Here is a 60,948-nt window from a genome sequence, read left to right as displayed (position 1 = left end):
CACACTCTCTGTGCTGCTCTGCAATTTCAAGCAATCACAAGGAGATAAAGATGGAGTTTATTATTGCTGAGAAGCTCTTGGTTTGTGCCCAATAAATCCCTGGGTCAGTAACTGAGCTGTGCACACCCCCAAAATTAAATGGATGTCGGCACCAAGGGTGAAAACTCAAACACTGCAACCCTCACGACACAAGGGCTCACATGGAATAAATCACAGGCTTTTCCATGGATTTTAGGGCACTTTGTGGGATCAGATCCCAAAGTGCTGCACAATCCTCTCCTCAGGGTTTTCTGAGCTCAGCTGCCTTTGGAGGAGGATGAGCCCATCCAGACAGACCCCAAGTCACATATTTGATCCAATCCCGTTATTTCCCACTCATCCCAAACTCCTGCCTGCCTCATTAGCAGCGAGGCCAAGCTCCAGGGGCAGGCTGGGCGCCAGCCTATTTATCATTTGCATTTCAGCATGGCTTTCATATTTGCAGAGTGCTGTGCAAACACCAATTACTGCCGGGGCTGATTAACCCGTGCAGCTTCCAGCTGCAGCTCCATCCCTGCCAGCACCCAGCTGGCCCTGCCCTGTCACATCCCCAGCACCCTGGCACTGCCCTGGGAAGGTTCTGCACTCAGAGTTTATCAATAATCACCCAAATTGGCAGCCAAAAAGCATCCGGGGTGAACACTGCGCTCGTGCAGCGTGGGAGCTCTGCAGGACAGGCAAACAGACACAAGGAAGCTCATTTGAGGATAACTCAGTTTCCCCCTGCTTTTTCCATATTTTCCCAGGGTTATCAAGAACATAAACATCTTTTGCACCTCACAGTCCTTGTCCTTATTAAGCTCAGAGCATCTCCTGTAATTTGGTTCTCTTTTGTCTGCTCTCTTCCAGCTCCAAAGCCACGGAGCAGCTGGTGCTGGTGGCAGGAGAGGAACAGCCTCCTGCACACTGGGAACCACTCAGGTCAGACCCACCCACAAAAGAACTCTGTTCTCCCTCTTGCCAGAAGCCTTAAGCTGAAGGAGGGCAGGTTGAATTGGATATTCAGAAGAAATTCCTCCCTGTGAGGGTGCTAAAGCCCTGGGAAAGGCTGTCCAGAGCAGCTGTGGGTGCCCCATCCCTGGCAGTGTCCAAGGCCAGGCTGGAGCAGCCTGGGATAGTGGAATGAGATCATTTTTAAGGTCCCTTCCATCCCAAACCAGCCTGGGATTCTATTTTGGCTCACAGCTCCCAACAGGGTCACTTACTCATCACAAAACTTCGCACACTGAGATGGATTTGGTGACACACAGGGAGCCTCTCATTCAGCCTTAGCTTTTCCACAAATCATCTCACCCCAGATGCATTCAAAATATTTGACTCTTGGAGCAAAACTTGATGGGATTTGCCAGATCCTCTTTCAGTAAAAGTCAGCATTAACTGCAAGTATTTCTGCAGCAAATCAGTGTGACCAGCACGAGCTTAATTCCCAGAAAAATGTGTTCCCAGGAAGCCCAAGGAGCACGCATGCTCCCGTCTGGGGCTGGCTCAGACACGTCTGAGCACAAACACCAAATCAAATCTTGTTTTAATATTGAAACAATGTCGTCTGGACTCATCCCCGTGCATTTGTTCCTCAGGACAGGCGTCGTCTGCCTGCCCTGAGAGCAGCTCTTTCATCTGGAGTGTTCTCCCTTTATCCAGGCAGAGGATAAATGCCTCCACGGGGTAATTATCATCTCATCTCTGCCTGCCACGCTGAGAAACTGCTGGCTGGAGGTGCTGCTTTCTTCCTCTTGGCTACAAAGGCAGGAGGAGTGATGAGTGCAGAGTTAAATTAGATGAGCTGCATCCCATCCCAGGCAGCTCCTGTTCTGCAGCTCTTTAGCAAATTAAGAGGGCAAGGGACACACAGAAATCAGGCAAGGAGGGGAGTCAGGGCTCATCCTTTCACTGGGACCCTCCTGCTGAGGATCACACATGGACAGGACACAATTCTCAACCGGATTTCCTGGCTGATCCTGCACAGATCACTCTCCATGACCCTTTTCTCCATCTGCAGACTGCAGATGATGCTCCCAACCTCCTCTGCCAATTCCTCTTCACTTTACTGATGAAAAGAACCCCAATCCTAACACAGATGTTCGTTCTCACTCACTAAGGGCATTTAAAAATGCTCTTTTTAAAACCATGATAATAAAACCCTGTGACCTGAGCTGAGCACAGTAAAAACAGATCCAACAGACATGACTTACAGAACAAAGAGCTGCAGGGAACATCTAAACCCAGCTAACCTTTTCTATTCCACATCTCAGGGCTGCTCAACACAAAATGCTTCACAAAAACAAGGCTGGGAAACACTGAAGCACATATTGCAGCTAAAAATTTTGCATTCTTTGTGGGTAGAAGAGCTTTGCAAAACATTATCCACACCATCCTGAGCCACTTCCAAAGGCAGGCAGACTGAAAATCAGGGAATTCATTGCTAGCCAAGCCCCGAGACTGCAGCTTTAGGTATTTCTTACTAAACTTTATTCTGGTGTGCATGGAGCGGGCGGTTGGACTGGTTCTCAGCAGCACTCAAACAATACCCGGTGTAAATCACAGTCAAGGGCATTTTCCCGGGAGGAAAGGAGGGGAAAGGTGAGGCTGGATTTTCCTGCAGCTCGAGGGGCCTCAGGATGGAGAGCAGGAGGTGGAAACTGCCCATGGATGGGGCCGGTTCAGGATGGCACCGCTGGGCAGGGCTGGCACCTCTGCCACCTTCCAGGGCCTGGGAATGGCAGCGTTAATCCCTCCTGCTCTGCCTCTGGGCACCCACAGCACCCAAAACCTCCTCCCCTAAGTGCCAGGAGTTGGTCCACAGTGATTCCTGCTCCCAGGCAGGAGTTTGGCCCAGCCAAAGTGTTTGGGACTTCCAGAGGCAGGGGAGGATTTTTCCCTGTTGTTATAAATGCATATCATATTATTGGCTTTTCACAAATATTATAATGAATGTTATATGTATAAAATTAGAAAAATTTCTTGCATTAATATAGTTTTCTTTATTTCTGTTATTGATGAAACTTAGAAATAGTGGTATAATACACATATACATTAGGCTATAACATAATATTAAAGCACAAACTACTTTTTGTTTAACCCAGAGACTAAAAAAAAATAAAAGTAGTCAGAGACCCCCCTGCATCCTAAAATCATCTTGTCCAGATGAAGACAAGCAGTCCTCCAAGCCCTCCAAAGGAAAAAATTATGGCACCCCTTATTGGAGGACATAAAACCCAGTGATGCCAAGAAGATTGATCTATTGGGAAGGGGGCAAGGAAAAATTAAACAGAAGAACATCAAAAATCTTAAGAAGAATGTCTGAATATGTATGAGAATTTATGGATATGTAGTAGGGTTCTGTTTTTAAGGGACAATCCGTTGTCAGTAAGGTGAATGCAGAGACACCCGGCCATACCTGTATATTTTACTTTATTATATCTTAATTTTCTTTATATTAAACTTTAATATTCTATAAAAAATGTGTGACCCCCATTTTTCACACTGTGAATTTCTTACTCTCACTCTCATGGCACCAGCCCTTCCTCCACATCCTCATTTTACCTTTAATTATCGATGTCCATCCCCAGACTGGGGGAAAGGATGCTGTGGCACCTTTGGATGAGATGACCATGGAGACCTGCCCAGCCCCTCCACGGCTTTGACAAACATCAAACAAGTTTTTCTTGACCCCAAGTATTTTCTGTGGCAGGCTGAGCTCGAGTGCAGGCAGGATTGCACACTGAGCTGTGCAACAAACCCGTGTGACCCTCAGATTCCACAGGGAAAATGCTATTTGCAAGCTCAGATCACAGCCTGCTTGTGAAACACTTTGAACTATTTCAAGGCCATTTTCTCTGACCCCTGGAGCCTTCTCTGAATTTTACTCAAGAGCACAAACGTGACCATTACAGTGATAATGCCATTTCTAGAGACAGAATTTCTAGAGTTTCTAGAAGGTGGGATTTCAGGAGAAAATAGAAATGAAAGATAAAACACATACAGATTGTCTGAAATACCTTTCCAGAAGGTATGAGGAACTGAGTGGAGAATGTTTTCCTTCCTTTCCTTGCAAGCAGCCAGCAGAATTCCACTGTGATGATAATGCATGGAAATGAGAAATATTAAAAAAATAAATTAGGAGAATGAAAGAAAAGGGGGAAGGAGACTTCTCTTGAAATGCTTCCATAGATGCTTTTCCAAGCTGCCTGTTCCGGGAGCACCTCCACAGAATCCACCCACTTTTCTGGGAACGCAAAAACGCCAAAATAGCTTTAAACCAGTCATTCCCAAACGTGGCTGGCTTCATTCTCCCACTGAGCCACCCAAACCCACAGCTCTCAACACCCTTCTCGACTCCTGCCATTTAAACTCTGCTTCCTCCTGCAGAGCTGGCAGTGCCAGGGCTGGGGGTGGCAGAGGTGAGGCTGTGCCAGCTCCGGCAGCTCTGGGAGCCACGAGCCACCCCTGGGCCAGCCCCAGCCTTGGCAAGCCGTGACTAAAGCCCTGCCTGGCTCTGCCAGCAGCTGTTGCAAGCTGTGAGGCAGGATTTTGGCATTCCCAGCTGAAACCCTGGCCACCTGTGCCCTGCCAAAGTGACAAGTTCAGCGGGGTGACACGGCAGGACGGGGGATGCTGCTGGGCTGACCCACATCCAGCCAACTGAGTCAGGTCTAATCCCTTTCCAGGTCATGCAGCTGGTAAACATCTGGCTGTGGCACCTCAGCCACCTTCCAGGGGGAATTATCCTGCAGGTCTCGTCCTGCTGAAGCAGCTGGCAATTGTTTGTGCAGTCACATTGCTGCGCTGACCTGCTTTCCGTCACAAAAACACCCCAAAAAAAGCCACGGGACTGAGATTTCCCAAGCAAACCTTTGACAAATAAGGCTCAGTTTGGCTCCACGTGAATTGGGGAATGAATTCCTGCCCACTCAAAGTGGTTTTTGGTGAAAAATGGATGTGGCTTTCATGCAGAGTGAATATTTGCAGATCACCAGCAGCTGTTTCTAGAGCAGATGTTCCAGCAGCAGGGGCTGGGAGCAGCCTGGGACAGGGGAGATGTTCCTGCACATGGAAGGGATGGAATGGGATGAGCTTGAAGGTCCCTTTAACCCCAGGGATTCCAGGATTCCTGGTGCTGTGATGGCTCAGGACACATCACACATACCAGGGCTTTTACAAGCCTGCCCACTTCCTCCCCTGGATTTGCAGAGGTGCTTCGGGGTCAACACACCCCTGAAAAATCCCCTTTTTCTCTTCCTGTGTGTGCAAATTCAGCTGCACAGAAGCCCAAACTCACATCCCTCTTTTAACCATCCCGTTTTCCTGATTGCATCCCAAAGAATTCCTGCCTCTGGCACTCTCCAGGCTGTGATGCCTGTCAGGAATGGGGCTGGGTGTGTTCTGGAGCAGCAGATTCTGACTGCAGACCACAGGCTGGCTCTGGGAGTTCCTCATCCTGCACATCAGGGTATTATATTTTAAAATATTTTTTTTTAAAAGTTAATTTTAATTTCAGATTTAATTTTAATTTAAAAAAATAATATTTTAAAAGGAAATTTTTCTTTTTTTCACCTGAGAATGATCAAAGCATCAAGACAGCAGCTGTTTGAAAGAATGGAATTTAGAAATTCCTATAAATCATGAAATGTTGGGAATATCACCGTGTTTAAAGAAAGAAGTTCTGTGTTTTTGCATCAATTTCCAGTCCTGGCTGTTCCTGGCAGCCTCAGGAAGTTACAAGGAGGAAAATCAATTTTCTTTACTGTTTTTTAAAGCAATATGAATCCAGTAATGTAACATACTTAGGAGCATGAGGAAGCAGGAAGATAAAATATTAAGAAGAGTAAAACAGTCCTGGATGCTGTGACTCGCTTGTGATTTGTTTTTCTTCCTCACAGACAGAAAACATCGACAGAAAGTTGATTCTCAGTGATATTCCCTCTAACAAGAAATGTGTAAATTCTGATTTTTGAACTCTCTTTGGGCAGGCAGCAGCGAGCTCAGCACACCCTGATCTATAAATTAAAGACAGCATTTTTGATGGCCTACATGAAAATATTTGGAATGAGCTGTCCATGTCAAAAAGTGACCAATATTGCTGTAGAAACCCAAAAAAACTCAGCAAACAAGGGCTAGAGGTGAAAAACCAGTCACTTCCCCCAGGATTCACCAGCTTTTCTTCAGGTGAAGGGAGGAAATAAAGGTTATGTGGAAATATATAGACATGAAATGCTGATTTCCACCTGTGCAATCTCTTTGTGGGTGTTCAGAACCCACCTCAGCTTCAAAAGGCTGAGGGAAAGGCCAAATCCTTCTGGAAAATCAAAACCTTGTCCTGAAATGACCCAAAGCTGTGGTGGCTGTGCCAGAGACACCAAGTCATGGTGATATTTCTAATGAGATTATAACACAGTTCAGCATCTCAAATGCCAGCTTAAAAACTGGGAATGAACCCCCCTGCTCATCAGCATTTCCTGCTCATCTCTGATTAACAAGAATGGAAAAATGAGGAGGGAAAAAAAAGCCCAGAAATTCAGGTTTTTCAGGAGCTCCATGAGCAGCACTAAAGCAGAATGTGCAATTTCCCCTCTCGGGAGGTGGATGCTCAGACAAGGAGTGGTTTACAGCCAATGTCTAAATTACCACTGGCCAAATACCACTTAAGCTTTGTCTTAATTTGGCTCCTGGGAGGTTTTTACAGGTGCTTGGCTCATTACTTATGGCCTCTGAATTACGGTTTAACATCTTTGGGTTAAATTAAGGAGAAAAAAAGGTAAAATTTGGCACTCAGCACTTAGACGGAAGGGGAGTTTCTGCTCTCCACTGAGAGAAGGAACCCTCAGAACTTCTCTCCTGGGCAGAGGATGGACCCAGAATGAAATCTCAGCCCCTTCCACTTGTCTGTCTTGGAGAGTTTAGGGTTGGTTTTACCCTTGGCCTTGGGGGAGGGAACAAACAAACCCCAAACAAAGCCAAACAAATAATTTCTGTATAGAATCACAGAAACCCAGGAGGGCTTGGGTTGGAAGGAACCTTAAATCTCACCCAGTCCCACCTCACTGCCCTGGACAGGGACTCCTTCCATCATCCCAGGCTGCTCCAAGCCCTGTCCAGCCTGGCCTTGGGCACTTCCAGGGATCCAGGGACAGCCACAGGGTGTTGGATTGTTGAATTGTTGGATGCAGGTCCTTGTTTTCCATCTGGCTCTGGGTGAGAGGTCTCAGTCCCCACTTCAAACCTGGCAATGAGCAGGGTGAGATGTGCTGCCTTTCACATTTTGCAGCGCACTGCTTTTACCCACAGGCCTGATGTCATGGGAGCACATTCCTGGAAGGCATTTCCCCGTCTCTGAGGCCATTTCCCATCTCATATCCCCCAATTTCCATTGTCACAGCTGCTCTGGGCACCCTGTGCCACCCTCACAGGGAAGAATTTATTCCCAATATCCCATCTAAACCTCCTGCCTTTCAGTTTGAAGCCGCTCCCCCTTGTCCTGTCACTCCAGAGCATTGCAGAAATTCTCTTGAGGGCACGGGAAGGTCACAACGAGGTCACCCCTGGTCTCTTCTCCAGAAAGGCTGAAAAATCCTCATTTTCTCATCATCCTGGAGCCTCCTCTGGCCTCGCTGCCACAGCTCCACCTTCCCCCCGTGCTGGTCCAGCACTGCAGGGGGGGTGGCAGGGATGTGCCGGGACACCAGGGCACACTCGGGCTCATTCCTGGGCGATTTGGGGGATTTTTGGGGAATGTTTCAGGGTTTGGCTGTGGAAGGCTGAGCGCAGAGATTCTTGCGCCCTCTCCCGTCCCGCAGCCGGGAGCGGCAGCCAGCGCGCACCGCTGAGAAAAACAGGTTCATTTAAAAATCCTCTCAATTGAAGCAAATTTAAACAAACCTGAGCAAATCCGAGCAAACTTTAGCAAAATTTGGCATCGATTTACCGTCTTCTCTGCGGCTTCAAGTCCTTCCAGCTCCCGTGCTCGTCCTGCTTCATCCGAGATGTGAAAGCAGCACTGCAAGGCTCCTCAGGTAGAGGCAGTGCATCCACACTTTTACTTGGAAACCTGAGGGAATTTGACACTCTGAGCACTGGGATCAGCCCCTCCGAGTTTAGAAATGTGTCCTCCCTGTGCTAAATAACATCCAAACATTCTCCTGGATGTCTTTTCTCACACAGGATCCCGATAGGTCTAAATTCCAGTGGATAAATGTGAGACAATAATCCAGGAGGACGGAGTTACGTTTCTAGATGGATCTTTCGGAACCAGCACAATTCTAACTCATTCTCCCCTCAGCAGGGCCCAGCTGTGGCTGTTGTGACACACCAGGAGCACACCTGACAATCCCTCAGGTATGTTCCTCTCAGCACATGCCACGTCTTGCCAAGCCAGGGGCAGGGTTTGGTTGTGGAGCAGCCCTTGCCCAGAAATTCAGCCTGGGTTCACATCTGGGTTCTGTTCCCGGGACCTTTTTGGTGCAGCCAAATGACAGAACACAAATTTTGTTGTGACAAGTGACCCCAGCTAACAAGGAGGATTCAAACTGTCCAACCACCTTCTGTTGGCTCATGAAAAACAAGAGATTTGTCCTTTTTTTTACAGTGCTCCTCATCCTTGCTTTATAACTCACAGGAAAAGAAGCCCTTCACCAGACAGACTTAATGGAATTTTGGCCACAGAACCTTAACATCGAATTTTCCCTTTGAGCTTGGCAGCTCCACACAGGGGGTTTGCCAGCAGCAAATCCTCTGTAAATCCTGAGCCATGGAAGTGTCCACAGAGACGTTCCTAGCTCAGCTCCTCGGCCACAGAGCCATCCTGCAGCAGGCAGATGTGTCAGGGTAAATAAATACCTGTGAGGAGCAGGTTACTGGCTGCTTCATTGCCAAACACTTCTCTCATTTGCATTTCTAGCATTCATCCCCAGGCAAAAGCCATCAGGGTTTATAGAAGACAAAACTGCCCAAATGATCCAGATAAACGTCCTGAATCACAAACCATTGCTAAAAAGCACACGGTGGTTGCTCTGTGGATCTGTGAATTGTTGGATGCAGATCCTTGTTTTCCATCTGGCTCTGGGTGAGAGGTCTCAGTCCCCACCTCAAACCTGGCAATGAGCAGGGTGAGATGTGCTGCCTTTCACATTTTGCAGCGCACTGCTTTTACCCACAGACCTGATGTCATGGGAGCACATTCCTGGAAGGCATTTCCCCATCTCTGAGGCCATTTCCCATCTCATATCCCCCAAATTCCAGCCTGAGCATTCCAGCTGGGTGTCAAATACACTCACATTTCCTCTCCATCACCTGCTCTGGATCCTTTCCAGATCAGAGAGAGGATCTCAGTGCTGGCTATCACACAACACAGATTCCCTGGATACAGCCAATGCATCCCTGCTCTTGCCACATTGGGAAACCTCAGACTGACAGACATAGGGAAAGGGTGATATTCCAGGACAAAACCCAGCTCTGAGTACATCAAGCAGCAGAAACTGAACACGAAACCTTTCCAGACCCACTCCTGCACCTTGCGCAATGTTCCAGGGTTAAAGAATGCCATGGAAAAGGACCAACACACATAAACTGAGAAGTGGGAGCAGCTGGAGGAGGTATGATACTCAAATTCCTGTGAACTTGATTTGAATACAAATTATTCTCCTGTGGAGATAATAAATGATGTCCTTTGGATTTTCCCTCCAATAACAGCTTCTATCTATAATTTGATAAAGTGAGCATTGATTATCTCCATTAATACGTCATATCTCTGACCACAATTTGAGTCATTTACTGGTGGCACCACACGGTATCTCAATGCATTTAAAGTTTATGGATTACATGGTAGTCTATCTATAATAGCAAAGAGTAAAGATTATAATATTAAAGACCAAATGCTGTTGGTCAGCAAGGTCAGATGGATGACAGACAAGTCTTCCCCCAAATAATGTTAAATTACAGAAAACCATTCTGGTTTTCTCAGCTTTTCATCAGTTCAGTCTCAGAGGTGAAGAAGCAGCTTTAATCCTAAATGATGAGACTTGCCAGGTACCAGAAGTGTCACAAATCTCATTATCACTCCTACCTGGAAGCTGGTAATTGGTGCAAGACAAACCAAGAACTGTTCAGGCAAGAGCCCTGCTGGAAAAAAGCACCAGGAAGTTCATTTCTCCCAGCTCAGCATGAAGGTGGAAAACACATGAAATACGAGGCAAGGATTAAGAGTGAAGTCCAAGCTATGAAGAGCAGCACTGCACTAAATCCCTGCTAGCACCCAAATGAGGCAGGGATTTGACTGAGGGACCTCAGGCAAAGAGAACATCACCTGGGCAGGTGAGACAAAATGTGCAGAGCCCTCCTTTAGCCCAGGAAAGCTGGGATCCCGAGGGGAGCCCGGAGCTGGAAAGTCTCTGGAGGAAACTCCTTGCTTCCAGCAAGATGAATAATACACCTGTTCCCTACTTGTGAGCAAACACTACAAAGGAATAATTAGAACCTATCTGACCTGAAACCCACATGCCCATTACTGTGGTATTTTTCCACCTACTCCAGGTGAAACAGAAGATGGGCTGGACCTGCAAAGGGGTGGGGTGGAGTGGCAGCACAAGATGCTGATTTATAAAGCAGCAGCAAGCAGAGCTCTTTCTCCACAGGCTTGGGACAGGGAGCTCGTCCTGCCTGGAGGATGCCGAGGTGGGAGCAGCACTCCAGTTAACACCTGCTGGCCTCAGGACAGGGACCCACCACCTCGGGGAGATTCTGCACTCCAGGACTGCTCTGAGCCACCACAGTCCCCAGCTGGGCTTGGGCTTTTCATCCAGAGGTTTTGGCTTGTGATCCAGAGGTTTTGGCTTGGCTGCTTCCCCCCATCAGGAAAGGAATAAACTCGCCAAGATGGTCAAGGTGGGTACAATGCCCAAGGAACTGCCCCTTGTGTTTCTTCTGAGGGTTTCTTTTGTGAATCTCTACTATAATACAGGCTAAGTAAAAACTGAATTAATACCAGACACCCTTGAGCATGAACAGTTTGGACTGGGAAGAATTCTTGGACTGGCTGAGCCAAAAATCGGAGCCAAAATCTGAGATTTTATGGAACTCTGAAGGTTAAAGGTTCACATAGGTCATGCAAGTGAGCAATAGATGTTCCTAACTTCATCAATTTTTTATTTTTTCTCTTCCATCTGCTAAGTTTTCCCAGGAGAGATCTGTTGCTTTTCTCTTCTGGTTTCTGTGCTCTATAGGGATTTTGAAAAGCTGAACAGATTTTTTGGGTGGGAGAGTTAAAGAGAGGAGGAGGAGGAAGAGGAGGAGGAAGGTGAAAAGAAAAAATCCCAACAGATAAAACAGATTGTGAATCTTCAGTATGGCAGGAAAAAAATCAAAACTTACAGCAGGCATGCCCTGTCCCTGGGATGTGCTTCACCAAGCAAAATCAGGTGTTTAGGAACAGTATTTCAGTCTTTAAAATCCTCAAACTGCTCAGCAGCTCTTTGCTTTCCCCTTCATCAAGAGACAATGTCAAGATTTAAATACTCCTTTAATTACAGGACAGCTGAAGATGCCAGTTTTGAGTTCAGAACAGTGTTAAATAATAAGATACCCCAATCATTATTAGTTTTTCTTATTTCCATTATTTGAGCTTGCTTTATGTTATGGAGAGCTCTTCCCTCATTGCTGGGAGATCTCACAGGAAGCCAAGCACTGGCAGAGCCTCTTTGCACTTTGGGAACATCCAGGGGGGCTCTCCTGAGCTTCTGGGGTTTAATCCATAAGGAAACCTCAGGAATGGGGTCACCCAATGGCTCTCCCACGGCCTGGCATGTGGTTTCCAGGATAATTGGGAGCTGGAACGTTATGATTACCCAGCAGGTAAATCAGTGGCACGGGAGGGAAGCTTTGCCCTGCACCCTGCAGAGTTAACCCAGGTTTTGGGAACAGCACAGCTCCTGAGCTACCACTGAAAACAAAACCTTCCCTGAGGTGCAGCAGCCTCCCTGGGTCAACAGCTTCCTGTGCCCGATATTCCACTGGCAAAATAATGTGAATTGATGGCAAAATCCCTGCCAGTTCTCAGCTCTGTGTGAGCAGAAACAGAGCAGCTCCTCCTTGGCTTTCAGTCTGGTGTTTGCCTCCATTCCTCACTTTGATTCAGTGCAATTGTATTGCAATTAATTGTAATTAAAATTTAAATCTTGAAGTTCTGGATCTGAAAAGCTCCAGGAACAAGCAAGTTCTCAATGGATAATTTTCCCCTCCCCTTTTCTTCCATGAGTATTTTGTTTTTCCACTGATCTCTTCTTGGAGCTGATAAATGAATTAGTAATTTTCACTGCTGAAGTCCTGGGAAGTATTTTCCTACACTTGTTTTAGATCATAAACATCTGGAAGTGTTGCACATCCCTAGAGGAATCCCTGTAATCTGCACCTGATGAAGTCCTGACCACAATCACAGTAACACAAACTGGATGGATCTCTGGATAAGACAGGAAAAAAACACCTTAAGCAGCCAGGAGAAAGGGACAGTAGAAATTTGTAAGCTGTCTAAAAAAGTAGATCTGCAACATTTTGACTTTTTTTTTGTGGTCTTTTACAGAAAAAGTCCGATGTTTACTCGGTTGAGATCTATGGGACAAAAGATCTGCATAAAACAGAGATTGAAGATGAAGAGGAGAAGCACAAAGACTTAAAAGGCAACAAGAAGAAAAAGAAGGCAGAAGATCTTAAGAAAGAACTGGACCTGGTGAGTGTTCCATTACACATTCCCTGAAATCCAGGGAATGTCCAGCACTGAAAATCCTGGTGCAGGGAAGGATTTTCTTCCTCACACTCCTGGAGTGTGCCAGAAAAATGCTGTGCAAGATTAACACCTAAAATGAGAGGATGATTCTGGTACAATTAAGCCACCAATGGTACAGAACATTATCTGCCCGAAAAGGAACCATTTCCCAGATGGAATCACTGCCGTCAGTATTTCCTGACAACTTGCACAGCCAGCCAGGAATCAGAGGGAGAGGCAGAACCACAGCATTGAGCTCCAGATATTCCAGAGCTGAGAGCATTTCTCAGCTTTAAACACAGGGGTTTTTACCCAGTCCAACTGCTCTGGCCATCAAGAAATCTGTGTTTTCCTCCTGGCTCTCCACTGACTTGCTGGCTGCTCTTGGAAATGTTGCTTCCTCTCCACACATTCCAGTTTCCCAATCTGAAACATGAGGGTAATTATGCTGACCTCTTTTCGGGATTGCTGTGAGAGCAGCTCGGAGGAGAGGCTATTTACGGGCTGGATGGCATTTCAAAGCTCAAAGAACGCCAAAATAAGATATTGATTCCATGATTCTCTCATCCACTCACCCACCACGTTTCCAAGATCTGCCCAGCAGCAGGTAAATATTTCTCAGTCCGTGCTGTCTTTGCCACCGGGGGATGTAACTCCACTCCTGTGTTTCTAAAGAGAAACCCAAGCACAGACAGGAGAATTGACTCACCCAAGTACCCATGAATCACTCTGAGAAAACAATTGGGAGATCTCTCAAATTCTTGGCTTCGAAATCTCAGTTCAGCACAAGATATAATTAGGCCAATGATACCACAGAGGTGTCACTGCAGGCCAAGGAGAAGAGCTTTGAGATTTCCCTCTCCCACACCCTTTTTAACTTAGAACCTGTTGCCTCTTTCCACCAGAGCGAGGAGGATAATTCACATTCCCTGCCCTGGCAATCAAGGGCAGAGGTTGTTGTCACACACACTCTGAGCTCTGCAGCATGCAGAGAGAAATGATTTATCCAAAAGAAGCACAGCCCCTCGTGGCAAGCAGCAGAAACACGAACACACCACCCTCTTCTTGTGACAGATTTGCTGGAGGAGGAAGCTATTTACAAAAGCACTCTGCAAATCAAAAGGAAAAAAAAATCTCATCTTCCAGGGGAAGATGTTTTGCTTATGAATATGCAGATCTGTCTAATTAATGAATGTGGGGTGTCATACAAGCAATTTCATCCACGTTCCCAGATCCAGGCAGTTTGGAAACAAAAATTTCAGCAGTCTGATGCTCTGCTCACTGTAATTTTCTGTCTCTCTTGGAATGCAGGATGACCACAGGCTCAGCACCTCAGATCTGGAGAAGAAGTACGGTACCAGCATTGACAAAGTAAGTCCGTAGGCCTTCATTAAGGAGCTGCCTCAATCAGGTGCCTCTGGCCTCCCCAGAGCTCCCCAGGAGCAGGAATTTGGTTATTAGATGTGTGTGGGTGCCTGCATTGATGCTCCCAGTAAAGCCTAAACCAACAAGCCAGCAAGCACTGACCTGGATTTTAAGCGGAGTTTCTCTCGAGTCTGAAGAAGGCTGAGCTACTGCTTTGAAATCAAAAATGGGACCTCAGGGTTTTGCACCAGGACCTCATATTTTTTCTAAAGCTCTCATCTGATCTTTTGATTTCATCACAATTCACTTTTCACTGTGACAATCTATAGCCAAAGACTGCAAGGATTGAGCTGACTGAAGGAAAATCTAAATTTGAGAAACTACACCTGAGTCCCTTTGACACCTGACATTTGAATATCAAAGCACTGAACCCTGGCCAGAGCACAGACAAGAATTTCAAGAACCCCCTGAGCTACAAACATCTTGTGGAAATGCAGAAACAGCAGCAAAAGAATGTCAGTTTTTCCCTGTTTTTCCAAACACCTAGTCCAGGTATATTTAATTGATAACCAACAGAATGGAAACTCCTGGATGTGGCCCCCAGTTTAGTGCTCCAGTAAAGAAACAGCTCTTTCTCCACAGCAGATAATTAATAGCAGCCTCTCTGAAATCAGGAGGTTTGGAAATCAGAGTTGCAGCTCGTTTGTGACACAAACAACCCTCAATGAAACAGCAGCATGCAAATTTTGTTCTGAGCTGGGGTAAAAACCTGTTTTTCTGTGATTTCATTGTAAACCTCCCTCTGCAGGGTCTCTCAAGTGCAAGAGCTGCAGAGATTTTGGCTCGGGACGGCCCCAACGCGCTCACTCCTCCCAAAGCCACCCCCGAAATCGTGAAGTTCCTCAAGCAGATGATCGGGGGCTTCTCCATCCTCCTGTGGATCGGGACCGGCTTCTCCTGGATCTCCTTTGGCATCCAGCTGGCTCAGGGGGTGGATTCAGCCTTTGACAACGTGAGTGCATGAGTGAGCGCCCCGCCAGCCTTGGATCCGCGCTCCGGCTGATTGAAATACTACACAGTTACTCAGTAACTACAAGGAGGCCTCTTGTTCTCCCAGGGCTGGACACTTGTGATTAAAGCTCAAACGCCTCGCGCACCCCGCGCTTAAAGAGCGCCTGGGCAAAGGTTTTATCACCTCTGGGCAGAATCACAATTCTTGAGTACTCTGAGAGCAGTAAAAAGTCTAAAGGCTTTAGACTCCGACTTTGGTCAGACTCAAGAGTCTCTGACTAATTCCCTTTTGAGTTATACTCTGCTCTTTTTTTTGTTGTTGTTTTATTAGTTTGTTACACTCTAACTTGGTCAGGATTGTGTCAGTTTAGAGAAGGATTTTAGATGGGGAAATCATAATTAAAAAACATTTTTATTTTATACACACACGTGAAAAAAGCTTTAATTGATCATTTGCAGCAAACACCTGAAAGTTTTTTTCTTAACCTGTCTTTTAACCTGGCCAACTCTTCATTTTAAAACAACACAGAACTGATTTATTCCAACAGAAGAATTGATGAAATCTTGTCTGAAATTAACCAGATTATATCTTGTGTTGATCAGCTCTACCTTGGAGTAGTCCTGGCTCTGGTTGTCATCCTCACTGGCATCTTTGCTTATTACCAAGAGGCCAAAAGCACAAACATCATGGCCAGCTTCAGCAAGATGATCCCACAGGTGAGAACCACCAGGGAGGTAAAAATTCATCCCAATAATGCATGAGGGAAGCCCAGCAAGCCCAATTTGAATTTATCTCTTGGCAAATGATCCAGATAAATGCCCTGAATCACAAACCATTGCTAAAAAGCACAGGGTGGTTGCTTTGTGGATCTGTGAATTGTTGGATGCAGATCCTTGTTTTCCATCTGGCTCTGGGTGAGAGGTCTCAGTCCCCACCTCAAACCTGGCAATGAGCAGGGTGAGATGTGCTGCCTTTCACATTTTGCAGCGCACTGCTTTTACCCACAGACCTGATGTCATGGGAGCACATTCCTGGAAGGCATTTCCCCGTCTCTGAGGCCATTTCCCATCTCATATCCCCCAAATTCCAGCCTGAGCATTCCAGCTGGATGTCAAATACACTCACATTTCCTCTCCATCACCTGCTCTGGATCCTTTCCAGAACAGAGAGGAGGATCTCAGTTTAGAGTGTGGCACAAAGCTAATTTTTGTCCCATTTCTGTCTTCCAGCAAGCTCTTGTCCTCAGGAATGCTGAGAAGAAGGAGGTGCCAGCAGACCAGCTGGTGGTTGGGGACATCGTGGAGATCAAGGGTGGGGACAGGATCCCTGCAGACATTCGCCTCATCTTCACTCAGGGCTGCAAGGTAAACAGGGCTTGGAAGAGCAAAGGAAAGAGGGAAAACAGAGTTTGGAGCCATTTATGGCATAGAAAGAATTTCTACACAGCCAATATGGGTTATTGGAGCTTTGATTGGACATAATTAATGAAGTCAGGGAGCAGAAGCCTGAGTGTGATGGATGCTGAGCTCCTCTAGGACTGACACCTCCCTTCCTGAACATCCAAAAAACCCATGCCATGTTCTGGCTCTGCTCTTTGCCAGGACAGGGCAGATGCACCAATACACAATTGAGAGTTTCCACTGGAGGCAGATCCTCAAAACTGTGGGGTTTTCTCAGGCTGAAACTCCCACTGACAGGCACACAGCATTGGCTGAACTGAATCCCCACAGAAACAGGTTCTGCCAGGGACAGCAGCAGCTCAGAGAAGAGGCACTGAGAGATGTAGATGCCACTGATTATGAAAAAAACCTGTCACCTCCCCTCCCGGACTGGACACCGCTGTGTACTGCTGACTTTAATCTGGGCATGTCTCCCTTTCATTAAAGGTGGACAATTCTTCACTCACAGGGGAGTCAGAGCCACAGTCCCGCTCCTGTGAGTTCACCCACGAGAACCCCCTGGAGACCAGGAACATTGCCTTCTACTCCACCACCTGTGTGGAAGGTGAGCTGATCCTGAACCTACCCATGGAAATCCCATTTTATCTCTTTATCTGCTTCTCCAGTGGCTCCAGCCACGTTTATCATCCTGTGTGCACACCTTTACATCCTTTTATCTTTTTTCCTAGTTAGTCTTTGACCTCTATTCAGCAGCTTCAAGGCAACTGAATGTTTCTAATTTTTATTATTTATCAGTGTACAGAGAGAAGGACCCCCAGAAAGGCACCTGGACAGGTGCTGCTTGATCCTGCTAAGTCATTTGAGCAATTCTGCTTTGAGGAACTTCAAAGAAGTTTCATTGCTCACATGAATTTTGGCCTGAGCAGATTAAAGTGTGACCTTAGGGATGGTCACACTCAGCATTTGCTCCAACACACAGCGTGGGTATGGCTGCACCAATCAGTGAATCGATTTGGATTTGAATTGACTGCAGTTTCCTCGCAGTTTTTCCATCGATACCTGTTGGAATGCCAGGCTGCAGCTGTCTCTGAGTGTCTGTGTGTCCTGGAGGTGACAGTTTTTGTCCCTGCAGGCACTGCCACCGGCATTGTCATCAACACCGGGGACCGCACCATCATCGGCCGCATCGCCTCCCTCGCCTCGGGCGTGGGCAACGAGAAGACGCCCATCGCCATCGAGATCGAGCACTTCGTGTACCTGGTGGCAGGAGTGGCCGTCTCCATCGGGGTCCTCTTCTTCATCATCTCCGTTTCCATGCGCTACAAGATCCTGGACTCCATCATCTTCCTCATCGGCATCATCGTGGCGAACGTGCCCGAGGGGCTGCTGGCCACGGTGACGGTGAGTCTGTGCTGGGATTCTCTGCTTGCCACTCCAGCTCTGGGCTGGCTTTGAAGAGGGGTGGGGGTTCTTATTCCAAGGAAAAACCCTTCATTTGGGAATTCTGGTGTGAGTCATTCATCTCAGAGCCAGTTTGGGTTTAAGCTCAAGTGCGGCTCTGCCTTGACGGCTGCGAGAACAATGATGTGACTCATTTCCCACCACTCGTTCCCACTTGGAAGTGGGGACATTGTACCCTGAAAGTCCCATGGAAATTCCACTTATTACCTCATGTCCAAGGCTAAATTCCCTGCCTGAGGAGCAGCACGCCTGCTAAGCACTGCTGGCTCCAAAGCACCCCAGCAGCAAACAATGAAGGGAATCATTGCAGGATTCGTGGAGCTGGTGACCAGCAGCTCCCTGCCCTTTGCAGGTTCTTCTGTCTCAAACACCCTCTTGACTGATAAGACATCCTTGTTTCTATCAGCAGGCAGCAGGTTCCCATCATCAGCAAACCTACCTGTGCTAGTTACAGCCAAACCTCAGCTTCTAAATTAAAAAAGGGGAGAAAAAAAAATGCACCGCAGCCAACAAGAACAACAAAAAAAAATTAAAATATTCTCTTAAAAACCCCAAACAAACACCAAACCCTACAAAAGACCTACCAGGAGAAGGTAATCTCGTTACACCTCTGAGTAACCACACCTTGGTGACAGCTGGACCCTTTCCCTCCTGCCAGGTGAGCCTGTCCCTCACGGCCAAGCGCATGGCCAAGAAGAACTGCTTGGTGAAGAACCTGGAGGCCGTGGAAACCCTCGGCTCCACCTCCATCATCTGCTCCGACAAGACAGGCACCCTCACCCAGAACAGGATGACTGTTGCCCACCTCTGGTTTGACAACCAGATCTACTCAGCCGACACCAGCGAAGATCAAACAAGTAAATGGGATAATGGGGGTGTGGGAAGGGCCAAATACTCGGATCAGTCCTAGGATGTTCACTTTTGATGGCTAAATCTTCCTTCTACACATGGAAATCTCTCCTCAGCCATGTGGAGATGTGAGAAAAAGAATTAATATTGGATTCCACTCACAGAAAGCAAACCTGGAGGAGGTTCTACTCCAGAGCCTTTTGCTGTATTTGTACATTTGTACATTTAACAGGGAATTAAGCAGAGAAACATCATCCAAATCCCTTTGCAGCACCGCCAACTGATGGATAAAAAACTTTGCATCAAATTTTTTTTTTTTCTGTAAAGAACCTGTCAAAAGAATAATGTTTTTTCTGCAATTAAGTTAATTCTTGTTTTTTTCACTCTTAAGCTTCTACCTGTGTCATGCAATGTGCTAAAGGATGTGATGTGTGTTTTGCTTCTCTCAGCCCAGCCCTTTGATCAGAGTTCCCCCTCATGGACAGCGTTATCAAAAATTGTCACTCTCTGCAACCGGGCAGAATTCCGGCCAGGACAGGAAAATCTCCCCATCATGAAGGTACTGCTGGCTTCACCTCAGCTTATTCCCCTTCCTCTGAAAAAGCAATTTTCTGTCTTTGGCTTTAACAGTCTCCATTTTACCGTGCCAGCCTCCTAATTTCCTACTGACAGCGCTTTTACTGCTGTACACTCACAAAATTTAACACAGGATAAAAAAACCTGCACAGCCAAGAGCAGAGAAATGCAGATTATCCTGAATTGGAAGAGATCCACAATCCCAACTCCTGGCCTTGCACAGGACAATCCCAAGAATCCCTGTGCCTGAGAGCATTGTCCAAACCCAACTGTGCCTGCCTGGAAAAAGGCAACACAATTAGCAGGAGCAGTAATTACTGCGCTGTTAATTTATTATAGCAAAGGTTAACGTGCCTTAATTAATGTCTTTCCACATGACTGCTTGAAGGTAGTAAATTCTCCTGACTGGACTACCAGAACAAATCTGCTGTTTACTCATCAATGCCATCCTCAGATTAATTTGGGTTTGTGCCTCAGCTCACCTGTAGTGACCTGAGTGTGACCCCAAATTTGCTTTACAGCACCAAATGCTTGCTGGGGCTCAGTTCTAACTCCAAGAGCAAAGCAGATACCCTCAAATTCTATTTTAATGGGTTTTTTTTAATGTTTTTCCAGGATAACTTGAACATAAAGATGTAGATTCCTTGTTGCTGAAGTGGGCAGAATGTCATGGAATTGTGGAAACACAAAAATATAATGTTTTCTTCCTTTGTGCCCACAGAGGGTCGTGGTTGGAGATGCCTCTGAAACAGCTCTGCTGAAATTCTCTGAGGTCATTCTGGGGGATGTGATGAGCATTAGAGCACAGAACAAAAAAGTGGCTGAAATCCCTTTCAACTCTACCAACAAATTCCAGGTGTGTTTTTCATTTGTTTTTTTTGGAAATCGTGCCAGATTGTTTCTATCACTGGGCCTGATGCAACAATGGGTGACCTGTAAACCTTAATGGGGTAATTCAACAGCAGAGGAAATTCAAGTTAATATACAATAATAAAAATAAATATACAATAAATAATACAATAAATACAGCTCATTTGATGGAAATGATGATTTCTTCATGGAAAAGAACAATCCCATGGAAAACTAGAAGCAAATGAGGACAATTTGAGCTCTTCCAACCCATTTCCTGTTTGTGGCACAGCTCTCCATCCACGAGACCGACGACCCCCACGACAAACGCTTCCTGCTGGTGATGAAAGGTGCCCCAGAGAGGATTTTGGAGAGGTGCAGCACCATCATGATCAATGGCAAGGAGGAGCCTCTGGACAGTGAGAAGGCAGAAGCTTTCCAGACAGCCTACATGGAGCTGGGGGGCATGGGGGAGAGAGTGCTGGGTGAGTGCAGCTGCAGCCACTGCCTGGGAGAATGGGGTTAAAAAAATGAAAATGGGGTAAAATCCAGCTGTAAAACATGTGAGATGGGGTTTAAAGCCTTGGCATATCAAGCAAACCTGGGAGAATGGTGTAAAAAATGAAAATGGGGTGAAATCCAGCTGTAAAACCTGTGAGATGGAGTTTAAAGCCTCGGCATATCAAGCATGCCTGGAAAAATGGGGGAAAAAATGAAAATGGGGTAAAATCCAGCTGTAAAAACCTGTGAGATGGAGTTTAAAGCCTTGGCATATCAAGCAAGCCTGGGAGAATGGTGTAAAAAATGAAAATGGGGTGAAATCCAGCTGTAAAACCCGTGAGATGGGGTTTAAAGCCTCAACACATCCGGCATATCTGGAAAAATGGTTGAATGCTGGAGTTCCATGGGCTACAGCAAACCCTGATGTTTTATCAAGCTCTCCTCTTTCTCCCACATTTTTCCGCCCATCTCACCAACCTAAATGTCTTCTCAGGTTTCTGCCACTTGTACCTGCCTGAGAATGAGTTTCCAGAGAACTTCAAGTTTGACACAGATTCCATGAACTTCCCGACCTCCAACCTGTGTTTTGTGGGGCTCCTGTCCATGATTGACCCACCTCGTTCCACGGTGCCCGACGCTGTCTCCAAGTGCCGCAGCGCTGGCATCAAGGTAAGGATTTCACAGCAAAAAAAAAAACCACAGTGGGTCCACTACAGAAAGACTCATTGTGATTATTTTGGGTATTTTTTAAAGTATTTAAAATGTAAGATCTTCCACCACATCGTTGCTAATTATCTTTCTAGCAACAACTACCAAAAATCTCAACCTTAGTTAAGACTATCCTATAATTTTAATTTAGAAAGTTCCCAGAGGCAAAACATTCTCATTGAAGTGGGAATCAGACTGCACAAACCCCTCAAATTGGAAATCCAAATTTGCAAAATCTCAGATGCTCTCTCATCAGATCCATTTCTAGAATACAGAACCCACACCAGCTGGAATTATTTGCTTATAAACCGAGTAAGGTGATAGAAACAATTCTAGAGAAGGCATCAGAACACTGCTTTGAACATTTATCCAAAGGAATCACTAATCTCAAAATTATTCAAGTGGAACCTGAAGCAGTTTCCCCTCATTTCACTCCCTGAGGATCTACAATTAAACTTTCAGCTCAAAGCAGAGGTGAAGTCTATCCAAATCTAGGAAAATCATATTTGGAATTACAGATCTCAGACAAGATGAATCCCAAACCCCAACCCTGATGACATTTTCCATAGCCTGAAGACAGATCTGGCAACTTTTCTTCAAGAAAAGCAAGAAAAGGCTGTGTCTTATCTGTCAGGACACCTCAGTCACAAGGATCCATTTTAAGATGCAATATTCTAACAAACCCTCCCCACTGCACATCCCTAATATAGATCCTTATGTAAAGGCTCCTTTATTCTGCATTATTTTAATCTGGCTGCCTGTGAAGGGAAAGGACTCAGAGCCCTGATCAAGCAGCCTCAGCAAGGAGAGGCAGAGCCCAGATGTGGGCAGAGCTGGGCAATCACTGTCCCTAACCTCCCTTCGGATCTGCTCTGATCCCAGCCTGCTTCCTGCTCCTCAGCAATGCACATTCCCCCTGATCTTTGGCCATCTGGCACTCCCTTGTCCCTTGCCCAGGTCATTATGGTCACTGGTGACCACCCCATCACGGCCAAGGCCATCGCCAAGAGCGTGGGGATCATTTCAGCCACCAGCGAGACCGTGGAGGACATTGCCAAGCGCCTCAACATCCCTGTGGAGCAGGTCAACAGGAGGTGAGAGCCAGCAGAGCCTGGGCAGCACTCAGGGCTTCGTTTCCCTGCTCTCTCCACGGTGCTTTGATTCCCCATCCTCGCTGCTTTCTGCTTTTTTCATGACACACTCCCGTTCTTGAGTCATCCCCACCTAAATGTGTCCACTCTGAGGTTTTCATGTGTGCTGCCAGTGAAGGAAATCTGGCAAATTGTACTTTGCAGATCATGTGGAAGGGGCTGTCACTGCCTGTTTGACAAAACACACACAAAGCAAAATCCAGCATCACACGACCCAGTTTGGACCATCAGCCCAAACTCCTCCTTCGCCCCTTAAATGTGGAAAAAATAACATTGCAAGGGAAGGATAAAAGCTCTTTGCAGAAGTGATGTCTTCCCCTGTCCCTCCCAGTGAGAGGCCTCCTTAAAATGCATTTTCTGAAGCTTCAATGGGACCCCTCTGTATCCAGGTGACCGTGATCCACTCTGGATTTCTGCAGAATCCATTCAGCTCCTGCTGATTAATAACAAATGCCTCTGCAATTAACTCAATTTACTGCTTTCCCCCATCCAGCTGCTCACCCATCCCACGAGTGCACTATTTTTACCCTTTTAATCTGCAAATCCACCCCTCTGTGCCCGTGGCTCTTGCAGGGAAGCCACGGCAGCCGTGGTGAACGGGATGGAGCTGAAGGACATGAGCTCGGAGCAGCTGGACGAGATCCTGCGCGAGCACTCCGAGATCGTCTTCGCTCGCACATCGCCCCAGCAGAAGCTGATCATCGTGGAGGGCTGTCAGAGGCAGGTGAGGCACGGCTGGCAAAGGTCACACCCAGCCCTGAGAGGCTGGAAGCCAATTCCCAGTGCTCCCTGAGCTCTGTTTATACTCTTTTCCCCGTGCCAGAACATTATCTAACAGATTGCCACAAACGCTGCCTGGACTCAACCCAAGCCGCTCAAATTCCTGCTGCAGACACAGCTCCTGGTGACAAAATGAGCTTTCCCTGGGTTTGGAGCTGTAGCCAGGCCATGGATTGTCCCTGTCACCCTGAGAAGCACAAAAAGCCTCCTGTGCCCTGTTTGGGAAGGAGAATTCCTTCAGGAATTCTTGAAACCCAGATAAAAGCGATGGGTGCTGCCATATCCTCTGCTCTTATCTCTTGTGGCCGCTCAGAGCCGCGTCCTCCTGGCCACAGGAATGTTTGGGAGTGGAACAGTGGCAGTGCTGGGTGAACAGGTGAACTCCCAGCTCTTTTCCAGCCTAGACTATTTGTGATTCTGAGGTATGAACCCCACAGAATGCCAGAGCGTGATTTATGTACCACCAAACCTTATCTGTGCTGCTTCCCAGGGCTGTAAATCAGGCAGCAGGATTTAAAGGGAGTTTGTCCCATCCATGGACAATATTATGTAAAACAGCCTGGAGTGCAGCCAGCACAGGAGGAAGGAAAAAAAAAAGACATTTACAGGGCTCTGTAAGAGATGAAAATTGCCATCAAAAGACTCTCTCCTCAAAAATGACATCTTCCAAGTAGATTTTGTGAATTAAAGCCACACTACTGCTGTGCCTGGACTTTGTAGAGAAGATGTAGCACAAGATATTATTTTATTTTTGTAGTTGTGCCAGCACTAAGCTTCCCAATCAGCATTATCAGCTCGTTGGGTTTAAGCCTGGAGGGTTCTCCAGAGAGTAAAAAAAAAAAAGAGATAAAATTTTTCAGTTTGATGTGGTTTTTATTTTTTGAATGGTCTGTGTTAGGCACACGGTGGGTAAACGTGTTCTGCACTGCTCAGACTCCCACACTGCTGGCAGATTTGGCTCTTCAGGGATGAAAAGGAACACCCTCCCCCAGCCAGTCCCCAGCTATGTTTAGTACTTAGAGCTCATAAGCCCTGCTGTACATGGCATTATTTATAGGTAGTGACACTGTGCTCAATCCCCCCAGGGACAGGAAATTCAGCATTTTATTAATCAATTTGCCAGGCTTTGTCCCCACTCTGAACACCCTGCCCTGAACCAAGCCAGGAACTTCTGCATCAGCCAGAGCAGAGCCTGGAGCTGCAGGAGATGGTTCAGGAAGATAACAAAGAAGCTGAGTTGGATAATCAGAGATTTCCATCTTTTGGATTAGTAGGGAAATTCTAGCACAGACTGAGGATGGCCAGAAGCTGTTGGGATAGGATGAGGACGGGCTCTAACTCAACAGTTACATAATTCCTGATTCAGATGAGGCCTGGCTGTTTGTGTAGCACTTCCTCAGAAAAAGACAGGATATTTTGTGTTAATCAAACCTCCCCCAGATGTCAGAAGTGAACCTGCTCACACAGGGATGGACCACATACATAGAGCTGACATCCAAACCTAAACTCCTCTTTATACCCAGATTAATTGCATTTGAAATGTATTTAATTGAGATATCCACTCTTTAGGATGCAGTGAATCACATCCCTGAATTTTCCAGGTCCCTGCTCTGAAGGAAACCACACAAAACTCTGAGGTTTCTCTCCCAGCCCTTCCCAGCACTCTCCTGATCCCAGGCTGTGTTTGACGTGGGTACAGCGAGGATCCAGAACTTCCTATCTGCATTTTCCTGCTAGAAATGTGAAGCCTGATGATGGCAGGACTCCCCTTCTCCTCCCAAGCCCACATCTGGCTGCTTTTGTGTTCCAGGGAGCAGTGGTGGCCGTGACTGGAGATGGAGTCAACGACTCCCCTGCCCTTAAAAAAGCAGATATTGGGATTGCTATGGGGATTGCAGGTTCTGATGCAGCCAAAAACGCAGCTGATATGGTCCTGCTGGATGATAACTTTGCTTCCATTGTCACAGGAGTGGAGGAAGGTAAAGATAATTTTGTTTCCCACTTTTTGAGCTGGAAGCTGCTGGCAGGGCCTCCTGATCCTTCCCTTCTCTCTTTCTGGATTTGTGGATTTGATATTTGGGGAAGCTGGGAATTAATTCCATTTCTACACATGACAATCAGAGAATAAAGAAATCATCTCCTTCTCTCACCCATCATAAAGATTTGCTGTCTCTGTTTGATCAAGCTTCAGATAAAAGCACTTCCTGACTTGTTCCAATGCAGTTTGAAGCTTCACAAAGATACAAATTATTTTCTCCACTTTTTCCCTCTATTATTTTCTCACACATCACCTTCACTGTGCTCTACCTATGACAGGAACACTCATCCCACTCTTCTTTCACTCTAGAGAGCTTGTGGTTTCCATTACAACCACAGCATTTTGGGGAACAGGACTTTTCCCCTCAAACTGCCTCATTGAAAGAAAAGTTTTATTACACTGCAGTTTTCAGGAGGCTCTAAGGGAGGGTAGCTAAAAAAAAACCAAATTACAAAATGCATGAGGAAACACATGGGGAAAGTAGGAATAAGCAGTAAATGTTTTCAGTTCATTTAGTTAAATTTGAACTTTTTTTGGTCTGGAAAACACTGATAAAAATTCCCTTTGACAGAAAAGTATTTTCTCTTCCCCCAGGCCGCCTGATCTTTGACAACCTGAAGAAAACCATTGCCTACACCCTGACCAAGAACATTGCTGAGCTCTGCCCCTTCCTCATCTACATCATTGCCAGCATCCCCATGCCCATTGGCACCATCACCATCCTCTTCATCGACCTGGGCACCGACATCGTGAGTTGGGAGCTCCCAAATCATTTCCTGCTGGAATCTCCTGCTGAGGGAGAAGGGCTGGGGGTGAAGGCACATCCAGAACAGGGGGTTTTGTAGCTCAGCCTGCAGCTGAGAAAGGCAGTGGAAAAGGGGATTAAAAGCAGCCAGGTAGAGATAAAGTAGAGTAGAAAACAACACAACCTGCAGGGGGGGAGCAGAAAGCAAAGACATCTGATCCAGGCTAAAATCAGCTAAAATCAGAACAATCATCAGTGTGTTTTAATAAAGAGGGCAGAGGGATTTCTGCAGTTACACCTGACATTCCATCCAGCCCAAGGGACCTGAAAGACCCTTTAATTTTAAATTGATGTCAAATTATTTGTTAATCTCCTCTAGCCTTTTGTATCAATCATCAGATCCATGCAAGTTTCAGATTTCCCCCAAACCCTTCACACATTGATAGGAATCCACAGAGATCCTCTCCTCTCCTCTCCTCTCCTCTCCTCTCCTCTCCTCTCCTCTCCTCTCCTCTCCTCTCCTCTCCTCTCCTCTCCTCTCCTCTCCTCTCCTCTCCTCTCCTCTCCTCTCCTCTCCTCTCCTCTCCTCTCCTCTCCTCTCCTCTCCTCTCCTCTCCTCTCCTCTCCTCTCCTCTCCTCTCCTCTCCTCTCCTCTCCTCTCCTCTCCTCTCCTCTCCTCTCCTCTCCTCCAGAAACCACTTGGCAACCACAAATTGCTGCTAAACCTGTGAGAATCAGGCAAATGCTGTCCCCCAGCCCCTGAGGGTTTGTTTCTCCTGCAGATCCCCTCGGTGGCATTGGCTTATGAGAAAGCTGAGAGCGACATCATGAACAGGAGACCTCGGAACAAGAGGAAAGACCGGCTGGTGAACGAGCAGCTGGCTGTGTACTCCTACCTGCAGATCGGTAAATTGGCCTCCCAAACACTCCCTGGTGTCACCAAAGCCAGACAGACTCAAGATGATTCATTAGGAAAAAAATAAATAAATGAGGAGTGGAAACTCAACCCTTTCCTCTGCAAACCCTCCAGCCCCCTCCTGCTGCTCATTATTCATATGATATTCATATATCATAGTGATAAAATGAGGTTTTATCTACAGAGGGCAAGAAATTCACAGCACCAAGAGCTCTCAAACTTTAGCATGTTTCAGATATCCAGCACATCCCCCAGTGCTCCTTAATTTCGTTTTTTCCTCATTCCTGCCCCTTTTTTTCTGCAGGAATCATGCAGTCGGTGGGGGCCTTTGTCACCTATTTCACCGTCTATGCTGAGCAAGGGTTCCTGCCCTCCACGCTGCTGGGAGTGAGAGTGGACTGGGAGAGCAATGCCATCAACGACTTCGAGGATTCTTACGGGCAGCAATGGGTAAAGCAGCTCTGAAAATTCCCTGCCTTGTCCCTGCCCACCTGCTTGCTTCCAAACTCCCCCAGAATAAAGGGATGGGGAATGCAAATGATGTTTAAATGCAAATAGAATTGGTTTTCATCCGATGTTCCCTCAGGGGAGACTCTTTAGGGTGTTTAGGGCTTCCTGCCACACAGCTCTGTCATTCAGCCTCTGCTCTTCCATTCATTCTTTTTGCCACCTTCTCACTCTCAGCCTCTGCAGATGCACCTTACTCTGCTCTGGGTGTTTAAACCCCTCAGAATCCATCATCACCATCCTCTCCCAGCCCTGCTAGTGAACTCTGCCAAGTCCTTTGCAGCCTCCCCCTCCCTCAACCTGCAGAATCACAAGGCACAGGAGGCACTGATAAATCCATATAAACACCCCTCAGCCCCAGCTCGTGCTGCAGCCTGGTGACTCAAACACAGAACAAAACCGGGCCCAAATCTGATCATTCTGTGTCTAAATCGGGAGCAACTCTGCATTCCCACCCTGGGAATTGAAATAAAGCCTTTAAAACCTCCCATGGAGGTTTGCAGTCGCCTGTGGGAGATGGGAGGCTCTGATTGAAAACATTTTGGTGTTTCCTTGGCCCTGCAGACCAAGTACCAGCGCACGTACCTGCAGTGGACCGGCTACACCGCCTTCTTTGTCAGCATCACCATCCAGCAGGTGGCTGACCTGATCATCAGGAAAACTCGCAGAAATTCCATTTTCCGCCAGGGCCTCTTCAGGTGAGTTTTGCAGATGCACAGCCCCAGAATGGTTTGGGTTGGAAGAGAGCTCGAAGCTCATCCCACCCCACCCCTGCCACTGTCCCAGGCTGCTCCATCCTGGCCTTGGGCACTTCCAGGGATCCAGGGCCAGCCCCAGCTGCTCTGGGCACCTGTGCCAGGGCCTCACCTGAACAGAATTTCCCTCAGAGGGAGGAATTTTTTTCCTATCTAATCTAAACCTGCAGTTCAAGTTAGCCTCCTGCCCTGTTGAAGCAGGTGAACTCAGTGATTTGGCCCTCTCACTTTCAGTCTTTGCACAAAGATTAAGTCTGGCCTTAAACAATCACAAATCTCAGGCAAATATTTTATTAAACCTCCCCTCAGTCCCTTTTCTACTTCAGGATAGGGATTTTCTTTAAGAACATTGTGCTGGTTATTCTGAAAATGCACCAGCTTAAAACCGACTCTCCATTCATTAAAATGTTTACTAGAAAAAAAAATAAAAAAGGGAGTTTCTCTTCCAGATTACTTTCTGAACTCGTTATCAAGAGATAACGAGTCGGGACTTCTCTGAGATAACCTGGGGCTCTGAGGAGGGAGATAGCAGCTGGCCAAACTCCCCCAGCCAGTGCCGGCCGCCCTCTGCAAACCACCCCGCAGTGCCAGGAGAATTCCAAATATCAGCTGGGACAGAGGCCAGCGGGAGAGCTGGCATCACTCCCGGCTTTTCTGATAGCAGGGCAATTTGTTTTCCATCCTTTATCTGCAGGTACAGGGCCTACACCTATGTGTGCTTCCTCCTTGCATGAGCACCTGAGTCACCCTGAGCGCGTTCCCAGCGCGGCACAAGCCGTCACTGGCTGGGGCTGGGAGTCTCCCACAGCTGGATTTGGGTTGGGAATTCTGCCAGGAAAAGCAGGAGAGCGTGGGATACCCTGTGTGGGCAGAGGTCACCTGGAGCAGGGATGGAGGGATCCAGAAGATTCCTGCAGGCACAGAGGGGTTTTACTCCCTCAGGGTTTGACTCTTCCTCTCTGCTCTTCCCGCAGGAACAAAGTCATCTGGGTGGGGATATTTTCCCAGATAGGGATTGCTTTGATTCTCACCTACGGCCTTGGGCACGTTACAGCCCTCAACTTCACTCCACTCAGGTGAGTTCTGGGGCCACTGAGCTCCCCCTGCCCTCCTCGGGGACACAAAACGGGAGCAGGAGCCCGTGCAGCACCACTGCAGGATAAATATTTAAAAAAACCCATTATATTCATCACTATTTCTTGGCCAAAAAGGTCATTATGGCCATAATTTCCACATTATCCTCCTAGATTTCCTAGATTTCTTAGTGCAAAACAAACATTTAACTATTTCTTCCAACATTTCTAATGTTCTGGTGAGCACAGACAGCATTTAACTTTTATTTTAAACAAATCAGTCAGGTGATTCATTGCTGTGATAACACCAGGCAAAATTTCCTTCTGAATAGGACCTGGAATTAATGAATCCAGTAACTATTTAAGATTGGGAGGCATTACATGCACATCATCAATTTGAGAGATTAATTAAGAAAAAGAAAAGAGGCCCAAGGGGGCAGATTTGTTTTGGTGACATTGAATAGCACAGACAGAGATCCCAGACCTGCAGCTGAGATGTTTTCAGATGTTTCTGAACCAGATTTATGTCCCCACTGCCAGGTTCCAGTACTGGTTTGTGGCTGTACCTTTTGCCATCCTGATTTGGGTCTACGATGAAATCCGAAAGCTGCTCATCAGGAGATACCCAGGAAGTGAGTGCATTGTTCTAATTAAGTTTTAATTTAACATTTTCATTTCATGTGTCTCTTCCTACCCTTTACACTCCCACCCCCATCTCATTTTTCATCCCACTCTGAAAAATGAACCATTTTTCTCCAATGATCACTTTTCCTTTTTGAGGAAAATTTAACCATTCCTTTAAATAATTATTATCCCCTCCTTTCTCCTGCAGGTTGGTGGGACAAGAACATGTATTACTGAACAGTGCTGAGCACAGGAGAGCTCCTTCCCCACCTGGCCCAGCCTCTGCTGCTTTCAAGTCCTGTCTGTGCAATATCAAGCATGGATCCATCCCGTGCTGGGGTGAAGAGATTTCATGAATTCAGTGAAGAAATAAGGACTTTAGAGGCTGAGAAATTACCTCCCACTGTACTGTAAAGCCTAGAAATTGAAATACTACCTATTTTTGTAACTACTACGATTTTCCCTCCTCCAAAGACAGAGTTGAAGAGCACTCTGAGAGGAAAACAATCCAAAGGCAGGAATTCCACACAGTCCAAGGCATTAATTTGCACTGAAGGTGTTGTTTGCTGATTTTTGTGTGGGTAGAACTGAATTCTAAGTGAGTGCATAGATCTGTTTTACCTTGCCATGGGTAATTGTGCTGTATAGGAATAATTTGATAATAAAACATTTTTTTTTCCAGAAAATTGTTCTCTGTCTTATTTTTTTTCTGTAAGGACTGAGAGAAACTGAGTGGGATAGGGTCACAGAGGAAAGAAGTGTAACCCTGCTTTTTTTACCCCCATTAACAGACCCAACATTTGACACATTCTGATAAAGGTGTCTTGAAAATCAAGCCACAGCCAACCCTGAGAGGCCAAATTCAGTCCTCACCTCCCAAAGGTGACAATCTCCAGGGCAAAATAGATCTTAGAGTCATTAATTTTAGGATTACTCAGGTACAGGTCAAGTTCTTTTCAAAGCCAGGCCTTTAATATGGTCACTTTAGCAAGATCCCACTTCTTGTTTAGACAAATTATTTCCCAATTTTAAAGAAAAAAAATAAATAATATTTTATGTTGATATTTCACTTTTAAATACAGGTTTAGACAAGTTTTACCAAAAAAAAACCAAACAAAAAAAGGGGGAGGAAGGAGAACTCCTGTTGCAGCAAAGAGAAATTATCCAGGAGGGAGAAACCACTGAAGAAGTGGTTGAGATTCAGAAATCAAATAGATTCAGATTCAAACAGAAGAGCTGAGGGAGGGGAAAGAGAGGAATGTTTTCCAACCTAGAGCCGTCCCCAAAAATCCACACCCTTCCCCGCTAGGAGATATTTTGAATTTTGTGATCTCCTTTCCTTAAAACCCCGGTGCTGGCCGGGCATTAATTACTCCGATTATTAATTATCGCGCGTACCAGCGCTTTCCCCGTGAAGAAGAGGAATTGCCAAGGAGGAAAAGAGGCAGAAAATGAACCTGGAATATCGGGCGGGTCGGAATTGCAGATAAAGGCGCTGTTATCGCTGCTGATGCAATGCTGGCACTGACTCATTTCACACCTCGGCACTCGCCAGCAGCCAGCACTGATTTGTTTTATCTTCTGTTTAAATGATAGCAGAGATAGGAGAGAAGCTGCTCTCCAGCCTGGCCAAAATTCCTGCTCCAGCAGCGGAGAGGAAAAGAGGAAATTCGGTGTGAAGGGAGAATTTCCTGCCCTGATACATAGAATATACACAGATGTATATGTAATTATCATCATATATGATGGGAGATGATGATGTACATACAGAAGATGCAGCTGCTTTGGGGTTATTTCTAAAACAAAACACATTTTCTTCCACCAGCAGGAAGGATGCCTGGAGAGGTTTTGTGGAATAGCCAAGATTAAAAGCACAGCAAAATTTTTTTTTTGCTCTGCAAAATCATCTCCAGAGTGAAAATCTGCTTTTTCCCCTCTGGCTGAAGACCAAGTCTAGAAAGAATTCTTACAAAAAAGGAATTTCTGGTGCTGTGCTCTATCCCCTGGCAGTTATCACCTCATTAACACATCCCTGGGGAAGGACCGGAGGGTTTTGGCTCCTGGTTTTCTCCTGGCTCTCCCTTTGTCACCTGGATGAATCCTCAGCACTGCTGGCTGCAGCCACAGCCCGCAGATTTTGCTGCCAAAACTAAAAAAAAACCAAACCAAACATATTCAGGAGGTTCTATCCCAACACGGCAGGACAAAACCAAAGGGATTTCCCAGGATTTCAAGGTCAAGGCACAGCTGCTGTAACACTGGAAATAACCTGGATTCGTTGTTGTATTTCCAGGAATATTCTTTTAAATTCCACAAAGCATTCAGTCCCTGGGAAATGCAGCATCAGAGGGAACTTTGGCTGCTCTGGCCTTCAGGAAGAGTCAAATAAAGGAACAGGACAAAACAAAGCAATGCAAGCTGGAAAATCTCAGCAGCAGCAGAGGGGAGGGGGGGAAAAAAGGGAAATTTTGAGAGGAAATCTTAAAAACTGGATGTGATCCATTTATTTAAACAGCAACATATGCTCCTGAGAGGAGAGCAGAAGAATTCTGTCTCCTGTCATGGCAACTGGGAACTGGCAAATGAGTGTCTCCATGTGCAAGGGTGATGGGGAGGAGCTGCAGCCTCCCATTTCCCACATCTATAACCATTCCAGGGGGAAAAAAAACCACTTGGAAGATCGGTAACAGAAAAAAAATATTAAAAAATAATTATAATAGTAATAAAAGGCTGGTGATTATCTGGAGCCTTTTACCTTAAGCCCAGCAAACGCTTCTGAAATAGTTTGTACCTGCAGGGTCAGTTTTGTTTTTTGACAAGGATTGACAACAGATGCTCCTTTGTGTTTCAAACGTTTCTTTGTCACAGCTCCCTTCAAAGGCTGAGAGGGATCTGTATTCACCCTGAGAGCTCCAGAGCTTGGCTGTCTGTGACTCAATCACACCAATACCTCCCTGAGATGACAAAATGTTCTTTGCCATCTGTTGTACCCTATCCACGCCTGAGCAGTAAGCTCAGATCAGAGGTTTGCAAAGAAATCAGAATATTTACATCATTTTCAACAAGGGCAGAGCCCGTGAACGCCTAAAGACGTTGGGTTGTTTATCCAAACAACCCTGGCTGTTTCCAAATCTCAGAGACTTTCCAGAGTTACAAAAGGGGACTGGACAGAAAGGAACTTTGCAGAGTTATAGAAGGAAAATGGACAAAAAGGAACTTTCCAGAGTTGCAAAAGGAAAGCAGGCCAGAGGCAAGGGAAGAAGGAACCCTGCACTCACCCCTGGGGTTGTTGGAATTACTGCCCAGGACAGGACAGGTCAGTGCCTGGCAGCACAAACAGGGAACAGCAGCAGGACCTCCCTGCCCAGTGTTGACACCTGATTAGGGAGGGAGCCTGTGGGATCTGATGCAAGGGAATGTGGAACCCAATTTTAACCCCATAAACTCAGGGAGCTCTGAGTGCTCAGGTTAATCACCAGGAGAAGTGCAGAGAAGCTAAAATCCAGCTGCAAACTCAAGTACAGGTAAGAAGGGAAGGCACAAAGGCCCCTTCCCCCAGTCTCTGAAGGGGATTTTAAGCAGCAGCATCACGAATCAATTCTCACACTTAGTGCTGCATCATTTATTCCCTTTAATCTGCTTTGCCTCCCGTTTGTGAGCAGGGAAAAGATGTTCACTGTGGCATCCTCAGGTCCTGGCGGCTCCCAGATCAGAAATCTTAGAGAGGTTTAGTTAAATTCCAAATCTGGGCAGAATAAACACATTATAATCCAAAATCTGAATAATTGAGCTGGCAAGCTCCTAATATAATAGCTGGGAAGGAAGAGAATTTGTTTTCCAGGTCGGATTTATGTCTGGCTTTTTCATTCAACCTTAGATGGGTTTTTTACTACCAGATACATTTTTATTGTTATTATTACTATTCTTATCATCATTTGAAGGGTGGGAAAACATGTATGAACAAATGAACGGTGAAAAATACTTCTGTGCTAAATAATAAACAGAAAATGCAATTCCTCCACTCATCTCTTAATTGTAAATTGCTCAAATCAGTTCTGCAGCCTCAGCAGGAGCAGACATTGCTCTCAGCCAGGTAAAAGCAATAATTTATTATTAAGATGTTCAGTGGAGAGCAGCAGATTTTGAACCCTTCAAGAAGGGTGGGGTTTGTTTTTTTTTCCTGCTACAATTGCACTCCAAGCAAAGCAAGAGTTAACTCCCTAGCTCATAAACTGAGAAATCTCTCCCGTGAGCACAAAACCCTTTCTTGCTCCAGCCTCAGCCAGACTGGGCAGGTCTGATGTCCCTGCTGATTGCCCTGAGCTTCACAGCTTTCCTTCACCTCCTTTTGCTGAACAACATTTTCCTGGCACAGTTTCCTCCAGCCTGAACCAGCTCTCACCCTGTCCCAGCTCCAAAAAAATCCCAGCACTTTCCCCTTTCACCTCGGGGTCTCTGGCAATTCCTGAGCCAGGAGAAAAGGGAGAGCTGGCTTAGGGCAAGGGGAGAATTTGAGGCCAAAACTTTGCACAGTGCAGCTGTAAAATTCTGAGGTGGTGATTTGTGCTGTCTCTTGACCCTCCAAAATCTACTCTACAACAAGACTTCGTGCTGGAGTTAGTGGGATTTTGGTTTCTCCTCCTGGCACAGAGATTCTGAATGAGGCAGAGTTGTTGGGCTGTTTATCCTGGAGTGAGTCAAACTCCAACAAAATAATTCCTGTCCTTTATCAGAGCTGGGAAAGGGCTGAATTCCCGTGTGTGGCATTTCCCCTGTGATCCAGCCCCAGACTGATTTTGGCAGCAGCAGAGCCTCGTGTGGTTTCTCAGTGTGGTGTGGGGAATTTTCACACAGAACATTCCCTTCCCTGGAAATCAGCCCTGCAGCCCTCCCGTGGGACACTGAGGATGACTGAAAACTGGGAATTCCCTGGATTGTGTTTTTAGCAGCAGAATATGATTCAGGAGATGAGGAGCTGAGAAGATTTGTGATGTTGAGACTTCAGTGAGAGCTACAGGAACGCAGTGAGAGTTTGTGCTCTATAAAATGAGAGTGTCATCAATGTCAGGAACTTGTAGGGAGGAGTCCACATTTCCAAATAAAAACTGAACTGAATTATACATTGAAAACTCTTCTTTTTTTCCTGATGCACCACCTCCAGGGCAAGAAATCTCTTTGGCAGACACCAGGGCACTCCTGACCCGTGTTTATCTCTGCCAGGAGAGGAAGGAAAACACAGAAATTCACATTCTCATGCAAATATTTGCAGACAGCTGTTCTCAGGACGGTGTCCACAGCCACTGGAAAGAGAACTGGCCACAGGGATGTTAAAAAGTGTCCCCCAGCTCACAGCCTGGGTTTATTCCTGCAGGCCAAGAGGTCCCTGGGTCACTCCTGAGGGCAGCCCCTTCTCTGAGGGTCTGTGGTGCAGCAGGGTCCATTCACAGCAGGGCAAAGTGTCAGGAGAGAGACAATATTCCATGGAAAAATGGGATTATTTTGCCACTCTTGGGCCTTCACACCTCAGCAGGAATTTCTTTACAGAGACCCCAGTGAGCTGTTCCAGCCCCATCCTCTGACAGCTGCCCCCAAACTGGCTCCATTCATTTCTCCTGACTCCAGAGCCTTTCTCCAGGGGAAAACCCCTCCTCCTCCTCCTCACTCATGCCCTATTACACCTGCTCCAAGTAGGTCAGTTCATGAACTTTTCCCAAAACATGGTTTTGCAATGAGTGAAGAACTGGCCCAGACCCACCAGCAGGAAGGAGCTCCCCAGGAACAGGTATTTTCTGGCAGCTCTGCCCACCCCATAATCACCCAACCCATCAAATTCCAGGCAGCAGCGAGTTTGCATTTGTAATAACACTCAGTTCCCTGCTCAGACTGAGCTGCCTTCAGCTCCACAGCACAAAACTCCTCTCTCAGCTTGAAAATTAATCTCAAACTGAAGGTGCAAAATACGAGGCCATGAATGAAACCCAAACAAACACCGAAATTCCAGGTATTTACCCCCAGCAGATTCCCTGGATTTGCCCCACAGCAGCACATTTACCTTCTGTAACCTGAGAGATTTTATCTTTTAATTTAATTTAAATGCTCACATTTCTCCAATGCTATTTAGGAAACAGAGCTCAGCTGGTTTGGTGCTGCTAAAAACCCTTGGGATGTTTTCCTAGGAATTTCAAGGAGAATGCCCAGGAGAGCAATACAGTATGTTGCACTTAAGGACAAATATGATTTGTTTTTTCTAGAAGACCCATACAAAAAAACCAGTCTAGAACTGTGTCTTTTATTTAACAACCTACCCTAAAGCACCACTGTAGTTTTTAACTAACACCCCTTTAATTGGAAAATTAACTGCAGCAGGTGATGGCTTTTTTTTTGCAAAGATTTGGAAGACTGATTTCTTCTGTTTCATGAAAACTCCAAGGAAAAATCTAAAATGAACAAGAAGAATAATTCTTTGTGGGTTTTTTTGTTTTTTTTTTTTCCTTGAAAAAAAGGCAGAAGGATCTTGAAAAGTATCCAGGTATTTATGAGAGGGAGTTTAGGAGCTGCTGAAGGTTTAGGAGGCTGTGCCCAGTTTGGGTGGCCTGTCCTGTCCATGCCAGCCAGGATGTGTCTGTGTCTTCCATCCCCTCACTCGGCCTCCTGAGCCTCATTTCCCTGGAGAAACACCCTTTGGAATGGATATATTTCAGTATTTATCCTCCTAAACCCTCCAGGGTAACTGGAAATTTTATAAAAGACAGAAAAACCTTCCCAGGAGGAGGGGGCAGGACACCAGAGCCATTCCCAAAGAGCACCAAGAGGTGGGAAATGAGCAAATTCAGCCTGGACTTTTTTCTTCCCTGCAGGAACTCAACCCCTGGAGCTGCCTGCAAGGGCAAAATCAGAATTCTTGAAGCAGCAAGACTCACCAGCCCTAGGGGAGAAGCTTTTCCTGCTGCCAAGGGGAATGGAATAAATATTCTTCAGGACAAGGAATGTGTAGTGAGGTGCAGAAAAGATAAAAAATTATAAAAATGGCAACAGATTTCTCTGCCAAAGGAAGGGGCTTGGGCAGCTGGGAAATCTCTGCCCCACAAGGCACCAAACCCCACTCCTGGGGTCTTTTATAGCACCAGGAAAAGCAGGTTTGGTAAAAGCTCTGGCAGAAATAGCAGGGCCTTCAGCTCCACACAGATCTCTGTTTATTGCTGAGCCTCTGTCCCCACAAATTGCACCCCAAAAACCCCTTTAATTGCCCTTTTATACCATTATGGTGGAACCCCACTGTTAGATCAATAAGCCAATTTCATTCCAGGCTCTGGGGGATAAAATTAAAAGTATTTTATCAGTCACCTGCTAGCAGCAGGCAAGAAATGTCCTAATCTTAAACTATCTTGACAATAAAAATATTGGAAGTGGTTGCATTATTTATTTTTCCAAGCTCTGATTTCTTCAGCCATTCCAACCCTGCATATTCTCCATGCTTCTCCAGCCACCACTCTTGTAAAACTGGAATAAAAGACAACTTTTGTGGTTGTGGAACTGAGAAATGACAGGAAAAACCACATTGTTCTGTGCAAGTCTTGCTTCTAAAGCAGAAATTCCTACCCTGGCTGCTCCCCTCTCCCAGAGCAGGATTTCTGATGGAGAAGTGAAAATTACCCAGGTGTAAACTCAAAATCTCAACGGTTTTCTGAGAGGTTTGTAGATCAGAGTGAGCAGTCCTGAAGTGTGAATCCTAAATAAAATACAAAATGCATTTAAGCAGAGTCCTGGCAGCTGTGAGGGATGGGGAGAAAGAAGGACAGAGGGAGGATTCCAGAGGGGTGGGAGCAAATGGTTGTGGAACAGCTCAGCACAAATGAAAAAAACATAAAAAAAAATAAATAAACAGATATAAATAAATATATAAATAGATATTAAAATATACAAAAAATATATAATAAAGATATAATTACATATATATAATAAATAATTATATAAAATATATAATTATATATACTATAAATATATAATATCTATTATAAATATATAATATATATTTATATAATTACATTTACATATGTATAAATAGGTATATACATACATATTTTATATATAGGCATATACATATATATTTTATATATAAAATATACATATAAAATATATATTATAAACATAAATATGTATAATTATATAATATATAAAATTATATATATTATATTATATTATATTATATTATATTATATTATATTATATTATATTATATTATATTATATTATATTATATTATATTATATTATATTATATTATTATTATATTATGTATATTATATATTATATATTTACATATAAATATATAATTATATAAAAATAAATTTTAAAATAACCCCCAGAATATTTTAAGGGATATTTTATTTCTGAGCTGGGCTAAGGGGTTTGAGGCTGCAGTTTGCTAAGAGCAGCTGGAGGAGCCAAGGTAAGCAAAGGATTTACAACACAACAAAGTCTTCCTCATTCTTAGTTACTGCTGACCTACAAAACACAGGAAAATACACTGCAGGAAACCTCCTTAGGGTGGTAAATCATTGATGGGAGGCATTTGCTGATGGACTTAATCTGGATCCAATAACATTTACATTTTAAATTTAAAATTATTTCCCCAGGAAAGAGGTCAAGGACTGTTTACTGACCATGTAACCCTCCTTTGGCTACAGGAGAAAAAAATTAACTCTGGATCCTCTGAGAAGACCCAAAAAAACCCCACAGGTTCTGACCTCATTTATAGCAAAATATATCAAAATTTCATGCAGGTGGAGTAACCAAACTTCCCAGCAGCACTTCATAAGAGAGAGCCCTGGTTTTTTGGGTTACAATTTCCAACTTTTGTCCCTTTTGCCTGGGATCCCTCCCTGGGCATTTAACCTTAACCCAAACCCAAACCCTAACCCAAACCTGACCCTAACCCATACCTAACCCTAACTCAAGCCTAATCCTAACCCTAACTCTAAAAGAGAGCCATGTTTTTTTTAGCTCCAATTCCCAACTTCTGCCCCTTTTCTCTGTGATCCCTCCCTGGGCATCTAACCCTAACCCAAACCCAAACCCTAACCCAAACCTGACCCTAACCCAAACCTGACCCTAAAAGAGAGCCATGTCTTTTTTTAGCTTGAATTCCCACCTTCTGCTCCTCTTCCCTGTGATCCCTCCCAGGACATCTAACCCTAACCCAAACCTAACCCTAAAAGAGAGCCATGTCTTTTTTTTCACTCCAATTCCCATCTTCTGCCCCTTTTCCCTGTGATCCCTCCCCTGGCATCCTTGCTGAGCACGTTCCCCTCTGTCAGCCCAGGTTCATCCTTCACCTCACACCTGGATCCTGGAGACTTTGGTGCTCCAGGAAAACAATTCCAGCTGCCCAGAAGAGCCTGACCTGAGCTGCTGGAGGCCTTTGACCCACACACCACACAGTGATTTCCTTGTTGACCACAGCCCCGTTATCAGCTCACACCTCCCTGGCGCCGCTGGAGAAGGTCAGGCCCAACTCTCCAGGCTCTCCAGGGGAATTCAGGAAGAGCTGGGCACAAGGAGAACCTTCAGTTCTGTGCTTCAAACACCTTATCTGTGTTTGCCTCGCCGAGAAATGGGTTTATTGGCAGCTTTTCTGCCCGTCTGGCTCCCGCAGGTGTGGGTTGGGAAGGATGGGAGGAAGGGATGTTTGCTCTGTGGCTCTGGAGGAGTGAGGGGCTGCAGCAGGTTCCTCCAGGGAGCAGGGCAGATCTGGAGGTATTTTTGGGCTCTGATTTGTCAGAACTTGCTCTGGCTGACAGATGGGTGAGGGGGAGATGGGAGTCGAGGCCTGTTGCTGGTGGTGGATAAAAGTGGAATTTCCAGGTCTCTCTTTTTCAGGGTCTGAAGCTCCCAGTCAGCACAAGGGAACAAGGAAAACCGAATTTATTCTTAGTCTGTGTTTCTTCCAGTCCTCCTAATGACTGAACTGGAAACCTGATTTACTTAAACACAAGATTTTGTCCTGCTTAATTTCTTCTCCTTGTACAGAATATGGACACCACTTTCCCAGAACATGAACAGCTAAAAACTTCCAAGATTACCATGCAATTTTCATGTAAACACAGGGAATTCTCACTCCATGACCACCAGCATGTCAATCTTACCGGGAAATCCCAAAAACCTTCTGCTTCTTTGGGTACCACAGTGAAAAAATACATTTTGGATACGTTTTTGTTCAATTCAAAGCATTAACAACAACCAAAGAACCGCATAAAACCAAGTGCTGCATCTTTAAAATTGCTTGTGAGTATTTCTGAGATCAATGAACCCCTGGGTGGTGTAGAGAGAAAATCTCTGCCCTGGCTAATTAGGTTTTATAGCCTGTTTTATTTTGTCAGGAGAAGCTGTGAGGAAGAAAGGTTTATCTGCAGGAATTGCATTTTTACACACAGTTTTACACACTGGTGGTGGATATTCAAGTGCTCAGCACAGCGAATCAGCAGGAATGATGAATCAACAGGTCTGGGCCAGGGTCCATCCCATGAAGATAGCTCCTATCTCAGGGGTTATAAAGTGAATTAGAGAGGCTGGTGGAGTAAGAGATAAAAGCACTATGAACCTGTTAATTGAACACCTCAGCAATGCCAGAAATAGAACTGCTGTGTTAAGGATGAGCCAGCTGGGGCTGCAGCTCGTCCTGGGAGCATCCGTGGCTTTTCCAGGGACATTCCTGCCTCCACACTGGTTTCCTGCTCTGCTGGGCCAGCGAGACCATCATCTCAGAAATGAGGCTTTGGCTGTCTCAGGGTTCTGCCAGCAGCCCCAAAAATTCAGGGAATCATCACAGGATGAGCCAACAAGGCTCCAAGGTCAGTTCCAGGCATCTCCTTCCCTCTGGCACTGGATCTTTTCTTTAGGCATTTTTATTGGACTTTTTCTCCTCACAGCATTTAAATCTGCTTGACTGGAGCACCCAGGGGCAGCCTCTGAGTGCCACGAGCAGCAGCAGGAGCAGTGTCTGGCAGAGGTGACACTCTGACACTCTGTCTGAAGGATAAAATCAGCAGCAGCTTCATTTCACACCCCCGAGCTCCCTCCCCAGGGAACCCAGCCCTGCCTCCCTCCTCACAGCCACAGCAGCCTGATGCTCTCCAGGAGAGGCTGAACTCTGCAGTGGGTGTTGAAAAGGGACTTTTCATGCTCTGTCAAGAGAGGCACAACTCAAAGAAACCCAAGGAAAACCCGTGACCCTTCTCCAGATGCCAAATTAATCGACCCTGCACTCCATCTCTCTTATCAGCAGTCCCAGAGCTCTCCTGAGGTGAGGGAATTTCACTCCAGAGTGTGTTGGGCTTTCAGGAGGTTCCACAGAAGCCTGGAAAATGAGCTGTCAGCAGCAAACACTTCACAAGTGCAATAAACCCAGTGGCTGCACCACTCCTCTTTTTATTATTCCAAGGAACTGTGAACCTCTGGTCTTTGCATCGATATCCTTTGGGTTTGTGGGGGGAAAAAAGGACCCAAAATACTTTGAAACTCTGGTTAACTGAAGTTAAGAAAACAAGAATGGGGAAAACAAAAACTTTGAGAGAAGTTCCACATGGATATCTTTGGTTTGGTTTAAAGCAAACCAATTCACTCATTGAAATATCGCTGCAATAAAAAAAATTGACATATTTTATTTACAGCTGCCTTCCACCCTGCCTTGTACAAATAGGATCTGGAGGCACAAATCACAGAGATAATTTTGTCACCTGTTGGGGACCAGGTTTCCCTTGGCTGTCAGAGAGGTTCTTACCTCCATGGAGGATTGTTATGAACAAACCTGCTGAAAACCTACACAAGAAAGCAAGGATGGGTTTTTTTCACTGCCACATCCCCCAGCCAGTGACCTGCAGGGGTTTTGCAGTGTTTGTCTGCTTGTTCCCATTCCCAAAAAATCCCTTTGAGCTTCCAGGAAGCCTCAAAGTTCTCCCAGGGTGGAACTGCAAAGGAAGTGAACAAACCTTTTGTGTCTTGGGAAAGCAAGCTTGGGAAATGTGGAACCACCACCACAAGTGTATCTTTGCTCTGAAAAATCACATTTGTAGGGGCCTTTGAGGTGTCTGCCAGCAGAACTTACTGAGTGCATTTAAAACATGCACAGGCCACTTAGGGGTGCTGGGAAAGGCTTAAAAGGATGGCTCTAAAATGCTTGAAAAACTCACAAATATCCTTCACATCAGAGATCAGAAGGGCTGCACAGAACACACTGGTAAATTGAGGTTCTTATGCCACTTGTGGTCTTCTGTTTATTGATTTATTAACTTAACAACACCAAAGACTTCAGCCTCCTTCTCCAGCCTACAAACTATTGCTAATCCACAGCAAATGTGAAAATATTTCAAGGTTAAGCAGAAAGAACATGGATTCCTCATCACATATTTGACCAAATACATCCTGAATTAAATCTGTGTCTGTTCTGATACTTCAGGTAAAGCTGCTCTGTCCCAGACACCCCCTCCCTTCCCAATCCAACTTTATCCATTGCCCAGGGTAAGTTCAGCTCCTCCAGGAAATGAGCTGGTGGCTGTTTCACTGTGCAGAACACGAAATACTCCTGCTTCTGTCCCTTCAGTGCTCTGAGAATGCAGCTCCTCTTTATTCCAGCTGCAGGGCTTCATCCCAGGAATCCAGCAGTCAGAAGAGGGCTGAGCTCCCCAGGCTGGTTTGATGTTTGCTGTCTGATAGAGAAATTGAGAATAAAAGCAGAGTGGAAATTCAGTGGACACCAAGAGCCACCACTACAGCCAAATGCAACGGGATGAACCCAGGACAGGAGCTGCAGCACTGCCCAGGAGCTGCAGGATCCAGGCAGGTTCAGGCCTTTGCAAACTCGCTGCATCTGAATTTCAAAATCATGCAAATGATCCTCCCATAATTACACCGAGCCCACACCGTTATTAATTTCAAACTCTGAGAGGCACAGCCTAACAAATTCAGCAGCTGCTGGAGGAAAATGTTCAGTTCAGGAGAAATCCTGCTTATTTGAACTCCTGGTTTATTTACTGCTCTAAACCAGCACACATGAAGAAAAACAGCTGAATTACCTGAATTACCAAGGGTTGAGGGTTGCTGCAGGTTGACCAAAGCTTCCTTGATCTCACTCAGGGTCTTGGCAAGGGGGGAAGCTGCCACCAGACCCTCGACCTCCAGCTCAGTCAGGTAAACCAACTGGAGAGCTAAACCTGGAACAAACAGGGACATTTTTAAACCTAAAGGGAGAGGCTCCTCATGGCTGAAAGAAGGAAATCTTGTCCTGGGCAATGCTGTGAAGATCACAGAATGATGGTGTAGAATATTCTTGGCCTCCCCAAATTAGCATTTAATTATTATAATGACATCCAGACTCTTCACTACAGCTGGTCACTTAATATAAAGGTGTGAAGGGTCTGTAGGGATGGAAATTCCTTGACTTCTCTCCTACAGAGGAGGATGTAAAGGGATGGAAACTCCTTGACTTCTCTCTACAAGGGGATAGAGGAGGCAGAAGTGACTGCCCTGCACCTCAGCAAAAAAAAATTATGTGAAAGCAAAAAATAAAATAAATGGGGAAAATCAATTCTGCCTTTGCTGTGTTAGCAAACACAGACACCCCTTTTACCCTCTCAGCACAGAATCAGCCTCCTCTGACAGCTCCTCACAGCGGTGGCACTGTCCTTACCGTGCTCCTCATGCCCAGGCAGGCTGGAAAAAGGATCTTTCCTGCTGAACAGCTCAGGATCCTGCGGGATAAAAAGAGCTCAGAAGTTAAAGAAATGGAAAATCTCTCAGAAAGGTGAGAGATGGCCCCAAACCTGACACTTGCAGCTCACCTGCCCTTCTGATTTATTTTCAGTGGCCGGGCTGTGCAGGGAGGGCACGGCTCCCACTGCAGCCTGTGCTTGGGTCCTGAGCTCCATCTCTGGGTTTGCAGCTCTGCTCCCATCAGGAACGTTCCCAAGCAGCACTTCCAGAGCTCTCATTAACTCTGTCACCTCTTGCCACGGGGCACCTGATGAACCCAACATGAAATTTCCACGGGATTCCCCAGAACCACTTGGAAAACCTTGATTAAATCCAGAACAGCACCAAGAGCAGGAGCCTTTCTTTGGAAATGCCTCAGGATGATTAATTTCGTACAACATTTCCAAATAACCCCGTGCTCACTCCTCCCTGAGCTGCCAGACCTCTCCTCTGGCTGAGCTCAGGTGCAGACAGCCTGCCAGCTCTTACAGAAAACTTTTCTGGGCTCTCTCATGTGGATGAGCCAGGTCTTTTTTCAGCCTCCTCAGTGCTGCTGCTGTCCCTGGCTCTGCACCCTGCTCCTCTCACCTGGCTGGAAGTTGTTGTTCCAGTGATCTGCACCCACTTCTGCCCAGCTCTGCTCTGCAGCTTTCTGCCCACAAATCCCTTGCCTGGAAAAGGTTTTCAGGTTTTCCCAGTCCAGAGCTTGCACCGTGTCCTGCAGAAAACAGCAGCGTTAGATTTTCCCAACCCCACAATCGGCATTCAGCCCCTCATATAAAACCATACAAAAGTTTATTTTATGCTAAAATTAACTACTGAAAGGAGCAACACCCATCCTTCGATAAACTTTCACTTCAGGGCAACCATTTAAATTAAAAACTGTGATGGTTCCAAGGCTCCCTTCCCTCAAATGCCTCTTCCCACTGACCACCAGGCTCTGGATGCTGCGGCTGATTCCCTTGTGGAACACCAGCACATCCATCCTGTGCTTTGCCAGCTGAGAGGCCAGGTGCAGATTCTGATCCTCCAGCTTGTCAAAGAGGGTGCGGACACTGAAATCCTCCAGGAGCCTGGGCGTGAAGCTGTGCTCTGAAACACGAGGGGAAGGCTCACACTCAAACACCGCACACGAGGGAATGTGAGCTGATCCCCCACGCTGCCTTCCCCTGGGAATTCTCTGTTCTGTGAGGAAGGAGAGAGGATGAGGCAGGAGATGTGAGAGAAGGTCTCGTTCCCTAGCGAGGGGGAGGATGACAGAGCGTTACTATCAGCTCCTAAATTGTCCAGAAATCTGCCGGGATGCTCCCAGAGCTGTTCCCTGAGCTGCCCCCAGCATCACTGCCTGCTGCCATCTGCTGTTCCCTGTGAACATCCCGGAATTCTCATTCCCAGAAAGCAGACGAGGCCCGGCAGTCATGTGCCTTCAGGGAACAGAATAACCAGCAGAGGAAGCCAAGGAAAACACTTGTAAATCTTTATTCTCTTCACCCGACACCTGAACTCGCTGCTGTTTTAAAGGGCTTGTCAAGGAATTCACTCTCTTAGCTCCTCAGGGAAAAATCTCCAACCCATCCCAGTGTCAGGGGGTTAAATTCCCTGGAATAAACCCAGGGTGGAAGCCTGTGTGCCTGTGGAAATGTGCACAGCAAAGTGCCCGTGTGGCCTCCTGAGAGTGCAGGAAATTCTGGGTGAGCAGGTGTCAAAATATTGTACCTGAGAGAAGAAAATGGGGAGGAAGTGGGGGAAAAAGAACACCTGGGGCTGGCCCAGGACTTCACCTGCACTGGGCACTGCTCCTCTCTCTCCAGAACCAGCATCTGCTCCAGATCCACGAGGACCAAGCATCTGATAGAACTTGAGGCTGGAGAGAAGGGCAAAGAGGGTGAAGAGCATCTCATTTTTCTCAGTGAGATCAGACCCCAGCTCAAGCAGAGGATGAATTTCTTGGGGAGATTTTTTGTAGGACCATGCAGAGGCTGGTCGTTACCTGTCCTTAAGGAGGATGTACTCTGGTGGGATGTGGGGCTCCCCCAGGCTCCTCCATCGTGGCTTCCAGCTCTTTAGAGGGCTAATTTTGGGGCCAGCAGACTGGAACACGATGGCCAGGGTGGTCAGCACCAGCACGAGGAAGCCCAGGACAAAGAGGATTGCTGGGGAAGCCAGGAGGGAGGGTGAGAAGTGAGAAACACAAAAAAACCCCATTTATCACCTTCTGCTCATTTTACTTCTGCTTCTTCTGGGAGAAGCTGGGGCAGGAGCAAAGTGTTTTCAGGACTGAGGGATCCAGTTTATAAATTTTATAGATAATATATAAAATATTTGTATGTTTTATAGAGCCAGGATTGTGCTTGCACACCACACTTTCATTTCTGCAGTTTCCTGGCCTCCCCCTGAAGGACTGGTGTGTGCACAGCACTCACACCCACACCTGGCCTGGAGCAGAGACCTGACCTGACCTTGTGTTTAGCTCTTAGTCAACTTTGAAATGCTGGATTTCATTTCAGCTGGGTTTATCATGGAAATACTCTGTCATTTTCTGCTTTCCAGCCAAGGAAAACAAAGCCCTCAGTTCCCTGGGCTCTCCAAACAGGGTGTGGGGAGAAGCAGGACTGCTCCTTCCCTCTCCCAGCACCTCAGCTCCTGCACAGACAGGTTCTTGGCCAGAGAGCAGTGGACTTTGGGAAGCTCCACAGGAGCAAGGGATTAAAGCTGGCTAAGCAGAGCTTTGGTGGCCTTTCCAAAGAAAATGCTTGTTTAAACACACTGAAAGAGGAGAGGAAAGGTCATGGGTAAGAATGGATGGTGAAGGTGGGTATCTCAGAGTTCTGGCTGTACCTGTGATTGCAGCCCAGTTGGGAGCCAAGTGCAGATGCTGCTGCTTCAAAATGCCGTGTCTGGCCAGCTGGAACAGGGAGGAGGGCTGGAAGGACACGTCCCCAGGGTCACAGCTCACGTTGGCTTCGTTCACTGTCACAATCAGGAAGCGTTCCTGAACAGAGCTGTCCCTGAAGACAAATGTCCCAGGCTCCAGGAAAACATGGGCAAACCTGGAAGAGAGAAGTGAGGAAGGTACCAGCTGATCCAAGCTTCCCCCAGCCTCCATCTGTGAGGATGGTTAAACACAGGGACCTGAACACAGCAAAATTTGGTATTTTCACCACCAAAGACCCGCTGATTCTGTCAAAAACTCACTCTCAGGTCCTGCCCACCACACTGTTACCCACAGCAGGTGTTACCAGGAGATGTTGAGCTGAGTCTCCTGGATCAGGTGGTCCAGCCTCCGGAAGGGTCCGAAATCCCAGCCTGGGTTGTTGTTGTAGAGATGTTGCTTCTGGTAAACGGGATAGTGGCTGGAGGCACGGTCTGGGGATGGGGCAGCACAGGGTCAGCAGCTCTGGGCCACCTCAGCTGGGACAGAACTGTGCAAAGAGCTGTGGAACTGCTTTTATAGGGCCATGCAGTTTCATTTAATTGAGTCTAATTACTGCCCCACAGAGATTTATGCTCTCACTCTACAGCAATCCAGCCAAAAAGCTGCAGGTAAGCCCCTGGCAGAGCCCAGACTGCAGTTCTGGGGTCCAGGAGGTGAAGGGATGGATCCATGCAGGATGCCCAGCATGGAGCCACTGCTCTGAACGGGTCTGGACACACAAACGTGCTCAGCCCCAGCCACACTCACCCTGGGAATTGATGCTGAGCTGGAAAAGGATCGTGTCCCCTGCTTCCAGACACACCACTGGGTTAGGGATGAGGGGCAAGGCCTGGCTGTCTTTGGGGGAACTCCTCTGCACTCTGTGCCCTTTCTGCAGCAGCTGATCTGAGGAAAAATCTCCTGCCACAGGCAAGAGAAGAAACCAGAATAAAAGTTTCCTCACTGCAAAGTGACCAGCATGTGACAACCCCTGATCCTGGGCAACAAAGATTTATCTAATTTGTATCTGTGGGCAATTACAGCTCACAAAGACAAATCCACTCACCTGGCAACAGATCTGGCTCCAAACAGAGTTTCCTTCTAGTTCCTTGGAAATCCCGAATCCTGCAATCTGTATCTGACCCGTTCCCAGGGAGTTACCCACACAGTCAGTGAATTCCCCACTGTTTACTCCCAGACAGAGCAAGGTATTTCCCTGCTTTCTAAATAATTTGGAGCATCTAATAATGAATTCCCTCTGTGCCAACTTGCTGTCCTGTGGCTGTGCCAGCATGGGAGGAAATGGATGGCCTGGTGTGGCTGGAAATTGGGCTCCCTCTCAAGCCTTACCCGTGAGAAACGCATCCAGAACTTCTGTGCTGGAGACAATGAAACCCAGCACTCCCTGGGGACTGAACAGAACCAGATGCACCCTCTGGCTGCTCTGCACGTGCTCATCTGGGCCCAGAACGTTTGACAGCTCCTGTGGGAAGCAGAGGGAACTTTGATCAGTGATTCAGCCAAAGGGAACTCTGATCACTCATTCAATCGACCCTGGTTTGTGGTCAGCCTTCAGTGCAGCTGTACAAGGCTGCTCTAGGAGATTTCCCCCTGTAATTCAGGAATTGCTGCCTCACCTGGAGGAGTTCCTTCACCCCACTGTGATTTCTGGGCTCTCCCAGACCTGCACATGTAGGAATCAATCCCTCCCTCCACACCTACCCTCGCTTGCCCCTGGTTCATCCTCAGCAGCAGCTCCCTGTGGGTGCCAAAGCCCAGGGAGAGGCGTGGGGCTCTCAGCAGGCACAGCTGGTCACAGAGCTCCTCAGCAGAGACGTACTGCTTGCAGTGACATCTGAAAAAGGGACAAACCCTTGCTCAGTCCTGGTCCCTCAGCAAACAGCTACAGCAGATCCCCAGTCTTTCACAGCCCACAGGGTGGATGATCCTACCCTGTCCCCACGGAACAAAGGATGGAGCAATCCCTGTCCATCTCATCAGCACCGTGCCTGCTCCTCAGGGCCAGAACGTGACACCACCAGTGCTTGGTGTCTGGCAGACACCACCTTCACTCTGTGACGGGGCACTACACCCCTCCCCAAAGCTCAGCTCCAGGAAAATGGTTGAAAGGATCAGAGTATGATTTTGACCCAGCAGATTTCTGTGCAAGCCATGCCAGGGCGAGATTTTGCAACACAGAAATTCATTCACAAAGAGGAAAGAAGTGGTGTCATGTGACAAGAACTGTTTTCACCATCTCCCTGCCAATGGCAGGGGGTTGGAACTATGGTATTTAAGGTCCTTTCCAACCCAAAGCATTAAAGATGTCGAAGGGGGGAACAAGGATTGATTTCTAGTTGGAATTAAATAATTTTGAATGTCCCTTCCAAGACAAACCATTAAAGATGTGGGTGGGGGTGGGACAAGGATTGATTTCTAGTTGGAACTAGATGATCTTTAAGGTCCCTCAAAACCCAAACCATTCCATGATGATTAAAGATGTGTGGGGAGGAACAGGGACTGATTTTCTCATTTCTGGCCTACATCTAACAGAGACACCATCCACTTTAGAGTGGCTCAGCCTGAGGTGAGAAAATGTGAGCTCTGTCCATACTCCCCTTGTCTCCACCCAAGACACAAAATCACCAGGTCATGTTGAAAATACAGGAAATCCTCCCCAGGGAGATGAACAGCACTGATGGCTGAGCACTGAAAGCACAAACCTCCACAGACAGGAACTCCACCAATGGAAAATTTCCCAAAAAACACCTCCCACAACCCAACCCTGCCGTGACCTCGTGGGCTCAGGGGCTCAGGGCTAACTGAGGAGTGTTTTTGTGCTGGTGGGACTCACATGCCCAGCTGTGCATGGAGCTCCCCTCCCGCTGGCCCGCAGGCGGGAGCGCAGTCGTGGCGCTCGGGGACGGCGCAGCGGCGCGTGGACGCCAGCCGGACCTCACCAGGGCCACACAGCTCATCCACCTGCAGAAAAACCCACCCAGACATGCTCCAGAGCTTCAGCTGAGCTGCAGCATCCTTAAAGTCCTCCTCCTCCCCGCTGCTGCACTTCAGACATTCGACATAAGGGCAATCCTGATGCCTTCAGTTTTAACTTTCACATTTTCCAGGTTGTGCACTGGTACCTGACTCTGAACTCCACACAAAGTGTCAGCAAGCTCTCCTCACAGCTCAGGCACACACAACAATCCTTCCCCAGCCCCACAGCCAAGGGCAGCGCTGCAGCTCCAGCCCCAAAAAGCACAAGCAGCAGGGAATTGAGGAGAGCAACCTGGGAGGATGGGACTGCATCACCTGCAGCTGCAATTGCACAATTCACCCCGAGATGGAAATGGAGCAAAACTGATCCAAGTGTGAAACTCCTGAGCCGGGGCCCATCCTGGGTGGAGCCAGGGCCGGGCTCTTGCAGTGCCCAAGGTGATCCTTGGAAGGGCTTTTAATAAATCCCTGCTTTATTCCTTTAACTCTGGCCAGCCCCTGCTCCAGGAGCCTCTCCAGGCATCAATCCAACAAGGAAGGCACCAAAGAAAGCACACAACAATTTCACCTCCCAAACCCTTAAGATTCTAATTTTCTTCAGCTGCAAGAAAATATTTGAAAGAACCAGGGCATAATTTGGACACTCTAGATTGCTGTGGAACCCATGCCAGGAGGGACTTTTGCACTCCTAGGGGAGTTCATTCAAAAAGAGGAAAAAAGTGGCATCATGACCTAAACCAGAATTGGTTTTAGTGTCTCCCTGCCTGTGGCAGTTCTAAAGAAGAACTTCATATTAAAGGAGGTTTAAATTCCTGCACCTGTCATGCATGTGAGACACTGTGCTGCTCCCACTGCCCTGGCATGGAATGATCCTTTACTTCCATCCCTTACTGAATTTAAATTTAACCTCACAAGATCCTGGTAAAGAAAACCTCCTGCAAGAAAGAGCCAATAAAACACCCAAAAGATTTGTTTGGCTTAGCCTAAGGCCTGAACACTCCCCCTCTCCTGCACATCACACAACAATTTTGATTCAGAGCCTGATTTTACCTGAGGTCGGCAATCCTGATCGCTGTTGCTGTCGGGATCTTTCTTGCCTCTCTCATCATAATAAACATAACCTGCCTGGCAGATGCAGGAGGCATCTGAGTGCTGGAAAGCTCTGTTCAGCCCATGGCAGGTACAGCTGGTGGCACCTGGGAGAAGAGCTCGGATTTAGGGTGGGGAATACAGCCTGGAACAACCGTGCTGGCTGGAAAGGAGCAGCTCCTGTGCTCAGGACTCTTTATCAAATCCCACTGCTCATTTCAGTGCCACTGCTGGAGTCTGTGTCCCTCTTCCAGGGCAGAGCTGAGCCCCAGGACAGCCAGCTGGGGCCAGCCTGCAGCAGCACAGCGTTAGAGCATCTCCTGCAGCACCCATTTAGCCAGAGATGCAGAAAGGCCCAGCTGCTCGTTGGCAGCAGGGTTTTGTCAAGCTCTCTTGTTATTTTGTACGCCCTGAATGGGGTAAGGACCCAGCCAGGCAGGGCTGCCAAACCCTTCTCTCATGCCTCAGCAGCCTCAAATCCTCCTGATTTGAAACGCTGGGGCAGTGCTGCACATATACTAAGTGAGGAATAAACACTCTTTACTTTCCCAGTTTCCAGCCTTTTCCCACTTTATCATGCCCTCAGGGCTCAATTTTGGCTCAAAAACACCCCAAGATTTAATAGAATCCCCCCAAATCCTGGCTAAAGTGATCTTGGTGAAATTTCACCACTGTCAAAGCAAGATAGAGCAAGAATTAATAGAGCTGCTCAGCTCTCCTTTCCTTTAGGGAAATCAAATCCTCTTGGGTCAGAGTGTAAGAAGGGAAAAAAGAGCTTTGGAATTGGAATCCTTCTCCTGGGTGGGACAGGGGAACAGCAGCTGGGCATGGGCAGCACCCCCAGCTCCAGGAGGATGCCAGGAGCATCAGGAAACACCTCAGCAGAGGGGAAAATTCTGCTCACACGCAAAAAACTCACCCGGCTGCGAGGAAGAGGAGCTGCCACAGGGGAAGCAGGCAGGCTGGGCAGGGAGGTGGTTGAAGGTGCCAGCAGGACAGGCCTGGCAGTCCTCTGGGTGCTTGGCAAAGGGGCTCCTCCCGTGGGTGCCCGGGGGACAGGGCAGCGGGGCAGGGGACAGGGCAGGGCAGTAGTGGCCACGGGGACAAGGCTGCTGCTGGTAGCTGTCACTGCCTGGAGAAAGGGGTGGCATTAGGGACCCCAGAAAGTGCTGAGGCAGAGGCAGAGAGCACTTGCTTGTCCCAGTGATCCATCTACACACGTCTCTCTATATATAGACACGAGTCTGTATAAATACACACTTTTTAAAGATCAGCGCTTCTCAGTCTAATTCATATTGAAATATAAATCTCAGTTTTTTCTTTCCCCCAGCCCTTCCACCGGCTAAATCCAGTGGCAAACCCACGTGACAGCCCACACCAGGGTTTTATAACTGCAGAGGATTGAGAGCTTTGCCCACACACCTCAAAACTCTCTGCTCCCAGTTTAAGCTGCTCGTTCTTGCCCCACTCCCCCGTGGCAGCTGAATTTACCTGGTGGGCAGGTGAAGCCGGCTGGGCAGGGCTGGCAGGGCGCTGAGATCAGGGGGTCACTGCGGAAGGTCCCTGCAGCACAGACTCTGCAGAATCTCTCAGCTGAGCCCCTGAGGCCAGGCAGGCTGAGGGCCATGCTCCCTCCTTCGCAGGGCACCGGCTGGGCACTGCCCGGGGGGCAGTAGTACGGGAACACACACCTGGGAGGCAAAACAGGGCAGCAAAAGGCAAGGAAAATCTCTGAAAATGATTTCTGCGTTCAATGATCAGTGAGAACACCGGGCAAAACTAAAAGAGGTCCTCATCTGATCCCAAGCTAAGGAGAAACTATAAATCCCTGCCCTATTCCGTCACCAAATCCGTGACTGCAGCCACGAAGATTCCTTTGCTTTTGCACCATGCACAGAGGCTGTGGTTCAGGTTGGATCCTAGGCACAATTCCCAGTTTTTGGTGTTTTGAGGAGCTGGAGGCTGGCTGTACCGAGCCCCAGGTACTCACAGCTGCTCGGGGCTGGTGTAGGTCCAGGATCCCTCGGGACAGTGGTAGCCAGCAGGACACAGGGGAGGCTCTCCTGTCACAGCATCACAGTAAGAGCCAGGCCTGCAGGGCTTGGGATTTACTGACCCTGGGGGAGAAACAACGCTTGGTGTGACATTCCCAGAATGGGAGAATCTGTGTTTGGGAGGCAAGAGAGCAAGGAGGCTTTTCCATAAATTCTCTGTTTTTCCTGCTGCTCCCAGAAGGGCACAGAACTGTTTGGAACCAGTTTATTATTTAGTACAGCATGCTGACACCTCAGTGCCCAGCACTGCATGAAAATGAAAATTTTCCAAGCCCAGAGCACTTCCTTGGCAACTTCAGCCAAAAAAACCCCAAGGAGGGCTGAGAGGGATCATGGCCTGGGAGGATGGGATAAGAGCCACTGCTAAATCCCTGCTGATCCATCATCTGGGCTCAGAAATGGCTGGAAAGAAGGAAAACAAAGTGTCACCTGCTGGGCACTCATAGCCAGGTTTGCAAGGTATTCCCTGGGTGTTGGGGAGCCCTGTCTGGGCTGGATCCGGGCAGTAATATCCAGGAGAACAGGGATCACACTCTTCCAAGGATTTTGCACCAGGTTGGATCCTGGAAGTGCCAGCTGGACAGAGGAAAGTGTCCCCTTTGCCAGGGCACCAGTAGCCAGGGGGACAGGGATAATCCTCAAAGCTGGTCAGGCCTGTGGGGAACAGAAAGGAGTGAGGAAAGGAAAGGAAAGGAAAGGAGGCTGGGTGGCCAGGGGGAATTTGGGACAAAGGCTCTTAGGTGGCTGTGGGCAGGAATTCCCTCTCCCTTTCCCTATCTCATTGTGAGGAATTTTGTAACCCAGAGGTGGGAAAGGGAAGAAATTTTATCATGCAAAGGAGGGAAAGGGAGGGAATTTTGTCACCCAGAGAGGTTAAAGGGAAGGAATTTAAGGGTGGAAGGAAGATAATTTTGCCATTCAGAGGAAGGAAAGGGAAGGAATTTTGTCATGCAGAGGAAGGAAAGGAAGGGAATTTTGTCAGTCTGAGGCAGGAAAGGGAAGGAATTCTGTCACCCACAGAAGGGAAGGGGAGAGAATTTTGTCACTGAGAGGTGGAAAAAAGGCTGGCTTTGCTCTGCACTCACCTGGCAGGGGACAGTGACACCCCGAGGGCACTGACTGAGAAGGCACAGTGACACCCCGGGGGCACTGAGAGGCGACAGTGACACTCCAAGGGCACTGAGAGGGGACAGTGACACCCCGAGGCCATTCACTGAGAGGGGACAGTGACACCCCAAGGGCACTGACTGAGAAGGCACAGTGACACCCCGAGGACACTGAGAGGGGACAGTGACACCCCGAGGACACTGGGAAGGGACATTGACACCCCAAGGACACTGAGAGGGGACGGGGACAGTGACACCCCGAGGACACTGACTGAGAAGGGACAGTGACACCCCTTGGACACTCACCCGGCAGGGGACAGTGACACCCCGAGGACACTGAGAGGGGACAGTGACACCCCAAAGACATTCACTGAGAGGGGACAGTGACACCCCAGGACACTGAGAAGGGACAGTGACACCCCAAGGGCACTGACTGAGAAGGCACAGTGACACCCCGAGGACACTGAGAAGGGACAGTGACACCCCGAGGACACTGAGAGGGGACAGTGACACCCCAAGGACATTCACTGAGAGGGGACAGTGACACCCCAAGGACATTCACTGAGAGGGGACAGTGACACCCCAGGACACTGAGAGGGGACAGTGACACCCCGAGGACACTCACTGAGAAGGGACAGTGACACCCCGAGGACACTGAGAGGGACAGTGACACCCCAAGGACATTCACTGAGAGGGGACAGTGACACCCCGAGGACACTGAGAGGGGACAGTGACACCCCGAGGACACTCACTGAGAGGGGACAGTGACACCCCAAGGACATTCACTGAGAGGGGACAGTGACACCCCAAGGACATTCACTGAGAGGGGACAGTGACACCCCAGGACACTGAGAGGGGACAGTGACACCCCAGGACACTGAGAGGGGACAGTGACACCCCGAGGACACTGAGAAGGCACAGTGACACCCCAAGGGCACTGAGAGGGGACAGTGACACCCCAAGGGCACTGAGAGGGGACAGTGACACCCCGAGGACATTCACTGAGAGGGGACAGTGACACCCCAGGACACTGAGAGGGGACAGTGACACGCCAAGGACACTCACTGAGAGGGGACAGTGACACACCGAGGACACTCACTGAGAAGGGACAGTGACACACCGAGGACACTCACTGAGAGGGGACAGTGACACCCCAAGGACACTCACTGAGAGGGGACAGTGACACCCCAGGACACTGAGAGGGGACAGTGACACCCCAGGACACTGAGAGGGGACAGTGACACCCCGAGGACACTCACTGAGAGGGGACAGTGACACCCCAGGACACTCACTGAGAGGGGACAGTGACACCCCAGGACACTCACCCGGCAGGGGACAGTGGAAGCCCGGCGGGCAGGGCTGGCACTCCGCCAGGCTCCGCGCTCCCGGGTGCCCACGGAAGGTCTGTGCAGGGCACTCCCGAGGGGCCAGGACACTGCTCTGCTCACTGCCATTGCTCCCAAAGCAGTAGTGTCCCAAAGGACACGGATGGGCCTCGGAGTCCCCTAAAAATCACAGGAAGAGGCTTTAGGGTGTGTCCCCAGTGCCACCAGAACACCTTTGCTCTGTGTCCTGCACCCTCCCAGCCCTTCCTCTGCCAGGTGGCACCCAGGGATGTCACTGGATTAACTGGTCAATGCCTCTTTTCTCTGCAGAGCTCATCGCTGCCAGGGCTGTCCCAAAATTCCACATCCAACAGCCCAAGCTTCCTCTGGGATGGGGGAAAAACGGGATGGGGTTGGGTAAAATGGGGGAAAAAGGGGCTGGGATTGGGGAGGGTGTGGGGGAAATGGAGCAGGAATAGGGGAAAATGGAATGGGAATGGGAGAAATGAGAGAAAAAGGGGATGTGATTGGGGAAATGTGAGGGAAATGGCTGGTAAAGGGAAAATGGGGCTGGAATGGGGGGAAATGGGGCTGGGATTGGGAAAATATGAGAAGAAGGGGCTGGGAGGGAGAAAATGGGGGAGAATGGGTTAGAATGGGGGGAAATTTGGGAAAATGGGGTTGGAATGGGGAAAAATGGGATGGGAAATGGGGCAGGAATGGGATTGGAAATGGGATGGGATCAAGAAAAATGGGATTAAAAGGGCTGGGAATGGGTGAAAAACTGGGAAAAATGGGGGGGGAAAGGGTCTGGTATAGAGGAATATGGGGCTGGGAAATCAGGGATACACAAAACTCTCCTGAAAAGCAGCTCCCAGCCCTTCCCTCAGTGTTTAGCACCCAAACCTGCTTTGCACCAGTGGCCAGGCGGGCAGGGCAGGCAGTCCTCCCTCCTCCCAGCCCCTGGAAGAGCCCTGAGAGTGTTGGCAGGACACGGCGTGGGCACCTCAGAGCCCTCCAGGCAGTAGTAACCTACAAAAATGGGTGGAAAAGAGATAAAAGTAAAACATGCAAATCCTCCAGTGGCAAAAATGCCAGAGCCAGAGTCTGCTGTTGCTGTGGAATGAACTTTTACAGAGGTTTGGAAGTCAGGAGCCTTCAAACTCTTCTGTACTGACAGCTCAGCACAGTAAATTCCAGGTGGCCTTTTTGGTCTGGCATACTTTGGTTCAAAAAATGCCAAAACGAGGAAATCGATGACCAATGATACTTTTAATTAGACATAATGCAATGTATTATGCAATATATTATATTCTCCAGCTGGTCAGCAGCAGGTGAATGCTCTGAGGTGTGGATATGACTGAGATCCTCACCTACCTGCAGGACACAGCCCTGCACACACCTGGCCCCAGCGGCAGCCGGCCAGGAAGCGCCAGGAGGAGGGGAGGCCTTGGGGAGCAGCCTGGGAGCTCCCAGCCAGGCAGAAATATCCAGCAGCACATTTCCCTTCCAGCTTTCCATGCCTGGGGCAGAGAGGAGAAGGAGAATTTGTGTACTCTGAGCTGCTGCTGCTGGTTTGGTGCAAAAGCAGTGGGAACTCTGTGAGGTTGGCAGTGAAAAATAACTTCTGATATGAGAGAGAAAATAAACACATTTTTCCAGTTATAAAAACATGTAGATGGCTAAAGTGAGCCTGTTCAAATTCCATGAAGATTGTGGGTGACCTTCCACCAGGCTGGACTTTCTGCATTATTCCCATGGTTTCATAAATGCCACCCACAGCTCTCTCAGCTGCTTCTTTGTGCCACAGCAATGATGCCAGACTGCTTTTGCCTCCCAGAATTCACAGATCCAATGCCTCTCTACCCAAATCTGTGGCTAAGCTTATATTTCTTTTTCTTTGAGTGAGAGAAATGCAGCAGAGGAGTCAGAAAGAACTTTCCCAGCACAAAACAAGGATGTCAAACTGCTCCAGAGGAAGGGAAAAAACACCAGGGTGAACTGAATCCTAACCTGCAGTAGTGGCCAGGGAGGCAAGGCAGGCATTCCTTCTCATTCCAGAGGCCAGTTGTGTTTTCAGGAGTGAAGGTGCCTTCAGGACAGGTGAGGGGAACTCGTGTCCCTAAAAGGGAGAGCACAGAGACAAAAATAAGATTGTTGTGGAGTGACAAGGCTCTCGAGCTGTACCAAGTGACTCTCGGGTGGCCACTGTGCCACGCTGGCTCGTTGCCACCTCCTCATCACCCGACCTTGGGGAGACACTGAGGATTGCACATCTCTGGGGTCACAGGCAGGCACAGCAGGTGACAGTACCTGGGGGACAGTAGCAGTGAGGAGGGCAGCGCCTGGGGTCCCCTGTCACCAGGTCCTGGCAGTAGAATCCTCTCTGGCAGGGGATGCAGGAGGCAGAGCCCGGGGCTGGCTGGTACTGCCCGGCAGGGCACGGCCTTGGCAGGGCTGTCCCTGAGCCACAGAAGTGACCCTGGAGGGAAAGAGGAGGGACAGCATTTCATGGAGGTGGTGATGCCTTTTTGGGCTACCTAAACACATAGGCCAGACAAAATTCAGAGAATAAAAAGCAGCTCTATTTATTGAAGGGCTTCAGGTACATTTAGGGCAGACAAAGTCCCCACAGGTCACGGGTTTTCCCACTTTTCTAAGTTTGTTCCATTTTCACATTGGGGGTTCATCTCCCAATTCCAGCTGCAGGGAATGAAGGAATTTCCCCCAAGTTTGCTGCCCCCAACTCCCTTTTGTTTCCATCTCTGGGGGCCTGAGGCAGTGAGGTGTCCTTGATTGCCAGGCCTGGAGAGGAATTGTTGTGTCTGCCCAAAGTGGGGAAGCAGCAGCTCCCACTGTGTGTGGAGTTTGGAGTCCCACAGTGAGGAATGGCAGGAGTACAAATGTGTGAGAAATAGAAAAGTTAAAATCCTAAGGCATCATTCCTCCCCTTTAGAGGCTTGACAAGGCTTCTACCTTATCAAGTCTCTTTTCTAAATATCTACTAATAGCAGTGTCTATCTAACAACAGCAAATAATCTGCCAAAGCTAGGGGCTGGATAAATCCCAGGGTCACCAGACCTCTGTGTGGATGTGACCAGCATTTCAGGGTGACCTTTTGCCATTGTGGGCCACGAGCAGCCCTGCCCAGAGCTGAGATCTCCCCCCAGCAGTACCTTGGGGCACAGGAACGCCGTGGGGCTGACGGAGCTGAAGTTTGCAGGGCAGTAAAAGCCCTCGGAACAAGGTCCTGTGGGAGAGCTCAGCCCCGTGCTGGCACAGAAAGCCCCGGGGTAGCAGGGCACACAGCTGTCCTGGGAGCCACCTCCTGAGGGACACAAACACCATCAACAGGGACAGCACTGCCAGCACCAGCGGCGCTCTTTGAACTGCGGGCCTGTGGCCACCATCACTGACCCCAGGGGCCACTGAGGTCACAGGACAGCCATGGGGGAGGTCACACTCACCAGTGGCGTTGTTGAGGGTGCCAGCTGGACAAGGAACCGGGAATGGAGTTCCCTTGGGACAGTAGTGGCCCAGAGGGCAGGGCCCGCTGAGGGGGAACCTCGGTGTCCCCCGTGGGGTGGCATCGGCGGCTCCTCCTTCACAGAAGTAGCCGGCGGAGCAGAGCCCTGAGCGCACACAGGGAGGAACCCCTCACACCCCAGAAACCTTCCCAGAGCAGCCAGAGCCCGTCCCTGTCCCGGGTTATCTGTGCTGATAGCCTGGGCTGCTCACCTTTGCTTTGCCTTTCCTCTCCCCATTAACCCCTGGCCTCCATCCCTTTCTTTACTCCACTGAGCTCACTGCTGTTTGCTCCCCTTATCTCCTCTCTAACTGTCCCCACGGGGAGAATTCTGCCTCTCTTCCTTCCAGGAATCCAGCCTGGAGCTTTGGCCCAGGCACAATTACTCTGTGTATAAAGGGGAGGGGAAGGGTTTTGGAAAACAGAGCAGAGATAAAATGTTAAAGCAAAGGGAGAGAGAGCAGAAAAAAAAAACAAGGGAGAGAAGGAAAAGCAGTGCAGTTACAAAAATAACTGTTAAATAAAATAATAATAAAACCAAATAAAAGTAATAATAACACCAAATAAAAATAATAATAAACCAAATAATAATAGTAATAATAATAAAATAAAATAATAATTAAATAAAAATAATAATAAAACCAAATAAAAACAATAATAAAACGAAATAAAAAAAAAAGGAACCAAATAATGATAGTAATAATACTAAAATAAAATAATAATTAAATAATAAGAAATAATAAGAAAATAACGAAACATTAAAATAGAATGACATTATAATAAATAATAGAATTATAACTATTATAATGAAATAATAATAAGACCAAATAAAACAATAATAATAAAACCAGAATAAAATAATAAATAATAATAAATAATAAGGAATAATAATAAACCAAGAAAACATTAAAATAGAATAGATATTATAAGATAATATCCATTCTATTTTATAATACTTATATATATTATATAATATAATAATATAATGATAAATATAATGACATAAATAATGATAATGATAATAATGATAATGATAATAATGATAATGATAATAATGATAATGATAATAATGATAATGATAATAATAATGATGATGATGAAAATAATAATGATAATTATAATGATGATGATGATGATGATAATAATAATAATAATAATAATAATAATAATAATAATAATAATAATAATAATAATAATAATTTGAAACCAAATCAAATAATAATGAAGCCAAAATAAATGTTCAGTGAGAAGAATGAAACAAAGGGAAGAGGAGGGTGATACACACAGCCTCTGGGTGTCCTGCCACAGCCTTTACCCCATTCCCAGAGATGTTTCCCATTTCCCCAGATGCTCCAGCCCCATTCCCACCGCTGGGGCAGGTTTGTTATCAGCCAGACTCACCATCGGGCTCCCAGTTGGCCTCTCCCTGGCAGAAGCTGCCAGCGGGGCACTGCCTGCAGGCTGTGGGTGCCAGTGCCCCCTCCAAGGGGCTCAGTGTCCCCTCGGGACAGGGCAGGGGCACGGCGGTGCGGCCTGGACAGAAGTACCCTGCCATGGAGAGGGCCAGGAGATGTCACATGTCGGTACACACATAGAAAATAAGAGCTTGTTACCCTTGTAAAGTCCTGGCTCAGGCCTGCTGCTTCGGCCAAGCACAGCTAACAGCCAGCCTGGGAAGATCCCTAAGAAAATCTGCAGCGGGGTCAAGAAAAGGCTTCTGCCCCTGTTCCTTCCCTCTGCAGGGAATAACCAAAAGGACAGAGTTCTTCCCACTCTTCCAAGAACTTTCTCTCTAAGGTTTCTCTATGATAGTAATAGTCAGCAACGATTATTTAGAGTGAAAGTGAGCCAGAATTTTATATACATATATACAAGTGGTATAGACAAGTAGTAGTAGTAGTATACTATATACAAGTAGTAGTGGTAGTAGTTAGCAAATATCCATGTTTCTTTTGGATAATTGCAACTTCTCTCTTGGGACTCTGCTGTTTGTTCACTACAGTGGAAGCTATGAAACATCTTCTGTTTAGGAGACAAGAATGTAAGCACTGTAAGAGAGGAGAGTTTTTGACAGACGCGTGCACCGGCGCTACAAA

At 47.3% G+C, this 60,948-nt stretch overlaps 2 protein-coding genes across 2 annotated transcripts; one reads left to right on the top strand and one right to left on the bottom strand.

The window, feature by feature from the left end:
* Window positions 1-10,646: 10,646 nt before the first annotated feature.
* On the top strand, window positions 10,647-30,773 carry ATP12A (ATPase H+/K+ transporting non-gastric alpha2 subunit). Its single transcript, XM_058857220.1, has 23 exons — window positions 10,647-10,914; window positions 12,605-12,751; window positions 14,099-14,158; window positions 14,961-15,164; window positions 15,767-15,880; window positions 16,394-16,528; window positions 17,051-17,168; window positions 17,697-17,965; window positions 18,684-18,882; window positions 19,324-19,433; window positions 20,172-20,306; window positions 20,592-20,784; window positions 21,294-21,469; window positions 22,466-22,602; window positions 23,233-23,383; window positions 25,250-25,418; window positions 26,072-26,226; window positions 27,005-27,128; window positions 27,443-27,588; window positions 28,210-28,343; window positions 29,375-29,476; window positions 30,014-30,105; window positions 30,306-30,773. Exons 1-23 carry the CDS (start codon window positions 10,906-10,908, stop codon window positions 30,332-30,334), a joined length of 3,108 nt encoding a protein of 1,035 aa, XP_058713203.1. The 5' UTR covers window positions 10,647-10,905; the 3' UTR covers window positions 30,335-30,773.
* Window positions 30,774-42,655: 11,882 nt separating this feature from the next.
* Window positions 42,656-44,850, bottom strand: LOC131588318 (uncharacterized). Its single transcript, XM_058857104.1, has 6 exons — window positions 44,773-44,850; window positions 44,430-44,559; window positions 43,931-44,109; window positions 43,780-43,840; window positions 43,166-43,303; window positions 42,656-42,799 (listed from the first exon to the last, which is right to left on the bottom strand). Exons 1-6 carry the CDS (start codon window positions 44,824-44,826, stop codon window positions 42,756-42,758), a joined length of 606 nt encoding a protein of 201 aa, XP_058713087.1. The 5' UTR covers window positions 44,827-44,850; the 3' UTR covers window positions 42,656-42,755.
* Window positions 44,851-60,948: the final 16,098 nt, after the last annotated feature.

Source organism: Poecile atricapillus, chromosome 25 (assembly GCF_030490865.1).
Source record: "Poecile atricapillus isolate bPoeAtr1 chromosome 25, bPoeAtr1.hap1, whole genome shotgun sequence".
NCBI classification, from domain to species: domain Eukaryota; kingdom Metazoa; phylum Chordata; class Aves; order Passeriformes; family Paridae; genus Poecile; species Poecile atricapillus.
This window is presented reverse-complemented; position numbering and strand designations above follow the sequence as displayed.

What these genes read in the sequence shown, in the direction of transcription:
- ATP12A (XM_058857220.1), top strand. An exon ending in TTAAGAAAGAACTGGACCTG is followed by an intron (nt 12,752 to 14,098) that starts GTGAGTGTTCCA and finishes CTTGGAATGCAG; the next exon opens with GATGACCACAGGCTCAGCAC. An exon ending in AAAATCTCCCCATCATGAAG is followed by an intron (nt 19,434 to 20,171) that starts GTACTGCTGGCT and finishes TTGTGCCCACAG; the next exon opens with AGGGTCGTGGTTGGAGATGC.
- LOC131588318 (XM_058857104.1), bottom strand. Translation starts at nt 44,826, where the DNA reads ATGGATGTGCTGGTGTTCCACAAGGGAATCAGCCGCAGCATCCAGAGC. An exon ending in GCAGCATCCAGAGCCTGGTG is followed by an intron (nt 44,560 to 44,772) that starts GTCAGTGGGAAG and finishes TGTTTTCTGCAG; the next exon opens with GACACGGTGCAAGCTCTGGA. An exon ending in CTCAACCCTTGGTAATTCAG is followed by an intron (nt 42,800 to 43,165) that starts GTAATTCAGCTG and finishes TTTCTCTATCAG; the next exon opens with ACAGCAAACATCAAACCAGC.